At 46.9% G+C, this 55,282-nt stretch overlaps 1 protein-coding gene across 1 annotated transcript; it reads left to right on the forward strand.

Moving 5' to 3' along the window:
• The first annotated feature begins 596 nt into the window (after window positions 1–596).
• Window positions 597–9,787, forward strand: SRSF3 (serine and arginine rich splicing factor 3). The gene is made up of 6 exons (XM_069488215.1): window positions 597–693; window positions 2,623–2,830; window positions 4,056–4,190; window positions 6,362–6,400; window positions 6,651–6,737; window positions 6,871–9,787. Exons 2-6 carry the CDS (start codon window positions 2,625–2,627, stop codon window positions 6,896–6,898), a joined length of 495 nt encoding a protein of 164 aa, XP_069344316.1. The 5' UTR covers window positions 597–693; window positions 2,623–2,624; the 3' UTR covers window positions 6,899–9,787.
• Window positions 9,788–55,282: the final 45,495 nt, after the last annotated feature.

Consider the following 55,282-nt stretch of genomic DNA (forward strand, 5'->3'; position numbering starts at 1 on the left):
AGTTTGGGTGAAAGGGGGGAAACCTGCTAGAGTTCGGCAAACTTTCCAAGCCAGGCTTTTCCTTAAGCGTGGGACTTAGGCGGCCACAGTCTGGTGCCAGCTTGGTCACAAACAGCTCAGTGACCTTGGGAGCAACTCTGAGCCACGTTTGTAAACGCGATGTTCTTAGTTCCTGACTAACCAACCACTCACAAAGGTGAAATAATCAACGCATCCAGCCAATACCTTAATCTTGTTAGGAGCCAACGGCTCTATCAGTGCTTGGTAGTGATGACAGTGGTTTTGTTTATTAAAGCCCAGCCCACGTGGACGTGAGGAAGAGGGGTCTGTGGGAAACTCGCGGGTCGGCAGACGGAAGAACACCCGAGCAAGCGCCAGGGTCGTGGCGACGAGCGCGCACCAGCTCAGGTCTCCACCACACGGCAGCGCGGCCCAAGCGCGCTCCCAGCAACCGCGGCTCCCGCGGCGCTTGTAGCCGTTACGTCAGGGCCTCCTCCGCCTCTCATTGGGCGTGTCCGTCCAATCATGTGATTCCCACTGTGGCCTATAAATAAGGGCGAGGAGAAGGCGGTGGTCCGCCATTTCGTGGACGCCGGGTGAGGGAGCGCATCTGTGGGAGTGCGGCCGGAGCGGAGCGGGACGGTCCATCGGAGCGTGGGGACTTGAGCCTCCGCACTTAAACCTTAGATTTCGGTAAGAAAAGGCGACAGAAGGAGTGACGTGGGAATTGGAACTTTCACCGTAGCGAGGTGGAGCCAGGCCCAATGGCGGCGCCAGATTGAGACAAAGAGGCGCCGCCGCCATTTTGTGACGTTCAGCACGGGGCGGTGGCGGGGGCCGCCGGCTCATCAGAGGGTTTCCTAGGCTTGGAATGGAGGTGTTTATGCCCTTCTGTGGGGGCTGAACCGAGATAGGGGATTAGCCGGGAGTTGGGGTGAAGAGGGGGAGCCGGTAACCGAGTTGGACTCCTGGTCGCGGCCTTTCAATTTTTATGGCGCCTTTTTTTTGGTGGGGGAGGGGCTCATTTTCTCGGGAAGCTTCTCAGGATTTTTTTCGCAAGTCAGTAATCAAGACTGGACTTTCCATTTCATAGTAAATGGCTTCCGTACTTGACCTTTATTTTCATGTAGTTTTAATTTGATTGCACTTTTTTGAGTTTGAATCTAATCACTTTCTGTTTAACCGGATGATCTTGAAGTTGAGCTGCACTGTTCTCATGGCTGCTTCCCATTGATACGTAGCTTTGAAAGTGGTCATGGCAGTGTTTTTTTAAAGATCAGTTTCCACCAATGCTTTGGTCTCAAAACTAACTCCTGGGCTCAGGGTGTGGTCACGGCAAATAGGATGTGCCCTGACTGGGTTGTTTAATTAGATTAGCCCAGAGTGAGAAGAACGTGGTGTTTATGGAAAGCGTCTTCAAGCTGAATTATTGAGTAGGTTGCTTTCATATAATTGAAACGGGTCTGCAAGTTGATTTCATTGCTGCAGTGATTAAGTATTGAAGGTTTATCAGAAATAAGCCGTTGTAAGTGCAGTAATTTTGAGAAGGCAATGTTTTTTTGTAATTTAGTGTTTTTATTGAAGTGAAATTCACATCTTTAATTCAAGACTTAAAGTGTACAAATTCAGTGGTATTAAGTATGTTCTCAAATGTTTTGCAACCATAATTTCTATCTAGTTGCAAAACATTTCCATCGCCCCCTGAGGGGACTTGTACCCATTAAGTAGTCACCCCCAGTTCCCTCAGGTCCCACCATCCTCCAGACCCTGCCAGCCACTAGTCAGTCTGTGTAGACTTTCCATTTTATTTTTATTTTTTTGACTTACCTATTTTAGATTTTGCATATACATGGATTCATATAGTATCTGCACATTGTGTCTGGCTTCATTAACTTTGTTTTAGAGATTTTTCAACACTGTAGTATTTGTCAGTACTTGATTCTGAATAATAGCTCATTGTAGGGCTATGTACCACATTTTGCGTATCCATTTATCTGTTGGTGGACTTTTGGGTCAGCACCTTTTGGCTACTATGAATACTGCTGTGAGCTTACTTTTTTTAAAAACTTCACACTTAGTATTCTGCTTGAGGAATTTTTAGTGCATAAGACTTTGATCTATTTAATGACATGTGGTAGGTATAACTTAGTTCCTGTAGAAAAGAGAAAAGTTCCTGTAGCATCAAAGAAGGCATTTTTTTAAGTGAAAATTGTTGCCCTTATTTTATTAAAACTGGTTAAGTTTTGGCTTATGAAAGCACTTTTTGTATAATTTACCTGGTGGTATAAGTACTGGCTTTCTTGTCTTCATCATTGTTCCATTTGGTTTTTCAGGTCCCCAGCAGAATTTGTTTTTGAGCAAATTACCTTACTTTTCTAAATGCTTTATTTTGGGAATTAAATGAAATGATAGGTTAAGTCACTAACTCATGGCTCACGTTGTGGTTAATAACTCTTAATTTGCTGGCTTTCTAAGGCTGTGAGTAAAGATTGGCGAGAATGGATGTTTCAAGAGTAGTATTTGTTTGGTTTTTTGGCATTTTGGAATTCTTACCTGAGGATCTGTGTTTTTAACTGTAGATGATTTGGATAAATTAATATTTTTGGTATTCTTTTGTTACAGAAATGCATCGTGATTCCTGTCCATTGGACTGTAAGGTTTATGTAGGTAATCTTGGAAACAATGGCAACAAGACTGAATTGGAACGGGCTTTTGGCTATTATGGACCACTCCGAAGTGTGTGGGTTGCTAGAAACCCTCCCGGCTTTGCATTTGTTGAATTCGAAGATCCGCGAGATGCAGCTGATGCTGTCCGAGAGCTAGATGGAAGGTAATTTAATGATTAATTTATAGTAATGGCTAATGTTGTCTGTGCTTTTACTATTTAAAATCTCTAGGAAATGTGGTATTTAGATGGCCTTTTAAAGTCTTTAGAAATAACTGTGGAATCAAATGTTTTAAGAGTCATCATAAACTGATAAGTCTTTTTTTACTTTTTCATGATTAGTAGTGAACATGGACTGATAATTGTTTAAAATTGTTTACAAATCATAATTACACAGGATTTTATTGTGTTATTACGTTTACTTTTATGTGTTTGAAACATTTCCAGGAAGTGTGAATTGGTTACTATTTTCCTTTGTGTTTATAGTGTTCTATTTGACCAAGTAACACCTGAGTTTTTTCCTTCTCTCCCTCCCCCCCCCACATTTGGAAATCACTGGAGTTCATGAAATCAAGGAAAACAGGTCATCCTTCAGATTCAAAAATCAGTTCTGCTTTAGAATTTCTGTCTTGGAGCATGTCAATATTAAGGGACTCTTTTCTCCTTAACCAAAAAAAAAAAAAAGGATCTGAGGGTTGGCTGTAAAGCTGTATGAAAGGTCCTTCACTCAAGCAGGTTGCAGTAACGTTTTCCAGAGCCCACTGTTCCCAATTGCTGTCCAAATATGGTTTATCTAAATTTAGTGGCTATGGATGGATAAAGGGTGGGGGATAATGGACTTTTTCTGCTATTCTTGGTTGTGATTTCTTAATGTGCCAATTACTGAGGGGAGAGGGTGATCTAAAAGCCAAAATGGTTGTCTTGTCTTCGACATTTACTTGGAAAATGGTTGGGGGAGAGCCAATAAATACAGCATAGTAAGTAATAAGTGCTGGAAACTTCAAGGGAAGAAGTCACAATGAAGGTGTAGGAGAACTAGTTCTTCAAGGATAAATCCAGGGGTCTTCACATTTAGGTCGCACCCGTTAGTTAGCAAGTTAGCATTGAGCTCAATAATCAGACTGACTGACAAAAAGGTAAAAGAAAGTTGGTTTCCTTGTCAATTAGTACTTTAAAAACCCACCTAATTGTGCTTAATTTGAAATTAAGCTGGAGAAAAAGTTGAGTCATTTAATATTAGAAAAATAAGGGAACTGAAACTTGTTTTGATATTAAAAGAGTTTACATTCAAACATGTTTGTAAAGTAGCTAACTGGGAGTGTTTACTTTTTGACTTAATACACATATTTCAGAAAGGTGAAAACTGTTTTAAATTTGTCTCTTCTCATAGAACACTGTGTGGTTGCCGTGTAAGAGTGGAACTGTCGAATGGTGAAAAAAGAAGTCGAAATCGCGGCCCACCTCCCTCTTGGGGTCGTCGCCCTCGAGATGATTATCGTAGGAGGAGTCCTCCACCTCGCCGCAGGTACTTGAGAGAGAGCGTGTTTAGAGGTATTGGTGTAATGGAGTAGCTAGTAGGAGCAGGTATTTCTTCTTAAGTTTGTTGGTGGGTTTTAAACTTTGAAGAATCGGAGCTTTTTATGAAACTTTTGCTGGGTGTAGTTTGGGGTATGTGAGTTGTGCTGAGTGTTGGCTTTTGTCTTTAGGTCACTGTTCATGTTGGTAGTCAGTAACTTCTATCTTGGATCTATCTTCTAGTTCATCTTCTAGTTGCATCTTTCCAAGTCTTTATACTTCAGTTTAGGCCTTTTTCCATTTCTTGACTCCATAATGACAAACATTACATTCAACTCTAGCTCTTCACAATATGTGTTTTCTACTACTAGCACAATTGTAATATTTATCAAACAGGCAGCTGTTTTAATGTTACAACTGGTAAAGTAGAAGTCATTCTGAAACTAACTTAAGTCACTGACCAATAAAGGGGGCTAAAAAAGAAGTAATCCCAGTCATCTGTTCTTCAATCCCAAATAGGAGAGAATTCAGTTTTTTTGTAATTGAAAATGGCATCATTCTTGGACCAGGCAGTATTGTCTGGATGATAACTCCACATCTCCTCAAATCTCCAAAATAGTTTCTATGGGACTAAATTTACCTCTTACAGGTGAGTGAAGTCCTTCTAGGAGATAGGAGTTCAAAATCTTGCCCCTTTTGCTATTTTGAAAAACAACAGCACACTGTTGCCCATCATAATAAAGAGTATTTGTTAGCTAATAGATGGTTGTACTGATGGCTTGTTTTTCATTTTTTTTTGTGCTTTTTGGTCCATCTATTAATAAAAATGAACCCCGTTACAGAGTCACCATCATGTCTCTTCTCACCACCCTCTGAATCTGCATTAGCCAGTCAACTAGCCCTTTCAGCGTCATGTGACCAGCGCGCCCCATTCAGCTTGGCTGGTGTCGTTTCACATGACCCAGGCTGGCCAGTCGTCAGGTTGCACCGCCCTTTGGTTCCCGAGCATGCTGTTTTCTCTCAGCCTTCTCTCCAACCTTAACCAAATCGGCAGCAGCCACCTCGACCGCCCACACATTCCTGGCCAATCAGCTCAGCTGTTTATTTACCAAATGTCTTCACAACAACTACAGCAGCAGCCTTCGGCTAACAAAAAAGCAGGAAAAATCCACAACACCCCCTTCGCCAACCAACTAAATCCAACGCAACATCTGGCAAAACCTTTTCAGCAAATTCTTCCTGGCCGTCAGTCCGGCAGCCTCACCTCACCATTTCTAGCTTGTTGAAACCCAAAACTAGTAAGTTTTTCCTGCTTATACAGTTTACTGCTGGTTAAAATAAGGAGTAAGCGGCTTAAAGTAATTCTTTTTTCTGGATCAAAGGCTGGCTGTGCATAATTGAATGGTAACGTACATATATATTGCTTGAAAAAACTTTTAAGGGTGATAGGGAACTCATAATGTAACTAGACCTTCAAGTGAAACTTATTTGCATGTGTGAGATGCCAAACTAAAAATTTTAATATCTCTAACAGATTTAGCTTTCCTTTCTGGCAAAAATTTGTTGAATCCTATCACCTTTAAATGGTTTTACTAACAGTTTTCAAAATTTTAAAATTTTGGGGGTGAAGTGTGGGCCAAGCTAAGGTGATTTTGATAAGCCTAAACACACTCTTAAATGTGACGATCACAAATGCAGTTCTAATGTAGCACTTAATGGCATCAATATTTACACCTAGCGCGTTTTCACAAAAATTACACTATCCACTTGGTACCTAAGTCTTGTCATGGGCTTATAGGTTTGCATGGGTTCCAAATACTGGTTTATGGTACTGTTTTTGGAACTACTTGTGGGACTACATTTTGGTGTGGTGTTTGGGTAGTGAAGTTAGTTTGACATGAAGTTTTGCATTGGACAGATCTGCTGTGAAGCATTCTTTGTTAAAGTGAATCCATGGTTGGAATACCTGCTTTTCACTTGAGCTTTTTGTTCCTTAATCTTTCTGTGCCTTTTTTTTCTTTTCTTTTTATTTATTTATTTATTTTTATTTATTTTTGGACGATGGGTGCCAGTTCTTCGGCACATTCACTGGGCCCAACAGTGAGATTGAAAAGTTGGGAAATACCTCACGCCATAAATGATAATTGATGATTAGCCTAATTTTCCTGTTTCTGCTTTTAGATCTCCAAGAAGGAGAAGCTTCTCTCGCAGCCGGAGCAGGTAAATAACTTCTACCTGTTTTGGCTACATTCTCAGAAATGGCAGTTTCTGCTATTCCTAAGCTGTTTTCCAAATGACTTGGTTAATGGGAATAGACCTTGATTTCAGCAGTGAATCAAGTGGCATATAAAGCCAATATTAGATTGTAAGGATAAGCCAGCTTTCAGTTTTTAAAGACTTCTTAGAAAATAATTTTATTAAGTGTAATTATCATACTTAAAATGGCCCTCGTGTTCTTTCTCTGGTTTAGGTCCCTTTCTAGAGATAGGAGAAGAGAGAGATCACTGTCTCGGGAGAGAAATCATAAGCCCTCCCGATCCTTCTCTAGGTCTCGAAGGTAAGATCTTGTGTACCTATAATACACTAATGTTGGTCTTCTAAGCCATAATTTTTTACCTTAATGTATTGATAATATGTCACTAAGTGTGTCCAAGTTACACATGTAAAAGTTTTTGTTTTGTTTCTTTTAGCCGATCTAGGTCAAATGAAAGGAAATAGAAGACCAGTTTGCAAGAGAAGTGGTGTACAGGAAATGACTTCATTTGACAGGAGTATGTACAGAAAATTCAAGTTTTGTTTGAGACTTCATAAGCTTGGTGCATTTTTAAGATGTTTTAGCTGTTCAAATTTGTTTGTCTCTTGGAACAGTGACACAAAAGCTCTAGTTCTCTATGGTTTGAAATGGATCATATGAGGCATGTAATACCAAGAATTGTTACTTTACAATGTTCCCTTAAGCAAAATTGAATTTGCTTTTTAGTTTTGCATAAACTAATAATAAACCTCTAAATCCTGCCCAGCTGAAGTGTGGATTTTTGTTTAAATATAGAAACAAAATTGGCAAAAATTGAACTCAGATTTACTTTTTTTTTCCAATTCTGGGATATAGTATGCAGCCATAGTTGAACAAGCAGTCTTTAAAAGCTGCTGTGAAACAAGCCAGCAGGTAAAAATAAAAGCTGCACCGTTATACTAAATTAGAGGTTTTTGAAAAATCCAACTAGTTTTCACCCTGGGCAGAGGTTGCCTAATTGGTATAGAATCGCGTAAATTCCAAGAAAGTTTTTCCTTTGCTTTAGACCCTAAGTTAAGTTCCTTACATGATTGCTATATATGAATACATAGCTGTTTGTAGCGTTCCTTATTTGGAAATTTGAGATAATCAAAATACCAGTGTCCTGCCAGTTTAAGGGTACATTGTAGAGCTGAACTTTGAGTTACTGTGCAAGATTTTTTTTCCCATGCTGTCGTTTGTAATATGTTTTGTGAGAATCCTTGGGATTAAAGTTTTGGTTACAATTGTTGTTTAACTTGAAAGCCTGTTTTTCCTTGCAAACTCAAATCTGTGAGCTTGGTACAAAGTCCAGGTATAACATTCCTATTGGAAGCCATACTTATATTTTCTTGTAAAGTGCTTTTGAATTAATAAAATATTAGCATAATTGTGTAATAGTCAGTTGAACCCACTGTTACCATTATTACTTACCCCAGGGGAAGCAGTTGATTACACAATTCTTATTTTATGAGAAACATAACTGAGAGGCATTATGGATTAGTCTTCTGAAGTGACAGGAATATTTAGTTATCACCTAAATGATAATGGTTACCCATTTTTTTAAGGAATAGGAGCCAGTTTTGAGGTCCATGATAGTGGGACCAATATTTTAAAGTATAGCAGCAACCTGGTACATTATAACCCAGGAGTTGCCTGTTTAAAAATGGCTTTTATCTTTAGCATGAAAAGTTTCCACAAAGTTTTAAAACTTGCTTCCATTTTATAATTTGAAGTGTTGCATGGGAATTCTAAACCAGTCCACCATGATGTAAAGTTCACGATATGGTTCAAATGTAATAGTGCAGAATTGAATACGGAGGCATGCATAACCTTCCTTTTAGAAAATGGGAGTTGTAATTTCAAATTTTTGTGCAATTAGATTAAATCATAATGCAACAGTCTTGTGGCTTAGTTTCCTTAAATATGCACTTTCAAGATAGTTTTGATTATGCTATACTTTCTTTAACATGAAAGATAAGTCATTGCATTAAGAGTTAAATCTATAAGGCTGTATTGAAATTCAGGCCCTAAAATTATTTCCAGTGGTCCTATTAAACATTCACACAAATCTCAATAAGGGAGGGGAGAATTGCTGTCAGGAAGGTTTAGTATGAGCCTTATAGCTGGACATATTCCAGGAAGACACTTTTTAAGATGGCCTGTTGATTACTGGGAACTCAGTTTTTGGACTTTTTGGTGTTTCCCCATAGCCTAAAATACATGTTCCTGTTAGGAACAAGGCAAGATAGCTAAGAAGTTAAGGAAGCAATATGGTATGTCAGTTATACTGCTTTTATAAATGGACACTTACATGGACTTTTTTGGGCAGTATGCAACTTGGAGTCTTAAATTGGAAGAGTTTCTGTAAAAAGGACAATTGGTTATGGTAGGTATAATGTGGCAATAGAGGAATAATACAGAACCTCAAATAAAGTTGACTTCATCGGGGAGTTATCCTTGCCTTACAAACTGGTAATTACTTTAACCAGAAGTCCTAACACCATTTTATGGCTTGTAGAATATTTGGGACATGGAGATTGTTAAAACCTGGAATTGATTGTGGCCATTTAGAAGTTCTGAAGCTTCTGTCATTTTTAAAATTATAGGTCACGTTAGCTAGTCGTCTTCATCTTCTTGAGATGATTATAATACTAAAAGTCACAGAACAACTTTGGCTACAGTAAGTGTTCACTAGAAGTCACTATTAATACTTTGTAATAGTGTAAGGGAAACATCCAAGGATTATAATTGGCTCTTAATGCTTTCAAGAATATTTAACTTGGTCTGTGGTTCTCAGTTTGTTGTGGGTTGCTTCTGACCTCCATGTCTTAAGCAGAAAGTTGAAAACAAAATTAGCCAGAGGAACTTTAGTTATACGAGACATAGCTATCCTGTATGTACCATTCATCTGTTGGGTATCTTAGAGAGTCTTGTAAAGATCATGTGATCTGTAAATGGCATCTGTACCCTATTAGACCACAGTTAGTGGCTCACACTCAAACCTGTATGTGGATGGGAAATCCGAGTTTCATTATATTCATTTTAGTACAGTGCTGCTTAATTAGGAATGATGTTGATTGTAGAGATCTTCAAAATATACACAGCCTAACTCCAGGCTCATTGACTTAGTTTTTCAGGGTGATCTAGCCCTGTATAGTTTGGAAGTGTTTTTGTAGGCGATAAACATCCTTGGTTATGTAAGAACCAGTGATTTAGTACTTTGTCTAAAAGGAGTTTTTCAGAATGCTGGATGGGATTTAGTTGTCAGATCTAGTTGGTGGTAATCTCTTCCAGTTGTATATTTTTGTATTAATAGACTGTTGATTTCTGGTTTTCCACTTTTTAAGAACATGAAAGATTTTTAATTAAAGTCACTGAAGAAAAACTGGGTTGGAAGTATATTTTTATCCAAATAATCCAGTAGTGTTTTGAATTTGATTTTCCATGTTCATACTAATTCTCATCTTGTTTTATTAAAGATTCATTGGATACCTGAAAAGAATTGAGCTGTAGCACCCTTGAGGTTCTGAGATGGAGTCACTGGAATTTGTTTTGATAAGTTCAGTATAACTGCTTAGTTTGCCCATGCAACTTTTCCCTTGTTGGATTGCAGAAGTTCATGATACAGTTGTTCAGATTCTCGTTTGGTATCCTAGTGCTTTCTCTTAATTATCTGGAACTCATGACAGCTAAAAGTGGTTCTTAAGCTAACATGAAATATACGTATAGGAATATTGCTTTTTCTCAACTTAGTTTTCCTCAGTTCTGATATAAGACGTATACTTGTTTTACTACAAAAGTCTTGGAATGTGGCCACTTAGTGTCTTTGCTGCTGTAAGTTAGTCTGTGTGTTTTGAGCAAGTGAAAATGTCAAAACACTTGATACTTTGCTTCCTGGAGGGTCATTTGCAGAGGTCCTGTAATATTGAAGTTCAATATTACACTCGTACTTCCAGAGCAAAATTAAGCTTCCCAGAAAAGGTAGTATATAGATTAAAAGACTTTTCCCCTCTTTTTAAAGCCTTGTTCACTTGTGATGGGCGCCTGTTTTAGTATATACCTCATTCAGATTTGATCTGGAGCAAGTTGGCATTCTTTTTATTTGCAAAGCCCCGAACTTCAAATTGAAGCCAAGAAGAATGGTGTTGAATGGCCTGGTGCAACTTGTAAAATACTGCCTGAGGGGAGGGGGAAATGGAGATTTGCAGTTTGTATTGGTCATTTGGAAAAGGAAATGGGAATTATGTCAGTATAAAAAATAGAACATAGTGTAGATTTTGAGACCTAGTTTCATTTTTCAAAGAATAACCCCCTCAGGAAACAATTTTTAAATCTTAAACTCAGGCAGCTGGAAACTTAAAAACCCATTCCAACTGGCTCTCTTACCAGAATCCCATAGTGAGGAAATTTATTTTTAGTTTAGATAAAACCACCCATGTTACATTCTCAAGGAGAGTATTTTACAGATAAATACAAATTGGAATGTTGATTTGTCATTCGTTTGACACCTTCGTGTGGCAAAGTCCATGACACAGGTGTTTGGTGAGGAATCGGGTACAGTGGTAAATCACCTCCAGCTCAGTATCTAGAAAGAATGTATGTAATATTTGTGTTTGGAGTTAATTTTTGGCTGTTGTGACTTTTAGACTAAACAATTCATCTTCACCCCTATTTTAGATTAGAATAATTAAGAAGTGTTGGTTGTAGTGTTTTATATGCCCTGTGGGGATGACTCTTAGACCTGGAGTTAGGCAGTGAATCTTTAGTTGGGGATCCTTTGAAAAGCCCCTTAGTGCTAGCAGGATAAACCTAGTGAATTACGTAAAATGGCAAGGTGCTGGTGGGGGGACATAAGGAAGAACTCACATTTCAAATGATACGAATGAAGAATCTGAGGTGAAGAGGAAGGAAGGAATGACTTAATCATAAGTTGAGATGGGGAAGCAATTGAGAATGTAAACCACCAGAATTTAGATGTAAATCAAAGGATTATTAAGCTGCAAATTTGAAGTAGATACAGTTTGATGGTTTTTGACTTTCCATTAGCCATACTTTTGGGGATTCTAAATTGATCTATTTTATTTTACTTTTTTAGAGATGAGGCCCCGCTGTTAACCCAGGCTGGACTACATTGGCCCAATCATAGCTCACTGTAACCATAAACTAGCAAGGACTGTGTGTACCACCACATCCAGCTAATTTTTTGCAAAGATGGGATCTTGCTGTGCTGCCCAGGCCGATCTCAAATTCCTGGCCTCAAGTGATCCTCCCATCTTGGCCTCCCAAAGTGCTGGGATTGTAGGCATGAGCCCACCATGCCCAGCCTAGCCATAGTTTTGAACAAGCAGGTATTGGATAACTTGTCCAGCTTTAGAACTGACAGGAAAGCCAAGAAGTTGGGGCTGCTAGTGTACTAATGAAATGGCTGGTTCATGTATTCTAGCTGTCTGGGATTTAATGGAGAACAGGTAGTTTACTGACTTCAGTTGGCAATGTGTGACAGTCCATTTGACATGAAATTGGCTTCAAGGAGTGAGGTTTGGAGAAGTGGATGAAGACACTGATAAGGAGAGGGCTACGAACCGAATTGGGAGCGTCAGTGAAGAAAATTGGAGTGGTCAGGAAAGGGAAGTAATGTCCTTGGGCCCCTCTCTGCCAAACATTGGGCAGAGCCATTTTCATATGATCTTAAACCACTTGCGAGGTGAGTATCACAGAGAACAGAAAGTATTTTTTACATATTATATGTCCTACTAAAATAGTATATTCAGAATCCAGGCCAGCCTTGACTCCAAATCCGTTGTTTTCTGTTACACTACATTTTAACTTTCGCCCCCCAATCATAAAAAGCCATTTTATTGCCAGTGACTGTTAGGATTTAGGGTGTGTCTTTGCAATTATAAAAAAGTAAAACAAGCTGAAGGTAAGAAATATCAGTCGTATATACATTGAAAAATAATTACCTCCTCCAGGCTTTTATAAAGGTAACTTGTTAAAATTATTGTGTAGTCTTGTAGAAAGTTAATGCATACATCATAAGCAAATATTTATACAGATAGAAATTATGCTAACCATCGTCCTTCAGCTTTTTCCTTTACATATTTGAAGTCTGTTTATCTGAGGCATGAATACTGATCTACAATGTATGCCATTGTATGGGCAGGTACCATAATTGTTTCAGCAGTTAAGACATTTCTTGATAGGCCTACCTAGCTGTGTTGCCTAAGTGATGCACAATATAATACGACAAAAAATTTTCCATTGTCAAGGAAGGTGTGGATGGCTTGGCATTGTTTTAGTCTGTTATGTTCACTACTAATCTTGTCATGGGCATGATTCGAAGCTATGACTAGTTGATACCACTACTATATAGTCTGGTTTTACCTCCCCAGTTTTGACCCTTTTAGAAATGTGAGAGCAACATTGGTGAGTATTTAGATGAGGACTAGTAACACCAGACTTTGAGGACTTACACTTTCAGCCTGAGAAAAGTATACATTTTTTCCCCCAGGGATTCATGACCTCTTGTTTCAAAAGAGTGTAGCCCAAGTTAGGAGCTTATCGTGTAGCATTTCTGAGTTGCTGGAGAAAAAATACTGGTTTAGATTAAGTGATTACTGACTTGGTAATTAGAGTTACTTAATATTCTACCAGCAGCTGTAGTCTATTGACCTGGAAAAAATGGTCCATTCCTTTCTTGAGGTGATTTTGATGAGTTTTCAATAAAGGTGGATGGAAGGAAAAGTTTTTTACCTGTGTCATCTAAGACTGGTATCTGAACCAGGGCCAACTTTCAGGATATGACAACAATTGATGGGAAGACAGTGATTCAAAAGAGCATTAGTAGGTTGGATGTGATAATCTTTCTCTTGAGGAAGAGACTGAAGTTCAGAGGGGCTTGGCAAGTTGTCGCAGCCCAGCAGTGATTGAGCTGAAACTGTATATAACCTGCGTTGTAGGACCAGGTGTAGATAAACTGGAAGGGGCTTTAGAGTCCGTAGTCTCAAGTCCTCTAAAGAGATGAGAAGGTGGATTTGTCCAAGGTCACAGGGACAAGGGCAGAGAAGGGCTCTTTTGTCCCAATAGTTAATCCAGTGCTTGGTGCAGAGAGCAGTATAACATTAAGGCCTTCAGGCTAGGAAACCAGCAGCCCAGGTTTGAATCCTGGCTTCCTCACTTACAGGTCTATGACTTTGGACCAGTTACATAATCCGAGATTCCATTTTTCTCATCTGTAAAATGGTAATAGGAAGCAACTAACCTCTAGTGTTGATCTCCCTTGAGAATGTGGACTGATGCACATGAAGCACTCAGTGCAGGTACGGCACACTCAGTAAACAATAGTTGTTCTGTGGCAGGCTCACACTGACTGGTATCAGTAAGCACTCAAGTGTGCTAGTGCATGCCTGTAGTCCTCAACTACTCTGGAGGCCAAGGCAGGAGGATTGGTTCCCTCATTGAGCCCAGGAGTTTGAGGCTGCAGTGAGCTATGATCACACCACTGCACTTCAGCTTGGGTGACAGAGTGAGACCTTAAAAAAAAAGTGGCCATTTTAACCACTGTGGGATCAGAAACACATCCCTAACTGCACTATGAATCGCCTGGAGAACTGGAACTGGGCTCAAGCAGTCCTCCCGCCGCAGCTTCTAAAGAAGGGGGGACTGCACCCTGCCCTCACTTTTTACCTCAATTCCCCTAGGCCTTCCTGTATATGGAACAATGGGACAAGCCACACCTGTGCTCTCAGCCCGGGACCCTGCCCGCTGGCCATGCCTGCCCAGTCCTGTTCAACCTTGTTGGGAGAGGCAGCCCTGGTTCTATTTCTCTTGAGGCTGTGGAGCCAGACTGGAAACTCCCAGCATTCCTTGGGTGCATGCCTTGGTGTCACTGAGTAGCCAGGCTTGTAACCAGAAAATGCTCTGGTTCAATGCGTTCGTATTGCTGGTGCTGGGGATATCCCCTGAGTGTGGGAGTGAAAAGGTAGCCAATCAGACGGGAAGAGAACCAAATAGTTGAATTGCCATATGCTGAGCACACGCGTGGTGTTTTTTTCCACCAACTTTGTGACTTTGGGGTTATCTCCCATTAATCTCAGAGGGAAAGTAGTCTCAACTCTTATCAGACTCAGGGCCCCTTTTTTATAAAAAACAAAAAATTGGTAATGATCCTTGACTGTTCTGAAGTTGAAATCTATTTTCTACATTCATTATTTTTAAAAATAAATAAGAAGCCTTAACTATAATACAAAAGTAGAAGAAAAGCAGTTTTTGAAATAAACTTATTTCTGTATGTAAATACAAGATAAGAGTGTGCCAGAACGCGTAAATCCGATGCTTGAACCCACTTGAAGCCATTACATACTTTCGTATACCTGGAGGAATATTAAGAGTGGAGGCACATGTAGATAACTAGAATGGAAACGAGAGCCAGAAACTAATGATAGAACAGTTACTTGAATATAAGAGCAGAAAATAGACCTCAGTGAAGTAGGGATAACATGCCAAGACAAATAGACTGCTGGATTGGAGAAGATGAAGTGTACAGTGTTTTCATACACTGGGCCTTAAAATTTAATGTCAAAAATAACTCCCTGTTTTCCTTTTTCTTAACTTTTTTTTTTTTTTTTCTGGGTAGAGTGTAGTGGCATTATCAGCTTACTGAAACCTGAAACTCCTGGGCTCAAGCGATCCTCTTGCCTCAGCCTCCTGAGTAGCTGGGACAACAGGTTTGCACCACAATACCCACTAATTTTTCTATTTTCAGTAGAGATGGGGTCAGGCTGGTCGCAAACTCCTGAGCTCAAGCAATCTTCCTGCCTTGGCCTCTCAGAGTGCTAGGATTACAGGTGTGAGCCCCTGTGCCCAGCCAAGATAACTCCCTTATTTTAATATGGGTGGGGTAATGACATTACCCCATGGGTTAATGAGAACTAAAACAGGCATAACTTGTTTTATTGCATTTCACTTTATTGTGCTTCAAAGATACTGCATTTTTTAAACAAGTTGAAAGTTTGTAGCAACCCTGCATCAAGCCAAGCATATTAGCGCTATTTTTCCAACAACATGTGCTCGCTTTGTGTGTCACATATTTGTTCTTACAGTATTTCAGACTTACATTATCACTATATTTGTTACAATGATGAGTGGTCTTCGATGTTACTACTGTAATTTTTGGGGGGTGCCACAAGCCTCACCCACATAAGACAGCAAACTGAATTGATAAAATGTGTGTGTTCTGACTGCTCCACCACCCAGCCTTTCCCCATCCCTTCCCCCTCTCCTTGGGCCTCCCTATTTCCTGAGAAACAACAATATTGAAATTAGGCCAATTAATAACTAGAGTGGCCTCTTAAATGTTCAATGAAAGGAAGAGTTGCACATCTCACTTTAAACCAAAAGCTAAAAAGGATTAAGCTTAGTGAGAAAGGCATGTCAAAAGCCAAGATATACTGAAAGCTAGGCCTCTTGTGTCAGCCAAGTTGTGAATGCAAAGGAAAAGTTCTTTTTTTTTTTTTTTTTTTTTGAGACAGAGTCTCGCTCTGTTGCCCGGGCTAGAGTGAGTGCCGTGGCGTCAGTCTAGCTCACAGCAACCTCAAACTCCTGGGCTTAAGCGATCCTACTGCCTCAGCCTCCCGAGTAGCTGGGACTACAGGCATGCGCCACCACGCCCGGCTAATTTTTTGTATATATATATATATTTTAGTTGTCTATATAATTTCTTTCTATTTTTAGTAGAGACGGGGTCTCGCTCTTGCTCAGGCTGGTCTCGAACTCCTGACCTCGAGCGATCCACCCGCCTCGGCCTCCCAGAGTGCTAGGATTACAGGCGTGAGCCACCGTGCCCGGCCAGGAAAAGTTCTTGAAGTGCTACTCCATTGAACACCTGAATGATAAAAAAGTGAAACAGCCATATTGCTGGTGTGGGGAAAGTTTAGTGGTTTGGATGGAGGATCAAAACCAACCACAGCATTCCTTGACCAATTCCTAATCCAGAGCAAGGCCCTAACCCTCTTCCATTCTGTGAAGGCTGAGAGGTGAAGCTGCAGAAGAAAAGCTTAAAGCTAGCAGAGGTTGGTTCATGAGGCTTAAGGAAAGAAGCCGTCTTTATAACCTAAAAGTGCAAGGTGCAGCCACAAGAGCCGATGTAGAAGCTGTAGTAAGTTATCCAGAACATCAAGCTAAGATAATTGATGAAGGTGGCTACACTAAATGACAGATTTTTAATGTAGATGTAGCCTTCTGTTGGGAGAAGATGCCATCTAGGACTTAAATATTAGAGAGGTTAAGAAGTCCATGCCTGGCTTGAAAGCTTCAAATGACAGCCTGACTCTCTTTTAGGGGTTATTGTTGCTGGTGGCTTTAGGTTGTAGCCAGTGCTCATTTACCATTCTGAAAATCCCAGGGCCCTTAAGAATTATGCTAAACCTACTTTGCCTGTGCTCTATAAATGGAACAGCAAAGCCTGAGTGATAGCACATCTGTTTACAGCATGGTTTTGTTTTTGTTTTGTGGTTTTTTTTTGTTTTTTTTTTGAGACAGAGTCTCACTCTATTTCCCAGGCTAGAGTGCCATGGCATCAGCCTACTCACAGCAATCTCAAACTCCTGGGCTCAAGTAAGTAGCTGGGACTATGGGCATGTACCACCATGCCCGGCTAATTTTTTTTTTTTTTTTGTATATATTTTAGTTGCCCAGCTAATTTCTTTCTATTTTTTAGCAGAGACGGGGTTTCGCTCTTGCTCAGGCTGGTCTCGAACTCCTGAGCTCAAACAATCCACTCGCCTCGGCCTCCCAGATTGTTGGGATTATAGGATTATAAGCGTGAGCCACTGCGCCCGGCCTACAGCATGGTTTACTGAATATTTTAAACCCACTTTTGAGACTTACTGCTCCGAAAAAAAAGATTCAAAATATCACTTGGTCACCTAACAGTTCTGATGATTATATACAAAGAGATGACTGTTTTCATACCTGCTAACACAACATTCTGCAGCCTGCGGATCAAGGAGTAATTTCAACTTTCAATTCTTACTAAGAAGTAAATTTTATTTCTCATGCTGAATAAGCTGTGAGCAAAAAAATAAAAGAATAAAAAATAAATTTCATAGGCTATAGTTGCCATTGATAGTGATTCATCTGATGGATCTGGGCACAGTAAATTGAATACCTTCTGGAAAAGATTTACCGTTCTGGATGCTATTAAGAACACTCAGGATTCATGAATTCAGAGTCAAAATGGGAGGAGGCCAAAATAACATCAGGAGTTTGGAAGAAATTCTTATGTAATTATTTGTTTGGAGACAGAGTCTCACCCTTTCACCCAGGCTGGAGTGCAGTGGCATGATCATAGGTCACTGTAACCTCGAATTCCTGGGCTCAAGCAATTCTCCCACCTCAGCCTCCCAAGCAGCTAGGGCTCATGCCATCATACTTGGCTAATTTAAAATTTTTTTTGTAGAGACAGGGTCTTGCTGCGTTGCCCAGGCTGGTCTCAAATTCCTGGCCTTGAGCAATCCTTCCACCTTGACCTCCAAAAACAGGTGTGAGCAACTGTGCCCAGTGACAAAAGATTTAGAATGCTCCATAAATTTACTTGATAAAGCAATAGCAGGGTTTCACAGGATTGGCTCTAACTTTGAAAGAAGTTATACTGTGGGTAAAATGCTATTAAACAGCACTGTTTGCTACAGAGAAATCTTTTGTGAAGAGTCAGTCGATGTGGCAAACTTTAAAAAAATCCCAACCTTCAGCAACCACCACCCTGATCAGTCAGTAGCCATCAACATCAAGGCAAGACCCTCCAACCAGCAGAAAGATTATAGCTCACTAAAGGCTCAGCTGATGCTTAGCATTTTTTAGCAATGAAGTATTTTTAAATTAAGGTGTATACATTTTTTAAAACACATAATGGCTTTCTACACTTAATAGAGCACAGAATAGTGTAAACGTAACTTGTACATGCACTGGGAACAAATTTGAGTTGCTTTATTGCAGTGGTCTGGAACTGAACCTGTAATATCTTTGAGGTATGTCTGTGTAAGAAATGTGCACAAAACAGTTCCTGGCACTTACATACTTCAGTAGAAGGGCAGTAATTGGATTAGGGAAAAATTGAGTAGTCAGAATGCACAGTGTAATTATTCAGTTTTTTCTAGACAATGTCTTTATTCCTTTTACACTTTTTCTCCATGATGGCCTTATCCTCAGTTACCTGGCTTTTGCAAAACTTAAAGCACTCTTTGTATTTTATATCTGCAGTGAGCAATTTTTTTATGTCCCAGACATTCTCTGTCCTCTTTCCCCTAAAGCCAGTTATGCTCCCTGGCCAATGTGACTGTCATTAAAAAAAAATTGCCCAACTACCCGCTAGGAGGCAGTACTACCCCACTGAGAGTCACTGTACCAAATTCTTTGCCTGAGGTTACACATCTCTTCAATAGAGTTGAGTCTGCATTGACTCCAAAGGCTTTTCCACCATGACAGTAATAATACATTTGTTAATGTCTTTGTTAGTCAGTAGTGATAATTACCATTCCTTGAATTCTTATGTGCCCCCACTTTGCTAAGCCTTATATATCTGTACACAGAAATATACCAGCTCACTCAAACCTCACCCCTTGAGGAAGGTTAGGTCCAAGACCCATGTTAAATGTTTTGTGTGGGAGGGGTTTTACTTTAGCTAAGTGCTGAAGAATGGGATTTGGATAGAAAGTTGGCTGTATAAAGAAAAAGCCATGTGCCTATAGGCACAAAGGCAGGAAACGAAAAGGTTCCATATGGACAAGTTTAAAACCCTATGGATTTGTTCAGAGCTTGGAATAGGTAGCTCAGTAGAACGTCAGAGCTACAGGAAACCTTAGAGATCATCAGAGATGGTGATTTTCAAACTTTAAATCTAGCCAAACTTTTTTGGGAATGAAATCTTACATAATAAATATATAGACTATATAAAACAGTTTAAAATGGTATTAAGTTCTAATAGATAATATTGGCTTATAAAGACAGGAAAAATGTAGGTTTGATGAATGCAGTCTTAGATCCACCCCAGAACCCAATTTATTTTTGTGTGTTGGCTATACAGAGAAGTAAATGCAAATGGTAACATTTTTTAACACCTTATTTTGCAATCCCAGAGGTGACAGCATAGGAAGTCATCACTTCAGCATGTTAACATGCATTTGGTTGAACAGGTTTATGTCAGAAAAAGAAAACTTTAAAAAATTATTAGAGATTTACTGGAAACACAGTGTTTAGAGAAAAAAAATCATCAGACGTGTATGTATTTTTAACGCAATCTAAGTGTCTGTGAGACCTCTGCAGCCACGGTATGAGAATCCCTTATGTTACCCACACCTTCACACTAAGATGAAGAGCCTGAGGCCAGGGAGGTGGAGTGAGTGGCTCAGACTCATGAAGCCCAGTTGGGGCCATCTCCAGGCGTTCAGCCTCCTGACTCCAGTGCCCTGAGTGACCAGGCAAGACATCTGGTACTGCAGTGTGCTTGGTAGCCTGGACGTTCAACCTCTCACCTTGAGAAGGCCCTGGCCACTTGCCCATCTCCCTGGCAGATAAAGCCTCAGACAGATGGCAAACAGTGTTCGGCTCCAGGAATCAATGCAGGTCTGATTCACCCGGTGGTTTGTGCCTGAGACAGCCCCAAAAGCTGTCCCTTGATCCTCTGCCCTTTTTTCTCCTCAGTCCCCTCATTGTGGCCAGATTGGGACTCTTGAGCAACAGGCAGACACCTGTGAGTGTGAGACTTGCATTGGCTTTTTTGAGAGTTTTCCAGGCTGCACAAGTCTGCTCCGTTCCTCTGGGAGACTTAGAGCGTTGCCCCATTGGCAGCAGTTCCAGTGTCAGGGTGGGGCAGCAGTGTGGGGTGGGGTGCCCTGTTACTAGGGCTGGCCCTGTTGACTGCAGACACTTTGGCAACAGGTGGTGGCTGGGGGGCACAGGAGGACAGGTGGACTGCCCACCCCCAGGATAAAATGCCATCTATTGGCATTTGCCTTTTGAAAGAAACAATCTGCTTACAAATGACAGGACTTTTAGAAATTTAACTTGCTCATTTTTCTTTTTTGAGGAGAGCATTTATGTTAAATCCTTATTAGGAGGTGTTTCTTACCACAGTATAATTAGCATTTTTGTTGAGAGAATGAGATGTGTTGAGTAGGAGAGTATGACATGCAAACAACGTTTGCAGAAACACCATTTAAAAGTAAGTTCATACACTGAAGCCTTTCTGGCTGAACACAGTGCTGCCATTTAATACTAAATTTACCTCATCTTCACCCAGGGCAAGTCCCCTGGAAGCTGGTTCCTGGAGCTCTGATGAGGAAGGCTTTTCTCAGAGGCTCTGTGGTAGTGTGTCTGGAGAGGGAGAAGGTTCTGCTTTCTCAGGAGTTGGAGTGCTGATCTTGGTAATACCGCAGCACATTTATCGACCCCTTCTTGGCGCATCACCATGAGCTTTCATCAGAGTGAAGGCTGGACTTCTCCTGGAACCTCAGTCTCCCCAGCTGTGAAGTGGGAGCCACGCTGCTTCCCTTCCAGGCTTGTTGGAACAAAGAGATGGGGCAACATAGGTGAAGCATCAACAGTCGCGCCTGGCACCGAGCAGGCCCTGAAAGTTGCCTTGCCCAGCGTTTTCCTTCACGTTACCAGCTCCGCCTCGCCCCCTTTAATCACTCACTTTAATTCCAAGGCAACCCATGACCATGGTAGGAAAATTAGAGAGCACACATAAACAAAAAAGGAAAAAAGTGACCCAATAGCTTCTGGTTTTTCTAGCCTGTTTTGTTTCGTGTGCTTGGTATGGGAAGTTTCTTTTTTTTGAGACAGAGTCTCACTCTGTTGCCCAGGCTAGAGTGAGTGCCGTGGCGTCAGCCCAGCTCACAGCAACCTCAAACTCCTGGGCTTAAGCGATCCTCCTGCCTCAGCCTCCCGAGTAGCTGGGACTACAGGCATGCACCACCATGCCCGGCTAATTTTTTCTATATATATTTTTAGCTGTCCATATAATCTCTTTCTATTTTTAGTAGAGTCGGGGTCTCGCTCTTGCTCAGGCTGGTCTTGAACTCCTGACCTCGACTGCTCCCTCCGCCTCGTCCTCCCAGAGTGTTAGGATTACAGGCGTGAGCCACCGCGCCCGGCCGGGAAGTTTCGTCATTCGTGTGTAGAGGTGATATCATGGCCCCACTTTACAAATGAGGAAACTGAATCCAGAAAGAGGAAGCGCCTTCTCCAAGGTCGTGAAGATCGTAGGCAGGTTAGGCTGTTTGAAACCCACAGCTGAGTCCGAGCCTGTGTCCTGAGTGTCAGGACCACAAAGGGTCGCAGGGGCACCATACACAGGTGAGTCCCAGTTTCCTGCCCCCAAACAGCCCCTGGTACAGCATTGCTCTTGAGGTAGTTAACCATTACTCACTGAAGACAAACTCCTGCAGGGTGGCTTGCCCTGTTCTAAAGTCCTGGGAGTGGACAGTTTGTGCATGAACAACCTGAGCAGGTGGGGTTTTTAGGCCCCTCAATTTTGCTCCCCTAGGGATACTGAGTTTGCCCCGTCCTTAGGCCTTGCCAGCAGGTAGGTGCTATCATTCTGGGCTTTCCCTTCACTTTGAAAGGAGCTCTTTACTCTGTTTTTGCTTTCTTCTGGTCTTTCCTGTTTTCTAGCCAGCTGTCTCAGGGTTCCCAGCAAATATTTTCATTGTTTTCTAAAAGAGAAACAAACATACACGTTTCAATGACTACAGTACACTACCATGTTAAAAATTATGTATGGAAGTGGGTGAGGTCAAGTAGATTGCTTCTCCAAATTTTACAGAGTGCCAAGAAGATAAAGATCTCAGCCAATAAACCCTAATTGTGTAACGATTGTCAGTAATCACTTGTGTTGTGATCCCCGTAGGGCCACGCTGGTCCAGGTGGCAACCCCTCCCCCCCTTGCCAATCAGATCTCCTGGTGGCCCTGAGGGTCAGCCGAAGGAAGCAGGGACCTTCACTCAGTTTCCCCTCTATAGAAGGGCTAAAGGGGCAGGTGATCGTATGATGACCTCCCCCTCTCCATGCTGCACCCTGGAGTGAATGAGCAATGACAGAGCCTCGAGCTCTGTCAAGGGCAGAGGCAGCCCTTGATAGGACACAGGTTTGCCACACATGGCCATCAGGGTCTTTTCCAGCACCAACATTCAGGGCTTCAGTGTCTCCAGAGAAAGAATAAGGCTGCTGTGAGTATGGCGGGTTCGGTGGATCATCTCCCTGCAGGGGAAGGAAAATGCTAAGTGCACACAGCGCGTGGCACTTCATAGGGGACATGAAGCTATACAACAGGTGTTTTGTTCTTTAGGGATCAGGTAAATGTCAGTATTTGATCAAGATTGGAGTACTCTCTTAAAACTTAATCCTCACGGGACTCTGCTAGAGTTCCTATTCCCATAGTACAGATGGGGAAACCAAGGCTTAGAGAAGGAAATTAAGTCCCCAGAGTGAGGGAACGCCACAGCCAGGACGAGAATCCAAGGCAGTCTCCTCTACCAGTGGTATATGCCACCAATAGGCCTGGCATTAGGGTTCACATTGGTTCAGAGGCTGCCTGGTGAACCCGGACACCCATAAAGCCCCTGGAGAAGGCAGGCGCTTTCTCAGAAATGGCCAGTCGCTGTAGAAGTCACAGTCTGGGAGAAGGATGTCGACGGTGACTGCAGCCCGCTGGGCCAGGCATGGCCTCTGGCAGCCCGTAGCTTACCTGTCGTCCTTCGGGTAAGCGTGGAAAAGGTTTTGCGCAGCGTTTCCAGGCAGCACGTTGGGATTGCAGTCCTGTGGCTGCCTCAGTCTGGAGACCGAGCTTTGGCTCCTGGTGGTATTAATACCATTCTGCAAGCCTGGGCAAGTGACCCTGCTCCTTCAGCCTTGGTCTCTTCGTGTATAAAATGGAATTAATTAAACTACTTCAAGGGGCCATTATAGGGTCTAATGAAAAAATGAAAAAACCAAAATAACCTTCATTGGGCACCAAGCAAGGCACTGCTCACCTGTATTAATCCATTTAATCTTCACAACAACTCAGAGAGTGGGTGCTGTTACTGTCCCCATTTTAGGAAACAGGCACAGACAGGTTAAGTAACTTGCCCAGTGTTACAGCAGCAATGGCGGAGCGGGGATTGGAACCCAGACAGTCTGGCTCTCAGAGTAGGTGTTCAGTAAGAACCTATGAGGTGAACGAAAGAGTTCTAGGGCTGGTGAATCCTAGACAATAGCTTTCTGAGTGTCACAGACAATTCAAGGTAGACAGGACATTGGAGAGGCCTTGGTGTAACCTGCTGTTTAATGGATGAGGACCCCAGGGGTCCGAGGGTGAAGGACCTGATAGGTCCTGGTCAGTCTGGCGGAGCTGAGGTGAGGCCCCAGGCCTGCAGACGGCCGTGCCCGGTCTTGGTGTCCGTGGTTCACAATCCTGAGTTTATGTTCTAGGAAATACGACTCGATGAAAAAGTGCAGTCACTTTCAGAATCGTTAATGCTGACAGTCCCAGTGAACTCTAAGGGGCTACCACACCCCAACAAGTTTTATTCATTGACCCTGTCCCCAAACACATTAAATAACATACTTGGTAATGAGATAAGACAACGCCACGCAATGCGTGTGGCAATCCGTGCCCACAAAACACTGCACAGGAACACAAATAAAAGGACATGCTAGATGGCCTCCCGTGGGGCAGGGCAGTGGAAGTAGCCACGGGAGAAGGGAGGTACACAAACAAGAGGTGACTAGCCAGTGCCAATGATGCCAGCAGGCCACCACCTGGGGAATAGAACTAATCATCCCACTGCACCTGAAGACTAAAAATAAAACTGAGTAAAAACAAGAGACTGGATGAAATCACTCTGCCTGAAATAAATACGTTGGCTCTGGGCTCAAGGAGGAAAGGTGGGGACACATCCTGGGCTGCCTCATCAAAGCAGGGGCCTGGGCCGGGCGCGGTGGCTCAAGCCTGTAATCCTAGCACTCTGGGAGGCCGAGGCGGGTGGATCACTCAAGGTCAGGAGTTCGAGACCAGCCTGAGCAAGAGCAAGACCCCGTCTCTACTAAAAAAAATAGAAAGAAATTAGCTGGACAACTAAAAATATATACAAAAAAAAAAAAAATTAGCCGGGCATGGTGGTGCATGCCTGTAGTCCCAGCTACTTGGGAGGCTGAGGCAGGAGGATTGGTTGAGCAATCTGTGAGGTTGCTGTGAGCTAGGCTGACGCCACGGCACTCACTCTAGCCCGGGCAACAGAGCGAGACTGTCTCAAAAAAAAAAAAAAAGAAAAAAAGAAAAAGCAAAAAAGCAGGGGCCTGGAAGAGTGAGGGTGGGGGTGTGTGAGGACAAAGGGAGAGTCAGTCACACTCACTTCCGTGAGCTCAAACTCCAAGCCAAAGGCCACAGACAGACCCTCCAAGGCTTTAGGGAAGAAGAGAAGAGCGGTGTCTGGGAGTCAGAGGTTGCAGTCACCTGCTTGTCACGCCTACCTCACCAAGACTTAGCCAAATCCGCTATTAGGACATCAAGAAAATACAGACGTGGGCTCACAATCCTATGAATGTGTGATGACTGTAGGCCTGATCTCCGTAAGGGCCCCGCCACGTGCGGGTCCGGCTGGTGGAGCCTGCCTGTGAAACCGTAGTCAGACCTCCTGGGGGCTCCCAGGGTCAGGTGTGGGAGGAGGGGCCTCACTCAGTTTGCCCCTCTGTAGAAGGAGGGCAGTTGGATGCCGACCTCCCCTGACCTGGCTACCAGAACCTTCTGGGACGTGGTTAACCCCTGGACACGGAACCCGCAGTTCTGGGCTCAGGTCACAAGGTGGCAGCACGAGGAAGAAAACGGGTTCTCAGTTCGAGGCTGAGGACTGTCCAGGTTTGCCCCCAGGCCGGGGAGCAAGGGGGGCGGGGAGCGAGGGGGGCGGGGAGCGAGGGGGGCGGGGAGCGAGGGGGGCGGGGAGCGAGGGGGGCGGGGAGCGAGGGGGGCGGGGGGCGAGGGGGGCGGGGGGCGAGGGGGGCGGGGGGCGAGGGGGGCGGGGGGCGAGGAGGGCGTCCTTCAGAAGCATCTCGTTTATTAAACGCGGGATGAGACAGAAGCCTAATAACGCCAGTGGCTTGAGCAGGATGGCAAGGGAAGTCAGGCGTGATTTTCTAGAAAGTAAATCTCCATGCCTGCCCGTCCTCACCTGTTTGCCGCGAGAGATGAATGACCGTGTATATGCTCACGCGCACGCGTGTGTGACTGTATGAGTGCAAATGTGTGTGCCTGCGTGTGTGACTGTCGTGTGACACTGTGAGTGAATGAGTGTGAGTGTGGCCGTATGTGTATGACTAGGTGGGGGAGGGGGAAGCAGCAGGCCGTCGCCAGCGAGGCTGGGAGGAAACTGTAAACCTGGGCAATGTCCTCCTTATCAGCGAGCCCTTCTGGGTCAACAGGACAGAGCGCAAAGTTCACGCAGGCACAGGCACGGCAGCCCGACTGCAGAGGAGGGGTGGAGTTCCGACACCTGGGGGGCTCTCCTGGGCAAGGAAGGGCCCACACTAAATTCCGCTTAGCTCTAGACCCTGGGCCCAGCAGAGCCAGCGTCTGTCCAGCCCAGCCATTTTCAAGTGGTTCGGGCAGGAGAGTTTCTGAGCCTCAGTTTCCCCACCTGTAAGATGGTAGAAGTAATCGAGCCTACCGTCTTGGCTGTGAGGATTAAAAGAGCTGTGTCTGTAACGCACTTGGAAGAAGGCCTAGCGTGTGAGCAGGGCTGGTATGGTGGGCCTGGAGCAAACATGTGAGGCAAGGAGGCCGTGTGGAGCCCGGGCCACAGCCGCCACTCGGGAAGGTCAGCCTCTTGTCCTCTGCCTACACCTGGCTTCCCAGGGAGGACCTTCCTAATGGCGGAATGGGCTTCCTCAGGAAGTGGTGAGTGCCCCATCCCAGGGTGGGGTGTTTGCAGAGGGCAAGCCTGCCTGGAGGGGGCTGTGGGGATGGTGACCTTTGAGATCCAACTGCAGCTCTGACACTGCGTCCTGTCCCTGCAGAATGTCTAGGGTATTGGCTCATGCATACTCCAGATCAAATTTCAGTCCTGTTTTCTTTTTTCTTTTCTTTTCTTCTTTTTTTTTTTTTTTTTTTTTTTGAGGACTGGGTGGAGAGCTTTTGCTGTCATTGGGGATTACTTTGAAACTACCGCCTCACTTTGGGAGCTGGCTTGAGTCAACTGGTCACCATGGAATTTCTTTTTTTAGTGCGTAAACAGCCAAGTTTTAGGCAGCTGTTGCCCCGTCCGGGTGGAAAGCGGCCTGTTGATGTGGAGCTGACTGGCTCATGTTTCTTGGGCAAACAGATGCCATGTCTCTCAACTCCCCAATTAGGAAGCCCAGAAAATGTGGCTTGGCGACCACATGCCTGGTTGTGTCTAGTTATTCAGATGGTTTCACCTGGGAAGCCCTTTCTGAATGTCAAAGCCACAAGATAAAGCACATATATAGTAGCTAGGGTGCTCTGCTTTGGAGGGCCACCCCCCGAGGTGGTGAGCACTAAATGCCAAGTAAGAGAAGAAACTCTGTTTTGCAGCCAAAGCATAAAAAAAACCCCAGCCACAAACCGCTGAGCCTTTACTGAGCGCTTGTTTGGTACAGGTTCTGAGCCCAGGGAGGGCTTCTGGGGGCAGGGAAGGCTGGAGCTGGAAGTTTGAAGTATTGGTAGGAATTATGTTAGATGGGGTAAGGGTCCTTGGAGAGGTTGGAGGAGCATGAGCAAAGGCATAGAGGTAGCAGTGTATAGAGTGTTATGGGAAAGAGTTTGGTTGGACAGAGGGTTTATAGACTAGAACATTTCAACACAAATTAATTGAGCATCTACTACGTGCTAGACACTATTCTAGTCACAGGGAGAGAGCTGGTGAATGAGCCCTCCTCTGTGGACATTTTAGTGAATAACAACAACAATATAAATAAGAGCTAACATTTATTGAGAGCTTATGACATGCCAAGCACTATTTTAAATGTATATATCTTTACTCATTTAATCCCCAAAACACCCACATGAAATAGTGTCTTTATCATCTCCATTTCACAGACGCAGTGAAGGCATCAAATGGTAGGGGCAGAATTCAAACCCAGAGCCCATGCTCTAACCGCCACACTTCCCTACTCCACGACCCTCTCAATAAGAAAGTGGCCAAAGGTCCTGTTGGCCAGGCGCCAGGGGCCGGTCTGGAGAGGGGGAATGCTGGGCGGGGCAGTGGAGAGCCAGGGGTTTCAGATTAATCCGGGCGGTGTGTGGAATTGATGGGGGGACAGGTGGCTGGAGGGACATGGGGCGGGGAAGGGAAGAGTGAAGACAGAGAAGAATCAGTACGTAGGCTTGGACCATTCCTCAGGCCATACCTTACCTGGAATTAGTGAACTTGGCAGAAATCATTCCATCCCCAGTCAAAGAGGACTGATTACTAGGTTCCCTGTGAATTATTCTTTTTATTGTCCTTAATTGCAACTCATGAGGAGGGAGGGGGCCTTTCTGGGGACTCCCAGGCTCGGCCAGGTGATGTGATGATGCTTCGCACAATGTCCACCTCAGGCCTTTTCTCCAAATTCGGGGTTCAGGTGAGTCCTCGACCCACTCCCATTCCTCCCTCCACCCCTGCTCCTGTCCCCTCTGCCCCGCTCTGCATCGCAGGACCCTTTGTATTTCTTCCTGAGAAATTCCGACACCAGCCGCCCTGGTGACCAGCCTGCAGGTCCCTTGCACAACCGGAGCCGTGGTTTTACACAGGTGGCACCGCTGCTCGTCTCCCCGCCTGCCGCCCACTGCCATGGCTGCTCCAGTCTCAGAAACACAAGCCAGATCCCTGTTGCGGCCTCGGCCAGCTCTCATCCACGTTTCCCGAGCGGATGTAGGCTCTCACTCGGGCTTAGGTAAGCGCAGCCAACTTGACTTTTTGGCTGCCGCCACCCAGTTGCTGCCAGTCCAGCCGCTCCCACAGCTGCACATGTGCCATCGGCTCTGCCAGGCCTCCTTCTCCCTGGGCACTGCGTCAGGGAAAGGCCTTGTCCCCTGGAAGCCCAGAAGGGCCCGGACCCTCAAGCACTGTGTGACCCCCCCCCCACCAGCGCCCCTGCTCCCCGTGCTCCCTTTGGCCCTACCCTCTCTCCCACCCTCTCTGCTCTGACCCTCAGGATTCCCCTCCAGCTTTGTGCTCATACCTCCCTTTGGGGCAGGGCAGGGATGAGGGGTCAGGTGCGCCCCTGAGCTGGGAACAATGGCAAGCACGAATTTCAAGGTTGTCCTTTAAGAACTTCCTCAGTCTGGCATAGGCCTAGAGGGCTGGGAATTGCCGCCTGGGAGTTTTTCCAATATTCTGCCAGCTGTTTCTTCTCTTTCAGTGGTTTTATTATTTTTTTCTTTCTGTTCCAACTCCTCCTTTCGCTTTCAGTATGGCAGCCCCGGCAGGATGGCAGAGGAGGGTGGGGACCTGGCATTTGCTGAGTTAGGAGCTGCGGCAGCGGCCAGCTGTGCCAAGGGAGGAGATGGGACGAAGGAGGAAATGGGAATGGAACGGAGGAAGTGAGACCAGCACCAGGGTGGCCTCTTGTTTTTCTGGGGATTTTTACGTCATTCAGCTCTGGGCATAAGGCCTGTTTCCAGAAGGCCCCTGTCAAAAATGCACATCTGTTACTTGGGAGGGTGACACATTAACCCAGTAACACCAGTGCACTTGTCAGATGTGCTAGCTGTTGCCTGACGGAGCAGAGACCGGAGAGAAGGGCACGAGGAACAGAGAAGTTTTGAAGGAGAGTGTGGAAGGGTCGCGGGCAGGGAGGTGCTTGGGAGGTGCCGTAGTGCCCTGAGCAGCTAGAGGACAGCAGGGAGGTGACAGATACCTGGGGTTTGGGCAAAGGGATGAACCCCTACCTAGGAAGACATTTTTTCATTGCATAATGAAGCTCTACGAGTGTGACTAGGGTCTCTTGGTGAGGTCATTTCCTTGGTGTGATGTTGGCAGCAGAGACCCTAACTGTGTGACATTGGGTCTCCAAGGTGGGTCCCTTGGACAACCTCCTGGTGGGACAGCCACTGGCCTCCAGCATCAGGCAAGGATTAAATTCAGCCACGTGTAACAGAAAAGCAAAACAAGCGGCTTAAACCAGAGAAAGGTTGATTTTTCTCTCATGTGAAAGAACTGCAACTCTACCTCCAGACATTTTCCCACGCAGGTGGCTGGCTCAGGGTGGCGACATGCACTGGGCTCCCTTCCTCCGGGTCGCACTCCCCTGTGTCACCCACCTCCCGTGCTTCCGGGGCTCCTCCTCCCCGTCCCTGTCCTGGGGCCTGCGTCTGGGGAACCCAGACCGAGGCGCTTGCATCAGTGAGCACCTCCTGTGTGCCAGGCGCCGCGCAGGCGGGCACTGTCTCATTTCTCCCTCCGCCCTGTGCGGTGGGATGCTAGTAAGTCTCATTTTAGGGATGAGGCTGTATCTCACCCAAAGTCACTCACCACTGGAGCCAGGATTCAAACCGGCCTGATCATTTTGTGATATTTCCTTAGGATGGATTCCTAGACCAGAACCCCTGGGTCAAAACATGCACATTTTCAGGCCTCTGAGTTAAGTCAAAGCCAGTTGTCCCCGCTGCCCCACGAGCAGTGCGGGGGCCACCCAGTCTTACATCCTCACAGCCAAGGGTTCCCAGCTCTTTCCAACTCAGGCCTAGTGAGGGCATTCCTCTCAAACATGTCTCTTTTTAAATACGAAACACGTGAACGTTACCAGCCTGGCAGCCATACGCTAGCAGACGCGCAGTATGTGTCTGCGAGTTGAACTGAAAGGACGAGAAACCCAGCAGAGGAGCTCCTGCCCAGAGCAGAGCAGTTGTTTCCTCTCCGCCCTCTAGGCTTTGCGGCTTTGCGGCTTTGCGGGGTGTGCGGCTCCCCGGCCTCCCTCCCTGGAGCCAGGCGGTGGAGGTGCGGGGGCAGATGGAAAGGGAGGGGGAGGGTCATGGAGGGGGGCACCTGGACAGCAACTGTGTGGTGAGGGCCTGTGAGGGACTTTGATGGCGCAGCTTTGGTCCCTTCTGCCACGTTCCTTTTCCCGGCAGACATACCGGTGGGGTGGAGGATGGGCTAGGAGTGTGGCCGTCCCCCCATCTCTTCCCCTCAGATGTTGGGAGAGCCAACCGGCCACTTCCCCAATCCAGGCGTGCCGGGTTGGCATTCCAGATGCCTACGGCCGGCAGGGAGGCATCGGAATCCCCCTCTCACAAGCATGTGACGCTGCTATTTCAGAGTCCCAAGAGAGCACAGTTGCACCAGGGTGGGACTGCATCTGCTTACCCCTTCCTAATAACACTCCTTTCCCAAGCGTCACAGTTGTGCAAACACTCACATCAGGGAACTCCTTTGAGCCCGTGAGGTGGGCTGAGCCGCGGTGTCACTATCCCCATTTTACAGATGAGGAAGCTGAGGCTCTGATTAAAATCGCGGGTCCAAGTCTCATGCTATAACTCAAGATTTGTGCAGCCTCGCCTACTATTAAGATAATAATCATATTGTGGTGAAAACAATGCTCATTGAACATTGTGACATGCCAGTCTCTTTATCCAAGTCATGTCTTTCAGTCCTCACAAAACGCTCTCAGGCAGACCACTGCATCTGACAGAGCTGGGATGTCCAACGCCACGCCCACGAGTTCTCCAAGTACGGTCCCCAGGCCCGGAGCAGCAGCTGGGAACGCGTGACAAATGCACGTTCTCAGGCCTCCCCCAGACCCACTGAATTAGAAACTTGGGATGAGGCCCAGCAGCCAGTGGTTTAACGCCCTCCAGAGGACTCTGATGCACTCTCAAATTTGAGAACTGCCATCCAAGTACATTCTTTTAATTTGGTGGATTTCCATCTGGACTACACAGTGGAATCACCCGGGGAGCTTTAATAACTGCCTGTGCTGGGCCAGGACCAGACTCTCTGGGGTGGGGCCCAGGCATCAGTATTTCCAGAAGCTCCCCAGATGAATCTAACGAGCACTTCACTGTCTTGGACGTGCACCGAGGGCAGCAAGCCCTCGAAGGCTCCGTGTTTGACCAGAATGTTCTAGAGCAGCAGAACAGGGCAGTCTGTTCCATTTGGCTGTTTCTCAATCCTGGAGGGAATGAGGGAAGACTTGGAGTCCAGGAAGGAGAGACTCTGGGGGTTCAGCCCCTCCTTTCTGAGGGCCTCCACAAGGGCCCAGGAAGCCCACGTCCCTAGTGAGGCTTGGAGACCACAGCCGTTTGTCTTGGCATCTGCCCAGCAGGCAGCTCTGCGTAGAGCTCTGGCTGTTTTGTTTGTATGGTTTAACTGTTGGCCCAGTTTCTCCAGGGCTGATTAGATATTCCCGTGAGCAACACATCCATCTCTAGTGCACGGGGTCCCTGAAAAAGGAGCCAGAGCAGTTGTTCTCTCAGTGCTGAGGCAAGTCGGGGGGCTGGGGGCTCCTGCTCCTGACCGCGTCACTCTGAGCCTCGGGTCGGAGGATCCAGGGAGTGCGCCAGTCAGGGTCCAGCCAGGAGACAGAAACCGCAGCAGTTATTTTAACAGAGAGAATCTAATATGCAGAACTATTAAGGAAGTACTGAAGACTTGAAAAGGCAAAAAGAGAATGATGCTGAAGTATCATGGAAGTCAGGACCCCAGGAAGCCGCTAGGGCTCCCCCAGGGCTGGAGGAACAAAGGGAAAAGGTCGGAGTTGTTAAAACTTAGAGGCTGACAGGATGGCCCTGTGGAGCCGAGAGCCAGACCTCTGGGGAGGGGCTGCCACCCGGTGGTGCCAGGATCTCTGAGGGGGAACCTCCAGGCTGGTTCGACGAATATTGGAAAAAACACAGATCAACTGCTACTGCTTGAATGAACCGCTGCTGTCAGATGGAAAAAGTATCTCTGGGGTAGGGGACGTTGGGGCAGTTGGGGTTCTGGCTGTCTAAATTCTCCCTGCCCTTGGCAACTGCCCATCTTCACCTGCAGGCTCACACTCTCCTGTCTCCCAGTTCTCTTCTTGCCAGGACCAGGCCCAGACACTGCTGCCTCAGTCCGTAAGCCTTCACTGGGCACCTGTCAGGCCACAGCCCTGGGGTCTGGGTGCCGGAGACGTAGACAGAATAATAGAAGACACATTCATTGGAAAGCATATGTGCCTGACTTGCATCATACGAATTAACTCATTTACTGTCACCTTCATTTTACAGATGGGGAGCCTGAGGCACAGAGACATTTACTAACTTGCCTGAGCTTATTACTGAGCGAGCAATCAGCAGAGGCTGAGTGTGAGCCCAAGCAGAGCGGCTCCATTCCCCACATTCCCCACCGAGTCTGCCTCATTGTCCCAAGCCCTAGAAAGACAGACCTGTGAGCAGGTGACACAGCGCAGGATGGAGAGTGCCAGGTGGGAGTGGAGGGGGACAGGCCTCACAGAGGTGACAAGTCATTTCATTCATTCATTCAGTAAATCTCTGGACTGGGTGTAATGGTAAGTGAAACCAGGCATTCTAGCCGCTCTCGGGAAGACACAGACATGCATGTTTTTACACCCCAGCAAAGTGAGCTCCAATAAACAGGTTCTTTATATGAAAATTGTAATCACAGGGATTTGCTGTAAACGTGGAAATGAGAGAGCCCACCGGGCACTCGCGGTGGCTTGAGCCTGCAATCCAGCTACGTGGGAGGCTGAGATGGGAGGATTGAGACAGAGCGAGACTCCATCTCTTAAAAAGAAAAAAGAAAAGAGAGAGACTGCTTCCTGGAGGAAGTGACGGTTGGGCTGGGACGGAAAGGATGACTGGGAGCTAATCTAATGAAGAAAAGAGGGAGGAGAGGTCCAGGCGGAGGGACCAGCATGCACAAGGGCCCTGAGGAGGGGGTGGCCGTGGCGAGCATGAAGACGGCGAGTCCTGCTCCTGACCTCTGGCCAGCCCTCAGGCACGTAGCCCCCTGTCTCGACATCTGCCACTCCAGCCTGGAGCCCTGTGGCCAACCCCTCCCGCATCACGCTGAGGCTGGCATCACAGCTCCAAGGAATAGGCTGGGCTCAGGGGACTCCTGAGGGAGGCCTGAAAAAGCCTCAAAGCTGGAAGCTGGTCTAGAGACCAGCAGGGACAGTCCTGTGGGACAGGGAGTGGGGTAGGTCCCTAGTGAGTAAGGAACCGAGTGCACCATATAAATGACCGTTGTAGAAAGAAGCCTCGGGGGAGATGGGGCGCAAATGGTCACCCCCCCCCCACCACTGGAGCTTTGACTAGGAGTCGGGGAGCACGCACACACACCAGTTCGCTCCCACCCTTGACTGCGTGGGAAGGCGGTGACTAGGGCAGAGAAAGGAAAAGGCACCACTGTGTGGGGCGGCTTCTCAGCCTGGCCCTCTGGGAGGCAGCTGGGCCTTTGGAGCATGAGGTTCCGAGGAGCCACATGGTGGTTTTGTGCGGGTCCAGAGAGCCTTTGGGATCAGCAGGCGAGACCCCAGCCTCCTAATGGGTCTAAAGGGGGACAGACAGGGCTGAGGAAGAGAGGGAAGCACCTCTCCATTGGTCCCCGTGCCTCTTCTCCGCCCTGTTTACGGAAAACAAAGTGCCTTTGGCTGACTCTGGACCGGTTCCCCTGAAGCAATTAGAGCAACCACTAGCGATGCTCCCGGGACAAGGGCTACCGCCTCCCCCACCCTGCCCCCCACCCCCTCACGCGGCAGCTGAAGGCCCAAGTGGGGGCCCCATGCTTATGTCTGTTGGGATGTGCATGCCTGGCTTGTCCCCAAGCCCCCTCCCCCGCCCCGGCTAGCACTGAAAGGGTGCCCCATGGCCATTCACATTTCCGTGGGCCCAACCTAATCAAGCATTGCGGGCTGTGTCATCCTCATTACTCTCCCTGGGAACATCTGATTAGGAGGAACATCCCTGAATGGGCCCCTCTGATTCCCAATGGGAAGTGAGCCCCTCCCTTCCTGACCCCCACGCCTGAGGTAGGCCTTTCAGCGGGAGCACCCGACCAGAGGCTCCGAACAAAGATGATCTGGATTCCCGGAGCCTCCTTTCCGGGGCGAGGGCGAGGGTGTGTGCGCAAATCCCTGTTGTGCCCTGTTGGGTTGCGGGGCTGCCACCACCCATCTGCCACGCTGGCTACGCCCCGGGGCACTGGAGGACGGGAACTGCCGGCGGGGGATGAAGTGGGCCAGGGCCCAGGGTCTTGGGCAGGGACTCAGTGGCGGACAGAGAGAGTGGGCAACCCCCATTGATTTGTTGGGGGCCCAGAAGACTCTCCTTGTCCCCCTCAACCCCACTTGCCACCATCTCTCCTACCAGCCTGATGAACTGTGTCAGTTGCAGAGGGCTGGGGGGTTCTCTCTCCCCCTTCTACCTTGTTCCCACCCACCCCACCCCAGGCCTGGGGGTTGGAGCCAGCTCATATAGGCTTGCAAGAGCTGATTGTTAAACATTCAGGAATTCTGTGAGCTAGTTGTTAAACACAACGGTCCATTAAAAATTAAATTATGTAGACCAGTGTCTCCCAACCATTTGTCCATTACTGCCTCTTAAGGAGCCCTTTATATTTTTTCCCCTTTAGTCTCCTACCATCACTGCCTCCCCCCATGAAATTTTAATATCACAGATATATTATATATTTGTTTATGCACTAGGTGTATATCTGTGCTTTATACATAAAAGGAATAACATATATATATATTTACTGAAACAAAATCTTACTCTGTCACCCAGGCTGGAGTGCAGAGGCGCAATCATAGCTCACTGCAGCCTCAAACTCCTAGGCTCGAGCTATCCTCTTGCCTCAGCTGGTACTACAGCTTTGAGCCACGCTGCCGGGCTAATTTTTTTTTTTAATTTCTTTTGTAGAGACGGGGTCTTGCTATGTTGCCCATGCTGGTTTTGAACTCCTGGCTTCAGGCAATCCTCCCACCTTAGCCTCCCAAAGTGCTGGGGTGAGAGGCATGAGCCACTACACCTGGCCAAGATTTTTTTAATTCCCCACTAAGAACTAATTTTTGGCCCTGTTGAGAATATATGATATAAACTCAGAATTAAATAAATTATATTAAATACAAAGATAATATGTACTCACAACTCATTGCTTCCTAGTTATATTACTATATTTTACTATTATTGATTCTTTTAGGGTTGTGGATATATCTTTTTTTCCCCCTGGAGAGCTGGTTGGCAGACCACTGGGCAGGTCTTTTAGCAAAATAATAGGCACTATGACAGATGACCAATTTTAGTCAAAAAAAGATGGGTTTGTCACTCAAAGAAATGGGGGAGGGCCTGGAGAATTCCAGGGGACGCAGGGAAGGAGGGAAGAGGAACCCAAAGAGAGAGAGCCCCTCTGACTCCATATTGGCTGAAGGGTGTCTTTCTGCGTGGAAAGTTTGAAAAATGTGGGGAAAAGGATATATATATTCTATACCCTCGTGCTCTAGGAGTGTTTGCAACTAGCAATTGCAATTCCTGTTTCTTCCTTCGATGTGGTGCACACCTTTCCACACCTTTAGAGGTCAGGGGCCCACTTCCTTCCAGGTCTCATGTCTAGAGAGTCCTAAGGACACCCGCGTCTCCTTTCTGAATGGCACACGGACACCCGCGTCTCCTTTCTGAATGGCACACCGGGCCCTCCAGGGACACAGAGGACCGGACGGCACTGCCCGGCCTTGAGGAGAGGGAGCAGACAAGGCTTTTAGGAGAGAAACGATGCACGAGCCTCGCGTCACTTCCCCTCGCCAGCCTCATTTTCCTCCCCACTGAAATGGGAGGCGTAGACTGGAGCTTCTCATGGGCCCTTCCCGCTCACACCACCCTGGCCTGGAAAGCCGTCTCCTCTTCCTCCTCTCTGGACAAAGCTCCGAGGCCCTGCCCAGGCTCTTCCTCCTCCCACTCCTCCGGCCTCGCTCATCTCCCACCCGCCCAGCAGGCCGGCCTTTTAAAACTCAGGCCAGCTCACCTGCTTCAACCACAGAAAGGCGATATGCGAGGGGGCAGAGCACGATCTCAAATGCCACAAGGCTGAACACAGAAGCTGTGACATTCCTTGTCAGCCGGCAGACCGTGAGCCATTACCAGCTGATCCCAACACCAGCCTCCTCATATTTAAAGCAGGAATAAGGCCCACAGTGCCCGAGCTGGGACGAAGACACACGGGCTAATGTGCTGCACACATACTAGGTCCTTGTTATGGACTGAACTGTGTCTCCCAAATTCATTTGTTGATTATTTGGAGATAGGGTCTTTAAAGAGGCAGTAAAACTGGGCACGATGGTGCATGCCTACGGTCCCAGCTACTCGGGAGGCCAAGGCAGGAGGATCACTTGAGCCCAGAAGCTCTAATCCAGCCTGGGCAACATAGAGAGACACCATCTCTTAAAACAAAACAAAACAAAACCCAAGACAGTTAAGGTAAAATGAGGCCATTAGGGTGGGCCCCAAATACAATATGACTGGTGTCCTTATAGGAAGAGGAAATCTGGACACAGGAGGAGACACCACGGATACACGTGCACAGAGGGACAGCCGCGTGAAGGGGCAGCAAGCCAGGGAGACAGGCCTCGGGCGATGCCACCCCGCTGTCACCTGGATCCCGGACTGCCAGCCTCCAGAACTGTGAGAAACAAATTCCTGCTGTGTAAACCATCCAGTCTGGTGTTTTGTGACGGCGGCTCTAGTAAAACACCAAAGCTCTTCAGAGGCACCGCTGCTGCCTTTAATTCACAGTGGCCCCGTTCTGCACTGTGCCAGGTCTCCTTCGAGTGCTCTTCAGCGACGTGAGGGTGAGGTCCAGGCAGGCACGGCTTTTCCTGTGTACCCACGGGGCGCAGTTCAATGCCAGGCACAAGGTGCGCGACATCAGACTTCTGTCCTCACTGCAGACATGGGAGGACCCAAGCTGCTATCCACCAGGATCCTTTTCAAAATTCAAGTCATGAAAACAATTTAGTGAGACACATGAGCACTTTTTAGAAATAATGAGACAGAATAGCAGAGAACAGAAGATGCCAGAGCGCTTCTCAGGCAGTTTAGGCAGGTGTTATTTTATGTAACTTGTGTTTTGTTTTACATATTTATAAACAAAACAGTTACAAATTATTCTAAGTGCTATGAATTATGTCTGTGTGTCTGGTTACTGTATTGTGATGTTAGATGCATTCCTTACTGTGAGTTTTGAAAATGCTGATGTATCAGTATTTTTCAGTTTCTCTTTGAGTGAGTTTACGGTCAAAGAGCCCGTCAGCTGTTGGGGCGGCTTGGGGTGCTGGGTCCTCGGGGTGAGGTCCTGCAATGGGCAGGAGTCACTTTGTCTAGGCAAATAGCCACGGAGCCCTGTCCTCGGGGTCTTTCATTTCTTTGTCTTGGGGCAAATGACATGACTTCTCTGGGCCTCACTGTCCCCACCCGTAGGAGAGGACCTAACGAACCTACCGGCAGGGGTGCTGTGAGGATCACCAGCAGCCAAAGAACCCGGAGGCAGCGGCTGCTGTGAGAGGTCATCTCACCGTTTCATTCAGGTCTGTCTGCTCTAGAGCTGAATTCCTTTCTTCCTCTTCCGCCTCAGGGGAAAGGAAGGCACACATCTCTCACCACTGGGAAATCCCTGGCTGCCAGCAGGCCAGGGACGCAGGAGTACCCAGAAGGGTGTTTCAGAGGCTAAATCCCAAGGTGAGACTCTCCTAAGGATTTTATGCAGGTAAAAGCAAGTTTTGGTAAACTCTCAAAGCCACTTCCAAAGAGGCCAGGAGAAGTAGGTCCCACCCTTTGTCCAGGGGACAGGCGATGTCTGGGCTGGCTGCCAGCCCTTCCTCCTCTGGCTGGGTTCCCAGGAACATTGCCCACAAGCCCTCAGTCACATCTAGAAGCCACCCTGGGCCCCTGGGGAGGGCAGGGCCAGGACAGCTGCCCCTTAAGGTGCTCCCTGGGCTTGGTGGCCTGGCAGACCCATCCCTCACAGCAGGCGGCCTCTCTCCCTGCCTCCCTCACTGCCATGCCTCAGTTTTCTGGGCTGGCATCTCTCTGAAATTCATGCTGGCAAATCTGCTCCCAAGCAGGGAACTTGGACATGAGTGAACTATCTGGAATTCCTGGGGGGGGGTTACAAACCAGCAACTGGGACAGTTGTAGATAGATCACCCCCACCCAGCTCTGAACCCACGTCCAGCCATGGCATTGGTCTCCCCTCTCTGGTTCCCCAGAGCCGTGTCCAGGTCGCCATCCTGACGTCCATCCCAACATCCATGCCCTGGTTCAGCGCAGAAAGCGCTGGACACAGTCAGGGGCCCTGTTTCCAGGTCTGGCTCTGCCTCCAACTCTCCGTGTGACCTCCGTGTGACCTCCGTGTGACCTCACTTCACCTTTCTAAGCCTAAGTTTCCTCGTCTGTTAGGCAGGGCTGGACTTGGCTGGTACTTGATTTTTTGTAAGAATCAGATCTTTTACTGTTCTATCTTTCTTAAATTCTAGGAAATGAACCAGAAGCGCTGAAACCATGCTGGTTTCCTTCCCCAAACAGAGAATCGGGCACCTGCGTTCCTGGGGATGCAGCTGGAGTTTCCAAACCATCAGACCAGTTTCCGGCATTTGGAGCCTGGCTGGTGGGGCAGGGGTGGGCATCCTTCCCGCAGCTTGCACCGGGAGGGTGCGGACCCTGGACTGCACAGGGCGTGCCCACGTCTGCGGCAGGGCAGGGAGAATGGTCGTGCCCTGCACAGTGGCTGCGCTCGGTGGCAGAGCGGGGAAATGGGGAACTTCTCTTCGGCAGCCCTCACTAGCATCCTCCCTTCTCCTCCTCTGTCTCCGCTCAGAGACCCTCTGCCTTATTTTGGAGATGCCCATTGTGCAGGGCTAATCAGAGGAACCCGCAAACTCCACCCACTCAGGTCTGCCCCCAGATCATTCCTGTCACCCTGCCCGCCCTTTGCCAGTCCCTGTCCTTTGTGAGTCAGGAGGCCAAGAAACATTTAGCCCCTCTGACTCAGAGTTTCAAGAGTTGAAACTGACCCTCAAAAAACAGTCCCCCAAATGTTCTTCCTCCTCTGTGAAACCTGCCCTGCCCGATGCCCCGCACTCTGGGCCGTTCCCTCTTTCCTGCACGCCAGGCGTTCGATGACTTAATCAGCCATCCGCTCAGCGTGCGGGTATGCCCTGCTCCGCTGGGTGCTGGGATAAGGAGGCCGATTCTTCAGTAGGAGTTTAGGGCCCGGTGGGCAGGCGTAGGGGCTCTCCTTACACACCCCTTCCTGCTGGCCTGCCCACCCCCACTCCCAGACCCGCTCCCACGGTCACCTGTGTCTTCTGCGTCTTTGTTTCTCAGCACCCAGCAAGTGCTTATCTCCCAACAGAGCTGCGGTGTATTGCAGATTACATCTGAGTGCACAAAAAGAGAAACTGGTTTATGCCTGAAGCTGGCTCCTAACTCTGTTATTTAGGGATAACAAAAGATGGAGGCAGTCATGAAGGGTGGATGCAAGGTTGAATAGTATGCCACGCTGCTATCCTAGGACAATTTGGCCGTATCTGCCAACATTACAAATGCGTGTACTTTCTGACCCTGCGCTTCCACTTCTAGGAATTTATTTGACAGACAGATGCTCGCACATGTGAAATGACATAAGTACAGTGGTAGTCACTGTAGTGTTGTTTGCATCAGATTGGAAACACCTTCAATGTTCATCTATAGAGGCCCAGTTTGATAAACTATGGTATATCTACACTGAGTGGACGCCTATGCTACCGTAAAGAGCTAGAAATAAAAATAAAAGAATGAGGAAGCCATGTCTGAATATAAATAGGAAGACATCCAAGGTACACTGTTGAGTTAAAAAAAAAAAAAAAGGAAGGTGAGTAGAGTGTATAGCTCACTATTCTTTGTGTAAAAAAATGGGGGATGGAGAAGGGATGCATTTAAATACGCGTGTATTTGCTTAGACAATGCTTACGAGGGTCCTTCACGGAGGACACACACGCATCAGTTAGCAGTGGGAACTCCTAGCAGGAGAAATGCACAAATGGGAGAAGGGGGTGGAAAGAAATCTCTCCACTGAGTATCATTTGAATCTTTTGAATACTGTATCATGTAAATGTGTTACCTATTAAAAATTAAAATAAAAATAATTCTAAAGACTATGAGGCAACATGGAAAATGCTTCTAAGTGGGGAAAAGACTTAAAAAATTGTGTATTGCATATTCAGTAGGATTACAACTATGTAAAATAATTGCATGGTAAAATTTCTAACTGTGGAAGGAACATTCTAGGTAACTTTTCTTTCTTTCTTTTTTTTATAATTTTGTCCAGAAATTTCTATGATAAACATATATTGCTTTCATTATTAGAAAAATTCCATGACATAAGAAATACTAAGAGAATTGTATATTCTGTATAATCTCAATTATTAAACAACTTATTGAAAAAGACTGGAAGGAAATATGCAAAATGTTTACAGTAGTTGACTCTGGGTGTGAGATAATAGGTGACTTTAAAAATATTACAATGATCTTGTGTTACTTTCATGACGGAAGGGAGGGAGGGTATCTAGCAGAAGGGAATTCTGAAAATAACAGTTGTGTTAGAGTTGTAAGATTATGGTCATATTTGTTGCTCTGTTCACTTTTCCAGACTTTGATGTGGTTTTGTGGTTGTTTTAGCAGGAACAAAACCCTCACGGCCCCAGGGCAGGACTCCACTCCCCAAAGTCCTGTTGATTTGTGTTAAAGAGCTGGAGCTCCTAACTGCTTGTTATGCAGTCCAAGTAACAAGGCTCAAGGGGTTGCTTGGATGATAGGAAATTGCTATTGGTGACAGTCACCGGGGAAAGAGAGCAAAACATCAGAGCACCCTTAAACGCTTCAAGTGTCTTAGTCAGCAAACATTTCATGGACCCCCAACTGCCAGGCTTAGAGCTGGGAGGGAACCAGCATGGCAAGACCCAGTCCCCGTCAACCTGAGCTCCAGCCTTCTCTGGCATGCTAAGGTGAGGGGGCTTCATGCAGAGGCGAGGGGCCAACCTTAAGGAGGTCCTGAGCAGAGGCCGGCAAGATCAGGCCCTGTAGGCAGTGGCCAACTTTACCTGTGGACAAAATTAGGCCAGCCCAGGGTCAAACCCGCACTGGTCCCCACCTGCCATGCCTAGTGAGCACTTGTCCACCCAGAATCTTCTTGGTGGAAGGGCTCCACTAATGACTGCAAAGCAAACTGCCCAACAAAGGTTTTGGACATCCGAACTCAAGAGGCCTCGGTTCTGGTTCTGGGTCTGCCATTGACTAGCTGCGACACCTTGGAAAACTCATTCTACCTTTCTGAGCCTCACCCTCCTCCATCTGTAAAATGGGGAGAAGCACAATAATAATGCATAACATCTGCTTTTACCACCTCACAGAGTTTTTGTGAGGAGCAGGTGACACGTGCATATAAAAGCACTTTATGGATACCCCAGTTGCCCTGATTTGATTAATTCACGCTGTATGCCTGTATCAAAACATCACATGTACCCTATAAAGAAATACAACTATTATGTACCCATAACAATTAAAAAATTTTAAAGAGGCACTTTAAAAGTATTATGTAAAGGGTGTCAACTGATGAAGATAAATAAGATGTGGTCTATCTATACAGTGGAATATTATTCAGCCATAAAAAGGAATGAATTACTGATGCATGCTACCTGGATGAACCTTGCAAACTTTCTACTAAGAGAAACCTCAAACTCCTGGGCTCAAGCGATCCTCCTGCCTCAGCCTCCCAAGTAGCTGGGACTACAGGCATGTGCCACCATGCCCGGCTAATTTTTTCTATATATATTTTTAGTTGTCCATATAATTTCTTTCTATTTTTAGTAGAGTCGGGGGTCTGGTTCTTGCTCAGGCTGGTCTCGAGTTCCTGCCCTCGAGCGATCCTCCAGCCTCGGCCTCCCGGAGTGCTGGGATTACAAGCGTGAGCCACCTCGCCGGCCCGGAGTTCTTCTATACAAGGGCAGAGAGAGGAGTGACTAGAGAAAGAGAAAAAAAAGACAAACCCACTCTGACAGTGTCAGAGCCTCGGGTGCAGGTTGGGCCCAGGAGCAGTGTGACCCGAGGGGAACCCAGACAGGCAAGGCCAGGGAAGCACATTGACCTGAGAATTTCAAAATCCGCCTGCACGTGGGCTCACCCTTTAATTTGGTGGCTGTGCGATCCCTTGGGGAAGATCTAATCACAGCTTCCTGCCCCCACACGGTTTCCCAGCCGGCTGGAAGACAGCGCTTCCCGGCTCCTGCCCCGAGGGCGACGGCAGCTTCCTGAACCTGAAGGGGCCCAGACCTGGCTTAGCTCCTGAGGGACCCCAGAGCTGGAGGGACTCTTGGATGAAGACTTTTTAATGACAGTGACAGTGTGACACTTTGATGACAATGATGTGATAAAGCAAGAGCAACAGTTTCCTCACAGGACACTCAGATATGCAAATGGACACTGTTCCTCTTTTTTCCTGTTACTGACTGGTCGTTCTCGGGAGCCCACTCGGGAGCGTGGAAGCTGGGCGGGAAGGGGACGACCTGCCCGCAGGCACCTTGTCTGTTCACACCTAAACTGCACCTAGCCAGTGAATACTTGGGCACCCCATGAATGGGGCCGTTTCTCCCTGCGTCCCCTCCCCTGCCCCCCACGCCACCTTGGAGAGGCCGGGTTCTCACACAGTGCCACTTGCCCCTCTCCTCTCCTCCACGCACGGGCCCTCAGGCAGGCACACCTCTGCCAAGGTTTCCCAACCTCCCCTGCGAGCAGCAGCAACCGGAGCCCTGGTTTAAAACACTCATTCCTGGCACCCACCCCGGAGACTCTGATCGGGGAGATTTGGGCTGCGACCCAGGAACCCGTGCTTTCTAGTTCTCTCCTGCGCAGGTGAGAGGAGCATCTGCTCTGGGCCAGGTAACTGAGTTCCCGCTCGCTTGGCTCCACGGCCAAGTCCTCCGGGCTAACTTGTTAAGGGAGCAGGAACTTAAAACTTTTATAAGACAATTTCCTTTGCCCCGGTGTCTGGCTTTCAGGATTATTGTCTTATAAGGGCTCCCACTCAACCCCCCTGCAGAAGAAGGGAAACTCGTTAGTTGAAGGAGAGCGATGACTTTGTTGTCCAAACTGGTATCTGCTCCTCTTTCGATGCTCTGGGCTGGGCAGCCAACATGATTAAAGGAGCTTTGCTTTTGAATTTGTATTTTAAAATCCCCACTCACTAACCATAATAGTATCTAATATTCATTGAGTGCTTACTATGTGCAAGGCATTGTGTTATATGCACTCACAGATTATCTTCTTTAATCCTCACAAGAACCTTATACTATAACTACCCGCAGTTACAGAAGAGGACACTGAGGCATAGAGAGGTTAAACAACTTGCCTGGGGTCACGCCACTAATCGTGGGAAAGACAGGATTTGAACTGATGTTTGTGCAACTCTAAGAGTTCCCTTAATCACTAAGATCCCCTTCCTTACTTGACTTTGAGTTCTCTTGGAAATCATCTGGTCCCACCTTCTTATTTTATATCTGTGGAGACCCAGGCTTGCGCTCAGTGAGGACAGGACTTGCCTGAGGACACAGAGCCAGTCAGCAGCAAGGCTGGAAATGGACCCCTGCCTGGGACTCCTGATCCAGTGCTCCGCCCCTGAGGCTCGGCATTTGATGTGCCGTCCTAGACTTTCAGTAATTGCCACTGTAGGGAGCTTCTGAACTGCCTGAGGGCACTGGGAGTCTTCAGGGGACTGAGGTCTGCCCCATGGGTTTCGTAATTTCACTGAGTTCTTAAAACGAGAGGGGCCCGCCGAGAGCATTGCTTCAATGCCGTTGCACCATATATTTCTACTCTTTGATTTCTAGGGTGCACATTTCTTGGTTATGACTCTAAGCCATGTGCAGTCTAATTCTGTTCTGCAGATTTTTAGGAATTGAAAATTAAGATGAGGCTGGCAGCCCCATCAGGACCTCTCCGGACCCATGCACGCTGGTTTCACCTCTGCAAGGTGCGAAGCCCCAAGGCAGGAAAGTCCTTTGAGGGTGTGAGTAATTGGGGCGGAAGCCTTTTGACCTCCAGTCACAGGATCTTTGTCCCAGCACATTTCACAACTTGGAAAGGGAGTGCTGACTTCCAAGTGGAGGAAGAAAGGGAGTTCAGAAACCCTTAGTGAGCAGCTGTGATGTGCCAGGGCCCTGGGTTAAAGCTTTCTTTGAACAGAGTTATTTCATTTAATTCACGCCCTTGACCTGCAAGGTTGGTACTATTATCCCCATTTTACGGATGAAGACATCAAAGTTCAGAGAGGGTTACTTGCCTGAGGTCTCCCAGCTGACCTCGTATTTGAACTCAGAGTCTGCTGGACTCCAGAGACTCTGTACTTAGGATACCACAGGAAGCATTCAAGAGTGAAACGCCACCTGCAAGCCTTGGTAATGTTCCCTCTGAATCAACTCCGGGGTTAGCCTGGGGGACTCTAATGCCTTTAGGATCATCCCCATACCTACCGGTCCCACCATCTGCTGCCAGACACGGTTCCTCTCTGTCCTGCCTGGCTCCAGATCCTCCCCTGGGTTGGCAGTTCCTGATTAGGTGCTACTCTTATCTGGAGGTCACACTTGTGTCCATCTCAGCCTTCCTATCTGGCCAGGAGTAAAGAGCCTCCTGGGGAGGTGCCCTGAAGATGTCAGTCACTGCATGCCATGCCACACCTACACCCCTTCTGGGGGACTCTGTACTTGCACACCTGCCCTCTAGGGCTCCAGCTGATTGCTCTGCGGTGGACACCTGGCCAAGGTCAGTTCTGTTGTAGTTAGCCCAGCTACCTGTGCTTTGTGGGACCTTGCTTAGCAAAGAGGAGCTGTATTGATCAGACACCTCTTCAAGAATTTTGGAACTGGGCACTAAATCAGTGGTGGCATTTGCATTATTGAGGTTGTGATGTGGAAAGAGAACTCGGAAGTGGAAAAAGGTCTAACGATCCACTGATGAATGAACCAAGCCCGTGCAATGAGAAAAGAATGGAGTACATGTGCAGAGGGTGGTGGAAAAGCTATAGATATGTATATGTCACAGTTGCCAGGAGGCCACGCTGTGCAGCAGCTCCTGTTCTTGCATTTCTACGAGCCCCTCTGTGTCCTTTCATTAAACTGCCTTTTGCTGAGGTCAGTTGAATGAGTTTCTTCTTTTCCTTGAAACCAAAGAAGATTTGTCTAGAGTAGGAGAAAACTTGGAATAATTTATGAGGTTTGAACTTCTTTACAATTGGCAAAGGACACCTCTGGGTTAAGAGTTCCCAAAGGGCTGCAACTAACAAGTCACATGGAACAGCTTTTAAACAGAGAGTGAAAAATGGTCATATAGTTTTCCAGTTACCTATTGCTGTGAATGATACTACCATAAACTTAAATAACTTAAAATAACCACCATCATTTCTTTAGTTCATAAATCCACAATCTGGGCAGGGTGTGGTGGGGACAGCTTGTTTTTGCTCCACTTGGCATCAGCAAGCGTGACTCAGAGGCTGGGGCTGGAATCACCTGGAGGTTCTCTCACTTGCTCACTTGTTTGGAAACTGATGCTGGCTGTTGAATGGGACCGTGGCTGCGGCTGTCTGCCAGGCACCCACGCATGGGCTCCAGGTGGTTTCTCCCCTTCCCTGTAGCATGGTGATTGGGTTCTAAGAACCCATTCCTAGAGGATGAAGTGGAAACTCTATCCCCTTTTATGACCTGGCCTCGAAGGTCACCAGATTCAAGGGGCAACAGCATAAATAACAGGGGCAGTGTTGACATTACGTTGCATGTTGGATGGGAGATACTGTGGTGCCTGTTTTTGGAAAATATAATCTGCCACATATTGCTAATAAACTACAGATGTTAGGAGGGTGGAGAAAGTGGAGAAGGCCCCTGGATCATATTCAGACAACTGCATATAAAACGCAGCAGCAGATTAAGAGTCTTGACAAAACTCCTGCTGCAGGGAGGCAGAGAGAAGTGTAAAGCTCAGCAGTGCGGGAACATTTAATGCGGGTGCAAACAGCCTAGCTGGCCTCAGTAACCACTGGGAGTCTCACTATGTAACAAAACACTCATGTTGAGCATGAACCCTCTGTTAAGAAGGTAAGCATGGGGTGATATATTTTGGAATGATTTACAACAGAAATTATTAAATAATATTTTGGCTTTTAAATACATAGCATCAATGATTGGAGATTAAGTTTCACTCATGAGGATAGATAAATATTACTACAGTATCTGATAATTATTTTATGTTTTACCTTCCAAAAAGAAAAAGCAACCTACCTTATAGATCTGTTGAAGATAAGCCTGTTGTTACTCTATTTTAGTTCCTTTGAGGTCATCTGTCTTATTTCCCTGGTTGCATTTAAGATTTTTCTCTTTGTCTTTGGTGTACTGCATTTACTCTTACATATGTGCCTACCTGAAAAGTTTTTTAAAAAACAATTCTGCTCAGGGCTCAATATGAGCTCCCAAACTTGTAGCCAGTTAGAAGTCAATCTGAGGATACATGTGTAATAAAGAATTTGTCTGGTCTTTGTCCTGGGTTCCTGGGATGGAGCTTCTAAACGCTTGGAATTTCCCAAGAGATGGAAGTGTCTTTGTTAATCACGGTGGGGCTCTCAGACCACACCTGGGTTTATGCTAATGAGATGACTGGGGGTAGCGGCTGGTCACACCAGAATGACCAACTATGTGATTAGGGGGTTGGAGATTTGAATCAGGTGATATCAGCCCAATCTCCTTCAGGTTGGAGCTATGGGCTGGAGATTGGGTTCAATCTCATGGCCAATGATTTAATTAAGTATGCATATGTAATGAAATCTCAATTAAAACTCTGGACACCCAAAACTCTGGTGAACCTCCTGGTTGTTGAACATGTCCATGTGCTAGAAAGGTGATGTGTCCTGATTCCACAGAGAAGGGGCATGGAAGCTCCGTGTTTGGGACCCTCCCAGATGTCATCCTATGTGTTTCTTCATTTGGCTGGTCCTGATTTACATCCTTATAATAAAGCTGCAATTGTAAGCATAGCACTTCTGTGAGTTCTGTGAATTGTCCTAGCAAATTATGGAAGCTGAGGGGGTCATGGGAATGCCTTCATTCGTTGCCAGGTAGTCAAAAGTGTGGTTGGCCTCAGGACCCCCAAACTTGCAGCTGTCATCTTAGTAGGGCAGCCTTACTGGGGACATGCCCTTCATCCTTGGAGTCTGCACTAACTCCAGGTGGTTACTGCCAGAATTGCATAGCGGCACTGCATGTGTCTTTTTCACTCTGCAAAGATATCAATGTTAGACACACGTGGCTCAGTGAATACTACCCTGGGTTACTGAAAAACCCGTAATGACTCCACATTGCCTGTTGTTCCAATCAGAGCAAACGCTGGGCCCTCTGACTAGCATCAAAGACATGCCATTAACTATTGGAGAAATGATGCCATACCTTTGATGATGACACAAGGCAGTACAGAAAGAGGCATTATTGGTGCTCTGCCCAGACCTCCTCAGGTCTCTTTCCAGGTTGTGTTCTCTCTCTTAATTTCTATGTCATTTGGTTTCTAAGAGCCATGTGCCTGTGAATCTTTCTGGAGGATTGCTCCAGGGCTACAGGAGCTGCTTCACCCAGGCTCACAAAGCCCAAAAATGCCCAGTTGCTTATACCACTCGGAGTGTACCTAACCAACCGTGACAGCCGTGGCAGTCCGAAAGCCCAGCGTCCTTGCCTCGAGTTGAGATCCACTCTGGGGTATAATTTATGCTCCAGGCAGACCGAATCAGGACTTTGCCTTAAATTACACCCTTACTTGGCTTCGTCTCCTTCTCCATCCTGCTCCCCTGCTCCTTTTCCGGATTCTCCTAGGAACGCTTCCTTAATAAATCGTTTGCCCACAAATCCTTGACCCAGGGTCTTCTTCTGCAGAACCTAACCTAAGATAGTTCCCAATTATTTACTGCTGAACAGGTTGCCACGTGACTTGCAGTGCCTGGGAAGAGGAGGAATCTATTTCCCGGCCCCCACTGAGCCAAACGTGGCCCTGTGATATACCTTGGCCCATGGCATGTGATAGGAAATAACGTATGTAACTCCATACGTTGCTTGACTCTTAAGATATAGCCCATGGTACTGGAATTGCTCTTTTCTCTGGGGAAAGACCATGATAGGGGTTGCCCCTCCAGCCTGGGTCCCAGAACAAGACATGCCAAGTAGAACCACAGCTGACAAACAGCCAATATGTAATGTGACCAAGAACAAACCTTTATTATTGTAAGATGCTGATATTTTTGGGGTTGTTACTGCAGTCTAACCTAAGGGATATAATATGGGCAGCTTAGCATAGTAGTTAAGAGCATTCATCCTGGAGTTAGAAAGCCAAACTCTACTATTACTAGCTGTATAACCTTGGCCAAGTTACCTGAGCCTCAGTTTCTCCATTTGTAAAATGGGGATATTAATGATATCCACCTCGTAAGGTTATTGTGGGGATAAATGAGTTAACATATATAAAGTGCTTCAAACAGTACCTGATATATGTTTAATAAACATTAACTCAAGTGCACTGTGATTCTGAACTGCCATAGCTCATCCCCAAATTTTCAATGTTTTCTGCTACAACCACTGAACTTGTTGGCTGCCTCCTGTAATGGACTGAATATTTCTGTCTCCCAACATTCATATGTTGAAATCCTAACCCTCAGTGTGATAGCGTTAGGCGGTGGGGCCTATAACACAATGTGAAAATGTTAGGATGTAGAGAGGTGATTAGCTCAAGAGGGTAGACCCTTAATGAATGTTTTTTGTTTGTTTGTTTGTTTGTTTTTTTGAGACAGAATCTCGCTCTTTTTCCCTGGCTAGAGTGCCGTGCCGTCAGCCTAGCTCACAGCAACTTCAAACTCCTGGGCTCAAGTGATTCTCCTGGCTAAGTCTCCGAGTAGCTGGGACTACAGGTGTGTATCACCACGCCCAGCTAAGTTTTTCTACTTTTAGTAGACATGAGGTCTCATTCTTGCTCAGGTTGGTCTCGAACTCCTGACCTCAAGAGATCCTCCTGCCTCAGCCACCCAGAGTGCTAGGATTACAGGTGTGAACCACCACACCTGGCCTATGAATGGTATTAATGCCCTTATAAAAGAGACCCCAGGGAGCTGTCTCACCCTCTCCTTCCACCATAAGAGGACACAACAAGAAGACTACAACCCAGAAGACCCTCACCAGAACCTGACTGTGTTGGCACCTCTGTCTCAGACTTCCAGTCTCCAGAACTGTGAGAAATAAATTTCTGTTGTTTATAAGCCACCCAATCTATGGTACTTTGTTATAGCAGCCTGAATCGATTAAGACACCTCCCCAGCATCCATTCCACTCTTCCCACAACTCTCAGTTTGTATTTGGGCATCTATGTGGTTCTGGGGAAACTGATTTCATTGTGACTTCATGTGGCCTAAAATGAGACAAAGCACCAGTAGCGTGCTGGTAAGCCAGCTCCTAGGAGTTTCCATGGTATAAATACTCCCTCCATGGCCAATGTCAAGTCACCAATGGTTTAACAACTGGCTTGCAAAGTTCCCGAATATTTAACGGTTGCCCGGTGAGCAGGTGCTAGCAGGCTCCCGCACACACATGCCACCCCTCTAGCCATGATACAGAAGTGCAAGCTGCTCCAATCAGCGTGACCCTCAGGACTTCTGCAACTCTAATCAAACACAATCCCTCTGCAAGTTGTAAGGCCTAAAAAGAGCTTTCAAATGTATTAGGCTGAACATAGGAAACTGCCACTATTTGATCAGTTTTATCTACATAAAGGGCAATTTGATATGATTCCACCTAATAGATCAAATACACGTGGAAATACCGCAGAAGAAAGGAGGAAGGATGGAAGGAGAAGGTGGAGGAGGAGGTAGATCCTACCAGAAGCAAATCTGAAGCATGACTATCTGGCGTTTAAAAAGCACTCCACAATGGTATTAAATATCATTTGGGACAACGAGCTACTTTACTGTCTTGTTTAATTCAACTACACGCTCTGGGAAGCATCATATTGTACCATACAAGCTTAATAACATCTTCGTTCTTCCAGCCTTCGTGAGAAAATCAGAAGGGTCTCGGGAGAGAGTTTGGCGAGCACCCTTTGCCAGGTTTTGGGGGGACTCTCGGGGACACGCTCTCCAGGGAGCTCGGTTTTCCTGTGGCGTTCTTCTCCTGGTAAATTCGCCTGCAGCAGGTGCGGGCGTGAGGGACCCGGGTGGGGCGGGCTCCTGCGCCTCTGGGACCCTCAGGTAACTCAGCAGTGCGGCGGGGACAACGACTCCCCGCGTAGGCCAAGGCGGAGATTAAAGCAGGGCATACTCGGACCGGCACGGCGCCCGCCCGACAGGAGCCATTATTAAGTGGGAACATTTGAACACCGCCGGCACCAGGAGGCGACGAGGGACTGCAGCGTCGCCGCAGTGCGCACCCGCCAGCCCCGCGCACAGCCGGCGCCGCCCGGCCTTCCCCGCGCTCCCGCGGCCGGGCGGGTGGGGCTGTGCGCGCCGCCACCCAGCCGAGCCCCCCGCCGCGCCTCGGCCCTCGCGCTGCGCAGCCCGCACGCGTGTGCAACAGCCCCGCACCGGCGCGCTAGCACACACCGCCACACACAGCACACTTTGCGTGTGGCACACAAATGACACACATCTCTCCCACGCCCAGCAAAGCCCGGGCACCTTTGCACACTCCATCACACCATGCTTGCTGCACACAGAGCATGCGCAAAGAACACCACAAACGCATCTGCACACAAATGACACACACGTTTCAGCTCCCACCCCGGAACACAGAACTCACAACATATACACAGCACTCAACTCTGCTCACGGATGACATGAGTCCATACCCATAACACACCAGACAGCATATGCAACACACACACAGTGCACACACTACAACACGATGCGTCATACCCACACACGAGTTACACTTCATGCACAGACACACCACGGCCATTATTCCCTTCTCACACAAATGAACTGTCCGTTCCACACTACACCAAATACAAAATATACATATCCACCACTGCTGAAAAAAACCACATTCATCACACTCAAACAGCATGCATATATTACCCATACCACGCTAAATCCAACACACCATACTAGCCCTACGCATATGCATACATCTTGCAGACAGCATGCACACATACATAGCAACATAAACCCAACACGCAAACCCACAGGTACCACCAGATCTACACTACACCCACTGTGCACAAACATGAATGATCACACACATACCCATTCCTCAGCACACATAACATATATATGTACCAAACAAAACCACACCCACACCTGACCTACATGACTCCCAGGTACATCTAGAATGACCAACCATCCCTGCGTGCCCAGGACTGGCTTGATTTTAGCATTGAAAGTCCCATTCCCGAGAAAACTCCTCCGTCCCCGGCAACCCAGGAGAGTTAGTCACCCCACACTTTGTTCAGGTGAATTACGCCTGGACCCCCAGGAAATACGAGTGCTAAAATCTGAGCTGCTCTGGGGGAAGAGTTTAGGGGGTTGCAGTGGCCTAGAGCTAAGGGAACCTGGTTGTGCCTCCCTGAGCACTGAGCCCCCCACCCCCTTGTCTAGAGAGACCCTGAGATATCAGGGAGGAGATGCCTTAAAAACAATGAGAAGCTGTCAACACTTTCCAAAAACAGGGAAGAGGTAGACAGGCCTAACCACACCTAACTTTGGGGTTTTACCTTTGGCAAAACACTTTTATTAAACTTAACTCACCTGATCCTTAAAAAACCTGTGAGGTAGGTAGCATAGGTGCTGTTATGACAGTGATGCCAGAGGAACCCAGCCCTGGCAGAGCAGTCTGGGAGAAGTCCCATCCCCCTGCTGTCCCCACCCAGACTTCCCCACTCTAGCCAGCTGTCTGCAAAACCCCCTTTCTCCCCCATCCTGGCTGAAACACCCTGGTTGGAATCAAGAAGCCACCTGTCTTGAGCCACCACCTTCAAAAGCCTTTCATTCTGTCCTAATGGGGCAAGGCGCCTGGGCCGCCCCACCCTCAGGGTGGAGTAGGCCTCCGCCTCCCCACTGGGATTTAAGGTACATCAAAAGAGCTCCCTGCACCAAAATAGCACTTGCAGGCCCTGCCTGGCAGCCTAGAATCGAACAACGAGAGTTAAGGCATCATGCCTGGAAGGTCCCTGCTCAAAATGCACCTATTTCCCTGGGAGGGAGTCCCATGGTGCAGCCTCCACACCTTCGGTGGCATTGTCTTCTCTGTCACTTCATGCATTGCAACACACATTGCCTAATGCCAGCTTGCTGATGGAATTGGACTGTCTCCAGCAAGGCCTGTGGGAACGGAGGAGTTTTGAGTGTGGGTGAGGAGGGTGTGAGAAGGGTACAGAGTGACTTGGAGCGGGGGAAACAGGATAGTAGAGGTGTGGGGGTGTTGAGAAGGATGGGCACACACCCTTGGCAGGAGTGGAAAAGACCGTGTGTCTAAGCAGGACAGCAGAGGGAATGGTATGAGCGTTCCAGAGATGCCAGGAAGTAGGAAAAGGTTGAATGTATAGGGTGTGTATATTTGGGGCTTATAGGGGTCCGTGCCTGGGGAGGGGGCTGTTTGTAAGAGACATTCTGGTTCATAGGTAGTCACAGAGTATTCCTCTGTGGAAGTGGCAGAAGAAAATGTAATGACATGGGAAAATGTCTGTGATCTATTGATTAAGTGAGAAAAAAGAAGGTTACAAAACCGAACATAGAGTGAAACCCCTATTTTGTAACACTGGCTGGAAAGACACCAAGATGTTAGCCGTGGTTATCCCTGCCCTATGAGGGATGACTTACGTTTCTTCTTGGAGCCTTTCTATATATTCCAGATTTTCTATAATGAACTCAGAATACGATTTTTTTAATACCAAGAAAAGAGTTATTTTAGAAGAGAATTCACTGACTGTTTATTGAGTGCTTATTAAATTCTCCAGTGTTGGTGCCACATGGGATCTGAGCAAAGGAAGCCAGGGCCATTGCTCTCAGATTCCCTCGTGGCTGGTCACGCTGCAGGGGCACAGTGCAGAAAAACATGGACTCTGGAAGCCGACTGCTGAGTTCAGATCCTTCTTCTGCAGCTGTGTGACCTGGGCAAGTGGATTAGCCTTTCTGTGTCTTGGTTTCCTTATCTGCAAAATGGGGATAATCATAGTATCTGTAAGGATTAGCTGAGCTGATACACGGGAACCCTCAGAAGAGCAGCTGGGGTGGGGTAATCACAACCTAAGTGTCAGCTGTTTTTATTATTAGTGGTTAAGAGCTTCGCCTCTGGAGCCAGCCTGTCTGGGTTCAAATCCTTGCTCTGTCTTTGTCTGGCTTGGGAAGTGATTTCATCTCTATCTCTACCTCAGTTTCCTAATCTATAAAATGGGGATGAAAGTAATGGTGCCTCATTCATGAAATGAGTAATGGTGAAAATTAACCAAGTAACCGTGGATAACGTACTTAGAACAGAGTCGGGCACATAGAAAGTGCTCAGTATATGTGAGCTACTTTAATTATTATTATTATTATTCCCATCATTGGTGGAGGCAGGAAACAAGAGTGGGGAGGAGCCACAGAGCACCCTGTGTGGAGCCAGAAGACGTGGGTCCAGGACGCATGAGATGGCTGAGCTGGGCCCTGCAGGATGGCCCCATTCTCTCCCTCGTGTCTCTCCTGTGTCCTTCTCCAGCCCAGGTTATTCTGGTCCTTTAAGTTTTAAAACTATGGCCCTCAGGTGTCACCCCCTGCACATAGACCACTACTGCCCTGATCCTTATTTGGCAACACACAGAGGTGGATTTATGGTGAAGCTGATGAAAGGAGGTTCCTAGGACTGTCATTTGTGTGAACATGCCCTGGCAATATTATAATTGTGTCTTTATTTTCATAACAGGACCTCTATCATTGCATAAACTTCAGCCCCACCAAGCATGGATCCTCCCTTGGTTTTAGGAAGGGGGCTCCCTGTTCAGATTTCCAAGACCCCATCTGCTGAAATCACAGCCCCAGTTGAAAAATTGGGCTTGGTCACCGGAGACCTACCTGGTAGTGTTTTTGCCCATGTGAATCTATGGGTAGACATACGGATGGATGGTCCCTGACTTATAATAGCTTGACTTAAGATTTTTTTGACTTTACAATGGGCCTATCCATCCATCCGTCTATCTATCTGTCTTCTCTTGGTTCTGTTTCTCTGAAGAACCCTAATGCAGTAGGTCTGAATGTAAGTTGTTTTCTTGCTTGCAAAAATCATTCTTTTTTTAGTTTGTTTGGTTTTTTTGAGACAGAGTCTCGCTCTGTTGCCACAGCTAGAGTGCAGTGGCGTCATCATAACTCACTGCAACCTTAAACTCTCGGGCTCAAGCAATCCTCTGGCCCAGTAGCTGGGACTACAGGTGTGGGCTAATTTTTCTGTTTTTAGTAGAGACGGGGTCTCGCTCTTGTTCAGGCTGGTCTCGAACTCCTGAGCTCAAGCGATCCTCCCGCATTGGCCTCCCAGAGTGCTAGGATTACAGGCGTGAGCCACCGCGCCAGGGCAAAATCATTCCTAATTTGAGTGACTTTTTGTGCTGGGCGGGGCAGGCGGTCTGGGAGCCCTCAGCAGGTCTTGTCTCTCCTTCCACCTCCAAGCAGGCTTGGACTTAAGCTGTCAGTCACAAACAAGCATTAGAAATGAAGATCTGATTCTTTCTCTGCTACCCACTCCCCCCATCCATGTAGTCAGCTACGTCTAAAACTGTGTGTGTTTGTAGTAACAAAAAACTAGGGACATGCGGA

Source organism: Eulemur rufifrons, chromosome 15 (assembly GCF_041146395.1).
Source record: "Eulemur rufifrons isolate Redbay chromosome 15, OSU_ERuf_1, whole genome shotgun sequence".
Taxonomy (NCBI): Eukaryota; Metazoa; Chordata; class Mammalia; order Primates; family Lemuridae; genus Eulemur; species Eulemur rufifrons.

Excerpts from the sequence above, each read along its gene's own strand:
- SRSF3 (XM_069488215.1), top strand. The coding sequence starts at position 2,625 with ATGCATCGTGATTCCTGTCCATTGGACTGTAAGGTTTATGTAGGTAAT. Across the intron at positions 2,831-4,055 it reads GTCCGAGAGCTAGATGGAAG|AACACTGTGTGGTTGCCGTG; the intron begins GTAATTTAATGA and ends CTCTTCTCATAG. Across the intron at positions 6,401-6,650 it reads TTCTCTCGCAGCCGGAGCAG|GTCCCTTTCTAGAGATAGGA; the intron begins GTAAATAACTTC and ends TCTCTGGTTTAG.